The sequence below is a fragment of the Sebastes umbrosus genome, chromosome 1, assembly GCF_015220745.1.
Source record: "Sebastes umbrosus isolate fSebUmb1 chromosome 1, fSebUmb1.pri, whole genome shotgun sequence".
Taxonomy (NCBI): Eukaryota; Metazoa; Chordata; class Actinopteri; order Perciformes; family Sebastidae; genus Sebastes; species Sebastes umbrosus.
This window is the reverse complement of record NC_051269.1, coordinates 30480168-30530831: the sequence shown is the minus strand read 5'-3', so window position 1 is coordinate 30530831 and position 50664 is coordinate 30480168. Positions and strand designations below refer to the sequence as shown.

The 50664-nt window shown below is 40.4% G+C and overlaps 1 protein-coding gene across 1 annotated transcript; it reads right to left on the bottom strand.

Moving 5' to 3' along the window:
* Positions 1–7089: 7089 nt before the first annotated feature.
* On the bottom strand, positions 7090–43190 carry mdfi (MyoD family inhibitor). The gene is made up of 5 exons (XM_037786250.1): positions 42699–43190; positions 39881–40082; positions 23783–23920; positions 11912–12286; positions 7090–10093 (listed from the first exon to the last, which is right to left on the bottom strand). Exons 2-5 carry the CDS (start codon positions 40029–40031, stop codon positions 9840–9842), a joined length of 918 nt encoding a protein of 305 aa, XP_037642178.1. The 5' UTR covers positions 40032–40082; positions 42699–43190; the 3' UTR covers positions 7090–9839.
* Between the last annotated feature and the right edge of the window lie 7474 nt (positions 43191–50664).

Genomic DNA, 50664 nt, shown 5'->3' with positions numbered 1-50664 from the left:
ATTTTTAGGTAAACGTTACATTTACAGTCACACTGTGGCCACACTGACATAAATCGGTGTTCTTGCCAACATATCTCATCAAGGTAGATGTTATTTTCGCCCAAAACGGCAGATTTGTAGGTACTTAGGGTTCAACAGTCAAGTTGACGGTTGGTTGGTTGTTGCTGATGAGAAGCTACAACCGGAAGTCTTCTACTCTTTCTTCTTCGTTGGTGTTTAATGGCTGTTGGCAACAACAACAACTTCTTGGTGCATTACCGCCACCTACTGGTATGAAGTGTGGATCAGTATTCTAATTGTTCACTAGTTTTACTACTAAGGAAAATAAAAATAGTAACAACTATAAAAAAATTGTTTTTATATATAATTGATGGTAAGTTTGGGTGAGCCTCAGGAAGAAGAAAGCAGCCGTTTTAGTCAAGTTTGTCTGACTTGCAGAGGTGGTAGGAGCTCTGGCTGTTTGTGGCCACCTGGTGGCTGCATCAGAGCAGTTACACCAACAATCTATTGATTTGCAAAATTATGTTTTAAAGGGACTGTTTGTAAGAATCAGAAATGCTCGGGCTTGTGCTCGCTCTAAATAGACATGAACGAGCATTGCTCAACACAGTGAGGTGACACACGTCAGCTAAAACCACAATATCACTCTATATTTCACCTGCTTGGCAGTAATGTTAGCTGACCAGACGAAGGTCTCTCCATGAATCAATGCTGATCCTAGTGTTGGCTTTTCCTGCTTCAGCCTCCCGACCGCGGTCGGAGGGAACAGGAAAGACACCGGAGTTTTGGTCGGAGACGATAACGTTTCTCGCTGCGGAGCCCCGTCACTTCACAAGACACTTGAAACCTCTGTTGGTCTGGAGGAGCTGCAGCAGTTATTTCTGCACAAACGTCCACAGTACATTTACTAGATATTCTCAGAGCCATGAAGCCTTCTGCAGTGTGTAGTGTGCGCGCATGCACATGAGGTGGAGCGAGCTGAGTGAAGGCAAGCAGGCAGAGGAGCAGAGACTCTAGACCTGGAGACCAAAGCTACGGTCTCCCCCTCGTCTTCCGGCCGCAGCCAACACTGCTTTGCAAGACGGGCTTCACTAGATATAACTTTGCGGTTTTGGTGCTTCCGTGTAGTTTGTGTTGGAGTCTTGGCTGAACAGCGTAGCCACACGCAAGTGCGCATATGTGAGCGCTCATGGGACACCGACCCGGGTGATTTATACGTGTAAGAAGTTACAAACAGTCCCTTTAAATTGACAAACATCATATGTATGATTCATGGCGCAATTCAAACGGGATAAAAAAAAAAATGTATTACTCTCCGTTGACGAACATTCATATTTTTCCCGAAGTAAGGTCCCATAGGGTTTACCGGAAGGGGCGGGACTTAGGCTCTCTATTGCATTTGGACAGGAAGTGAAACAAAATGGGCGGGGCAGCATAAGGTGAATAGCATGGAGCTCTTCATCACTATTCATTGTGTTTATTACTATTTCAATGTTTTGGGGATATTAATGTTATTTGTAACATGGCTATATGGAAATAAAGTGTTTTGAAGTAAAACTCACAGTAAACAGACAACATGTAAACCGTAAACACGGCCAAAACATGAAGAGCGCCTCAGTATGTATTTATAAATTGTATCATAAATGTTGTATTTTAGGGTATTTTCATCAAATTTACAGACCCAGTTGTAGTAAAGAGTGGGAGAAGACATTCAGTTTCATCATTATCTATGGGATCTTTGTTATAATGGTGATATTGCCTTTGAAATTAAGATTTTATATATGCGAGGATATTAATCTTATTTTCTCTTTATTGCATCTCCATTGTAATCTCCATGGTAATTAGAGCTGTGAAAACTGGCCAAAAATGACCTTCAAATATTCATTCTAAAAAAACATACAGTAGGTTTGAACTATTCATATATTTATCTTTGTTTCACTATTTAATATTAATTTTCATATTTGAATATCTGTTTTTTTTACTATTCTTACTATATTAACATTTTGAATATTAATTGACGGCCCTAATGGTGATATGGTTTAGTTTACTTAGAATGTATTCCTATTCCCTATCTCCTTACCTTTCAAAAGAGACCACATATATGCATATAAGCCTTATGGTTGAGGAGCTATTCCTGATACATTTTTGGTAGTTATCTCCTCTGTTTTTTCTGAGGGATATGGCTAGGGCTTAATAGGTTAAAAGAAAGAATAGCATTAGTACCATACCCGTAAAGAGTTAAGTTGATTTCACTGCAATGTTCTTTGACTTGAATTGAAAAATAATCTTCTCTTAGAGTGGATATTCAATACCTAGTAGGAGATCTGGACCGCAGCTTAGACTACTTTTGTATTCTTTAATAGACAGTTAAGTTATGGCCCAATTTCTAACCAAAGTCTTATTAAAATAACTGTGGTTTAAGTCTCTGTGCATAAGCATGTGAGCCTAAATGTTGATGTTGAATGTGAAGGTGTTGATGTCTCATATGAATATACGTAACTCCACAATAAGAGCTGGAATGTGTTGCGTCTCTACATATGAAACCAGTAAGTGACTCTGGATGTGAATCCAAGTTGTGTTTGGTGCATCAGATGATCTGTTGATGTATGATGCAAACCTGTAAAAACTATAATTTTGAACCTTATATATAAATCAAAATGTAACCAATTTTAAAGAACTCTACGTGCATAACAGTGTGCAGGCACATGAGCCACAGTAACAGATAATGGTCTCTCTAAGAAGAAAGATTTTGCTGTGTGATTTAGGTTAGATTGAAAACAAAGTCCATTTTATGCTTCATTGCTCCTTATGAAGATTTAAGAACGGTACACTTCAGAAAAATGTCCTCCCTCTCTGCACATTTCTTCTGGTTGGATGATTATAAAAGATTTGAACTGTATTTTAGAAAGAGAACTTTTTTTGTGCCAGAATTAATTTGTAGAGCTTGAGTGGAGACATTTGCTTCAGCGTTTTGTGTAATAATGAATCATTCTTTGTGACGTGTTGTTTCACCTTTGCATTTTGTGAAGTGTGTGGCACTTCATTAGAATAATCAATCAATTAAATAATCAATGTGTAAACTTGGAGACAAATTAAAGTGTTTTCAAGAGATTCATGTATGCTTGAGCACTAATGAGTTCATCTGAAGGCCATTGTTTGAGAGCCGCTGGGTGAAAGAACAAGGTAGAAATATTCAAGTTTGCAGTCGAATGTAGTGTTCTTTTCTCTGCGTTTGGCAAAGTCAAACTCTCACACACCGTCAGCCACCGAGCAGTGCATTTGTACCATAATTGCCATTCAGAATCATCACAAATTATGTTGCCAAAACACTGATATGAAAGGCACTGATGTGAATGGATCGCAAAGGATGCAGACTATTTGAAATTGTAATAGAAGTCCCTTGAGAACACTTTAACAATAACCCCTATAGATGTAGCCACACATGAAGGTTACATGGTTGTCGCCTCATACAATAGTCACATCAGAAATGTATCAGGCATATTGTATGAGTTCTTGTGTCTGTTGTGGCATTCCTTTGACCCAAAATTAATAATAAATCGAGTATTTCCTGGGTGTCTTTGTGACTTCAGTGGAGGAGGGTAGAGCTGTGTTTGGTGGGAGCCAAGGGCGAGCGGCTTGTCATGTCAGGGGTATTAATTTATGATTTCCATCCCAGCTTATGACCTCCTCACCTCCATTAGAATGCAGCCTTTGTAATTTCATGGTTAATATTCAATAGCCACTTGTCCCCTGTGCCCGCTTTGTGCATGTGAAATTTTCTGGAGGGGTGTGTGTATCATTTTTGATTTGTTGAGTTTGTGTATGTGTGTGTTTGCGCATGTGTGCGTACATGGAAAAGGAAACGAGGGTCGACTTCAGCACGGCTTCCTGCAAAACAGTTGCAGATGTCCAGAGATGTCCTCTGAGTCTGTATTCCCACTGAGGGGCTTGAATTGCCTCTCTGTCTAACCTGAGTCATTTGCCTCCCTCATACACGCAATTTTCTTTTTTCTCTCTCTCTACATGAATGCAGGCTCACACATAAACATACAGTAGCTGACCCTTATACCGGCCTACAGACCCTCCTATCAGTGAACTCTACACACAGTCTGCAAGAGGCAGAGGTCGGGCAACATTTCACACCCAGCGGACAGCACACACGTGTACACAGAAGCGCTGAAGACAGGAATTGTTTTCATGAGACCTCACATGCTGGCCACTTTCAAGATAGAAAGAGAATGAAAGGGGAGGAAAGATTAAGGCAGAAGAAGAAGAAGAAAATCTCAAACAGTAAAAGTCCCCTGCATTTCTCCACACATTGATGTATTGGCCTGAACACGCATTCCTACTGAACGACTTTGGCAAGCCTTTAAAAAAACACATTAAAGGGCTCTGTTCTGCATGAGCCCAGTTGTTGCTCTGTTTTCTCCCTTTTTCCCCGTTTTCTCTCCGCTCCGCTCCGCGCAGCTCAGCTCAGCTCAGCTCACAGACAGCTAATCTGGTGGGGTTATGGGAAAAACTGCAGATGCTAAAAGATGATTGTGACAATATATTAAGGGAGAAATAATTAAACAAAGTATGGAACAGATGAGTAAAAAACACCGTTAAAAATGGGAGAAAATTGCCCTGATATATTGTAGATCCACTGCTTCTACCACATGGTACACATACAGTACACTCTAAAGGCTGCCTCAACATTTTATCCTAAATCTACGTTGAATTCTATGTTTAGTTTGTTTTATATCTTAATTAGTCTGACGTCCCCTACAGCACTATAAGATGAGCTCAAATACTTCATCAACACCACCTTTCAATTCCAAATGTGTTCTTACTATTGAAAGACATTTTATAAGTTATTAATCACTATTAATTATAGAAATGTGGATATTGTTAAAATATTTTGCATTCATACCACTAAGTTACCACTTACAGCTGTCCATACATCACTTTTAGCTAATGAGTTACACTTATCTGCTTGCTGACAAGGTGTGTGGTGTTAAATGTGTTACAACTTACCAGTGGTGGAATGTAACCAAGTACATTTACTCAAGTATAATTTTTTGTTTAGTTTAAGACTTCATCCAAACTCAAATCAAGTGAAAAGCATATGTCATGTATGGAGGTAAAGAAATGACAACAAAAGAGCAGCCATGAAAGCTGATCTCTCCAGCTCACCGCTGATAAATACATTTGAATTTGTGCACACAGAAAACGTAGAATAAGTAGATGAATTTGAGAATGATAATAAAGTGTATTCTTTCCTTGTTTGTAGTGGACACATTTCTTGCTTTCATAATATTTATGTAAGTGTGCCAATAAGTGTTTGTCAAATGTTTAAATACAGTTTAAGCTGCATCTTGAATTTCGATAATTCAACATTGTCCAGGTGATGAACAAGACATTGTTGTTATTAGATTCATTTCATAGCAGACATGTTTTAAACAGGTTAGACTACAGTACAAGAGGAGTATTTATGTAACCATAATGCAATAAAGCCATAATGTAATAAGCTTGGCGCCTATGTGAACATGAAGAAAGAATGATACATGTAGCCTGGAGTTCACATTGTTTATTCAGTATTAAACTAAGAGATTTTAATGTGACTTCCAGGACAGCAATTCAAATTGACATAAAATGGGGGGGTAGTGTAAACAAAATGACATTATAGTGGACTACAGTCTAGAAACAATTCAGCTGGGCTAGGATAACTTTCAGAGTACAAGCAGAGGTGGCCAGCCCTTTAAATCAAAATCCAAATTACATCTCATAAAAAGATAATAAATCCATGAAAGTCAACAGTTAGACATTTCTGTAGTCAAGTTAATTCTAACAAAAATACTGATAATACTGAGTATGGACAACAATGAAAGTAAACGTGTTTTCTTCCAGTATTGCTGTAATAGCTTGACTGAGTACGAGGGGAGTATTTGGAGATGATATGATGAGCTGTCTGGTACAGACACAACATCAAATCCACATCTCCAAACCAACTCTACAATCCAGAGAAATGTGTTTATCTGGGGACTTTCTACATCCAGACAGCGTTCTCCATCTCCAGACCAAACAATCATTGTTTTCTATCCCTCCAGACTGCCTCCATTCTCCACCAATTGTGAGGCACTTCTCAGTATCGACATAAAGTAGTATTTAATGATCTGTCATAAAGTATTATTCCAACATCATCAAATAAAACTCAAATGATGTGTTCACTGTTTTTCATCCCAGGCCTTATTAAAATGTTTTTTCACATGATTTATGTTGCATAAGCTGTGGTATTGACAGAATTACCACTCTGCTACGCTTCTCACGGCATTTTACAGTCCAACAGGAGCTCTTCAGGTGAAGATACTTTTGGAAACCAGGAACCTCACAGGAGGGTCAGACATGTTTTTATGATCTACTGCCAAAAAGAGATTTGCAAAGCCATGCTGTCCGTCACAAGTAGGTTCTTGTTGACTTTATTCCTCCAGTTACATCTGTGCTGGATTCAGGAATTTGGGCAAAATGAAATGAATTCAATATAATAGAAAGCAACAGACCACGGATTAGCCTGAGCTTCCCATTTATGAAAACTGGATTTGTTTTGGTCTTGAAGGCCTAAACGCTTGCCCTTTGGACTGTGGTTGGGACCAGTGAGAATCTGCAGCAGAGTAAGAATCTTGAAACTTGAGCTAGAGTGAGTAAGTCATGAATGATGGGAAACAACATGTCAGCTGGGTTGCGGTAATAAACAGTGAACCTATTGTTTTAGGTAGGAAACATATGTTAACATGCATTCATATTCCTGCTGGCTTTCAAGGGATAATTTGGGTGTTTTGAAGTGGGGTTGTGTGAGGTACTCAGTCGACACGCCTCCAGTTTGGAGAAGCAGACAGGAGTTACTGCACGGATGCAAAGCAATGTAGTGCTGTGGACGGGGCGGCAGCAAAACAGATTTTAGACACCTAAAGAAAGCCTCACCTAAAATATATTTAGAGTATTTTTGCCGGTTTACCTTGCCGTGAGACAGCTATAAAGTCTGAAGCTGTTATCTATGCTCTCGTCAAAGCAACCAGACTCCAATAAAAAAAAAAAAAACGTAATTTTATCTCGCAGAACACAGGAGTTACTGGTCTACCACTGCCTCGATCGATTAGTTTGTTTCTGTTATTGTGTGACTTTGATTAGTTTGGATTCACCAAAGTCACACAATAGCACAAACTAAGTAAACCAATTGAGGCAGCGGTACACCAGAACCCCCTGTGTTCTCCGAGGTAAAATTACTGTTTTTTCAATGGATTCTGGTGGCTTAAAAAACAACAACACTTAAACTGATGCAGGCCCCGTCAACAGCAGTACATTGCTTTGCTCCGGTGTTGGTACTCCTGTCTGCTTCTCTAAACTGGGGGCGTTGCGACCGTCATCTACTGTAGGTAATACACTGAGCATAGATAAGTACATCATAAAACCCCACATCAAAACACCCAAACTATCCCTTTAACAAAGTGGTTTACATGAAAGCAAGGTGAACTGTTTATTCTAACACTGCCGGCTATCAGTGAAAGGCCAGTTATGCTAGCAATAGCTTGTTGATTCTGTAGCTAACTAACATTTATAGGCTCATTTATTATTATCTTTAATTATTGACCTTTGTTGTTAACAAACCAGTGTTTATATTTAGTTTTCTAACTCGTGTGGGTTAGCCTTGCACACCCCTCAGATATCAATCACAGTCCACCACTATTGTTTTTGTGATAGGTTTGGTCTGGTGACGGAGAATGTGTCCCCTAGATGAAGCAACATTGTCAGAATCTGCACTTGTTGTAAATCCAAACAAATGACATTGTTATCATGTCTATACACAACATTATATACTCCAGTTCTCCCTTCATAAATCTCTTTGTACTGTAAAGAAATTGCATTGTTTTCCAGGGCTCTCCAGGATTTTGTCTCTGTCGAGTTGGAGTGTGTCAAATCTGAAACACATCCGTTCTGATATAAACATGAAGAGTCATAATATCTTCTCAAGTTGCATTTGTTGATTTTTCTTTTTCTGCGTCGGTGTTATCAGGTTGATTTACAGCCTTAGTGTATATTCTTAATCAACAGTGTTATATTTCAGCCCTTAAAATAGGGTTTAATCAACCACAGCCACATAGCATAGCAAAGACCCTTCAAAGTACAAGTAATTGTAGGTCTAGTAGAAACTAAGGTCCAGTAAGAGGAAAACTCTTTGGTATTTCCAAGAAAAAAGGATTGCACAAACAGTATTTGATCAGAGAGGAGAGAGATTTGTATCAAGTCATTTTAAAAGGCACAACAGATCTAGGTGACATCTCAAGAGGTATTGGGTTGGAGAAGGTATGCATCTGAGCATATCCGAGAGTGCGGGCTTGTTATCAAAAACGCGTACCATTCACACTGCGAGCATATGGATCTAACTTAGCATAATGTCGTGAGATTTCCACTCAAGGAATTAAATTAGATGTTGAGCAATGTCTGCTTTACAGAGAGCCCGGCGAAACCCGATAACACAGAAATGTGATTTTCACATTAGAGGAGAAATGCAAATATCTTCACTAAAATCTACAAAACAAGGATTAATAGAGATTTGGTAAAGGCAAGGAGGAATCTACTTGAAAATTCAGGCCTTAAGCTTAAGCCAAGGCCATTTGTTCACATAGCAAGAACGACAAAGGAAAAATGAAACGTATTAAAAAAGGAGATGATGCCTTCCAATCTTCTACCAGTCCTTTACCAGCTCTGACCATTCGGACAAGGAGGAATTCACTGAATGCAGCCGAAGCCCCTCAAAATAAAACAACGTAAAAGTAAACAAGATGTGAAACATTAAACGAGGAGAGACCTTCGATTAGGAACTCTCTCTCTTCACATGTTAGAGTAGAGAGAATGACAGTCCATGACAAACGCAATCAACCATTCGCTCCGACGTCCATCACTTACAGTACTCATTTAATTGGACCCATCTTCAGGCTGATGCACGACGCTCTCATGATTCTTCTCTGAAGAAGTCCGTTAAGTGAGATGCATATTAACAAAAGAAATTTGTCTGTAATATTGCCACAAGCCACCATTAATGTTTTTCTCTATTTTGTACAACAAGAACTAAGACAGCGGTGGATTCAACATCCTCCACTAAGAGTGTGTGTGTGTGTGTGTGTGTGTGTGTGTGTGTGTGTGTGTGTGTGTGTGTGTGTGTGTGTGTCACAAAGGCCACTGTATGCAATCAAACTGGAAGACTTTAACCTTGCCAAGGACAGGAGGACAGACTACATTTCTACTAAGATCTGAGCGTCCATTTTTCCCATTATGCTGCTGCTCTTATCTACAGAAACACTAAAATCCGGTTAAATGGAGCCATTTTCTCATTTGCCTTTGGAGGTCATTTTTCATGCTTGGAGAACTCCCGTCATTCAGACGGCACAAGGGGCTCCATTGTAATAATCGCTTGTTCTGCGAGGGTCCGGAGGCCCGGTCTGCACAGCCTCGTGGACCACAGCTGGAACTCGCTCTGCACCGTACATCCAGCTGCGTAGCAATGGACCGACAGCAAAGACAAAGCAGGGAAGCGACTGTCCCGTCGTTTGACCAATAAAAGGAGGGAAGACCAGTGACTGCTCTCAGCATCTTGTGCTCGGCAAACCTTGTAAGAAACATTGGACATATTGTGGAGCCAACTAGGCCAGCCAATATAGTGTAAACCACAGAGTCCAGGCAACAAAGACTGGGTGTAGCGCTTCTCAGCTCTGATAAGATACTGGTCCAAGTTGTTCCGGGGCTTGTGGGAGTGTGTAGCAGACATGTACTTTGCCCCCTGTGGTGGTGGTGGCCGGGGGCCCTCAGGAGGAGAAGCAAAGGCTGCAGCACTCCATGCAGATCTCTAAGCAGTCTGCAGACTCACAGCAGGCGTCGATGATGCCACAGTCCATGTCACAGGGCAGGTCACAGTCGCCGCACTCCTCCGACGCACAGCAGCAGCAGAAACACGATTCTTCCCCCGCGCAGGAGCCGCAGGTGGCGCAGTCCAGCATGATGTTACACAGAGTCAGGAACTCACAGAAGAGGCAGGCCAGAATACAGTGAACACAGCAGTCTGGAGAGAAGGAGAGACACACATTTCATTATTATGTTCTTATGTAACCAGTTTGTATAATAATCAGCTTTTCTTTTTCTCCTTTATCTAATATTGTCCTTCTCTATATGCTTTGGCAGCACAAACGTATTTACATGTGATGCCATTAAGCAATAAAGCATTTGTTGCGTTCGAAATCACATACTATGCACTACATACCCAATAGGTGTACTATCGTTCAACATACTTTTGTGTGAATGTATCTTTTCGGACGCACTGAGCAGTAATTTACGTCGTCACTTCCTGAGAGCCTCCTTGCCGGTTGGAGACGTGTAACCATGGTAACCCGTGCCAACCCCATGTGACCAAAGCGACGGTTTGTAAGAATCAAAGTCTGAATTAATTTATAATATATATTATGTCTAGCAAAGTGAAATCTTATACTTACGCTTGAAGCGTTATTGATGTTAAAGAGCTGTCTGTCAATGTCTGTTATGAATGTTGTCGTCACTACCGCATCGCGGGATATGTATGCCGCCATAGTGTCCAGCGTTGCATACTGTAATATTTCACCGGAAATAATATGTAATCCACGTACTCTTGGTTCCATACTAAGGTTTCGGACATACTACAAAATCTGACATACTGTTTTGGCGTATTAAATAGCATGTTAGTGTGGAATTTTGGATGCAACCTCTATGATAAGTCAGAAATCAGGAGACATGATTGAGTAATTAGTTCACAAGAAAATATTTTTCTTCAGTGCCCGGCCAGAGACTAAGGCTGCATTCACACCAGATCAGGCAGTGTGGTTAAAACACAGATTTTCCCATTAATTTTGGATGAGGGTAGGGCGTTTGGGCTGCAGCATGGGGTTCCGAACAAAAGAAATGCAGCGGCCTGCAGTCGAAACAAACAAGTAGAAACAGAATCAACTTTGGGAGAAACGCAACCCAACGTCACGGTAACCGACGATCCAGAGCTGTACAGCCCAGCCATAAGGGGACAAAAGACGTTAATCGTCACAGTTAAAGGGACATTAAAGTAACGCACAACCCTGCAGCGCCTGATCTGGTGTGAATGCTGCCTAAGGAAGGCCAATGTCCTGGTGGCATCAGCACACTGACTTACCACATTTGCTCTGTAACAGAGAGTAAAACAAACAAATGTCTGATGTTACCAAATCTGTCTTGGTAATAAGCTTGTTATCTTTACCTCTCTGCTCAACCACAGAACCTCTCTCGCTCTCTGTATCAGTATTACTCATGCAGAAGGCATGCCAGTCTGTACTTTTAGGTTTTAGTGAAAAGAAACAGTGGCCTCTTTCATCATGTAACAGTTACTTTGAGTTGAAAATGATAAATACCATACTATTCACAGTTTGCCATGGATCTAGCCCACTTACTTTCATATACAAAAAATTTGATACAACCACTCAAGCCATGACATGAGGTGGTTGAACAAACCTGTATTTCAAAACCGGAGTGGTTGACAAGGTTAATTTATTTAGACCTATTTTTGGTTTTTGATTCATATTCTTTTGGTTGGCATTTGCAGTTTGAAAAGATTTATAAATGCAATTTACATTGCACATTTTGAGTGGGATCAAAGTACCCTCTTCAACTGAACTCTGGGTTGCTGCGTTGGCTGTGTATTATAAACCATCAATGTTAATTTAACCTTACAAATTACAAAAAAGAAGTGATTTCTATTACTGTTTTTTGGGTCAGGGAAGATGTACAAAGACAAATTCTGATGCTCTACTCAGACATGTGGAATAAAAACTTTAATGTTGAACCTTGCTAGCTATCCCTCCCTCCGTCAGTCTCTGTAACTCACCGTCCTGTGAACCTGTGGGGACCTGAGAGCTGTTGCTCTTGGAGCTGCTGCTCTTGCTCCTCTTGCTGCTCTGGGAGGTGATGGACGGGTTGGACCGCAACTTCTTGGTGTGCTTTGGTCCCGCTGATGAGGACGAGGAGGTGGACGAGCCGCCTCTCGGGAGGGAGCCCAGCTTAGGATGCTCATGATGGCCCCCGTTCCTGACCCCGTTGGACTGGAGGCTGTGCGTGTGAGACGTGTGCGTGTGATGCGGACAGTGCGTGTGAGAGGAGTGTGTGTGTGCGTGGTGCTTGGCTCCGTTGCGTAGTTGGCTGCTGGGCTGTGTCCGACATGGCTGTGTGTGGTGGGTGGGCGTGGATCTGGCTGCTGGTTGAGCTGGGGAGCGACAAAATACATTCATTTACAATAGGCTGTGGACAATAAGCATTTTAAAATAAATACACATTCAAATCAATTCAGTTCAGATCAGTAGTGTTGCTGTTATTGTGTTCACGTCATATAAATGACAAAATAAGGTAGTATTGACTGTGTTGAATCGTAGTATATTGTACAGCTGTTCCTGTGACTGACACAATAGTCTAACATTTTGACTGAAAGTTCTCACTGTCGATGAATTTATTGATTATTGTATATAATTAATTGTTTTGTCTGACAAACAAGCCAAAGCCCAAAGACTTTAAAATATGCGATATAAAAATAGAGACAAGCAGCAAATCCTGACATTTGCTCCATCTGTTCCTGTTACGTTGTTCCTGCCAAAGATCGATATATGTGTAATATGTGTATAATGAGTCACTTGTTATTATTATTAAATGATAGGTTTAATATATAACATATATACGCATACGTATATATACACGCATATCCATATGTACATTCAAAGCACTTCGAAAAGAAATCTCTTTCTAAAGCTATTTCAATTTACATAAGGGGACAAAATCTGCAGTCCTCTTTTTGTGAAAAAATGTATTCTGAAGTTCAGCTGAAGCTAAAATGAGGCCTCAGCTGTCCCAGACAGTCAGATCAAATGAGTATCTTCCAAAGTTAATGTGTTTTTATCACCAAATTCCTTGCGGAGCCGCAGTGTAGGAACAGTAACAAAAAGTGGGAATTTTGTACTAAAAAGACTTTGGAAGATATCTGCTTGATTTGTCTGACTCAAGACTGCTGATATGAGCTTTGGCTGAACTTTGGAATATGTATTCAAACAGAAATAGTGGACTGTGGATTTGGCAGTTTGGCCAGTATGGACAGGAGGAACAATTACAGTGACCAACAGTGCTTTCAATGTACATATGGGTATGTGAGTATTGTTGTAAAACAGACTTGAAACTAGAATTACTGCCTCGTGGTTGTATGCCTCCGCCAACTAGTTAAGTTGCAGTTTATATCCAAGTGTGTCTAAAATGTCATCACTTCATCATTTTATCCTGTAAGACATTTGTGTGACATTGTCATAATTAAGATATGAATTATTGTGTTATGGCCAAAAATGTGTTAATCTTGACCTTTGACGGCCAAAATCAAATCAGATAATTCTTGAATCCAATGAAAATTTGTGCCAAATTTGATGAAATCGTTCCTGAGGCGTTGACCACCAAAATCGAATCAGTTCATCCTGGAGTCCAAGTGGACATTTTTCCAAATTTGAAGAAATTCCCTCAAGGCGTTCCTGAGATATCGCGTTCACAGGAATGGACCAGATGGACGGACGGACAACCCGGCCATGGCTGTCGCCGGCGTGAAGGCATGAAAATGTGATCCTTAAAGCATTTCTATGAAATATATGAATAGGATTGAAATAATGTTTGTGCTTCATGCCCTGATCAGACAGAGTTTGTTTTAGCAGCCTGGGGCGGCTTTTTATAATTGTGGTCAATGAGTTTGAAGCATTTTGTGAGTTTTTTCCCGCTCTGTGCGCCTCGTGTTTTTACTGGAGTGTCCTGAACGCCTCAAGTTGAAATAAATTCAACTCAGAGGGGAAAAGCGCCCAAAACCATTAGCGTTTTTTCTCATTGTGGTGACTTTTGCTGGATACCCAGAGCTTTATGACATTACCAACCGTAGTTACCATGATGCAAATTAGTGTGGGTAAGTTGTTTTCATTAATTTAAACTGTGCTATTAATTATTAGGTAGCGTACAGTTAATGGTTTGTGTTACGCTAACATTAGCACTCATTTGGTGGTTCCCCAGCAACAATTAAAAAGAGATGCAGCAAACTGCAAAAAAAACTGCTCTGACCAGGCAACTAAAAGGCAGTGCGGTGCGCCTCACGTTTTCCACCTGCAAAACGCGCTGTGTGCGATCAGGACCTTAGTGTGTGAGCGGGCCTGCCAACATGTGTGGATAATGCAGCTGATCTCTGTTCAGCTCTGAGGCCCCTCTCTCTCTCTCTGTGTGTGTGTGTGCGTGCAGACTTGTGCTGATGCTGAGTCCAAATGCAAAGCCCACCCTAAAGGCAACAGCTCATGGGAAGAGCTCTGCATTTAGAGAACTGACCCCTGATCCTACTGGCCAAGACTCTTACACAACTATAAAGAGACGAAGGGAATAAAAGACTGGATAAATGAAAAGAGTGTGAGAGAGGAAGAGAGGAGTGTTTGTCTCTGGAAAACCCATCCCTTTCAATACCTGAGGTTTTTGGAAAAATGCAGTTTTGATACAACATATATCAACAAACACTTGAGAGTATGCACATTTTGTTAATCTTGGCTCAATACACCACTTGGTATATTTTACCTCTAAGTGCTATCGAGTGCTAACTACTCGGCTAGAGAGATGGAGGCACGAAGCACACCTTCGCTGCCAAACCAAACACACCCTGAAAAGAAGAATAAAATGGACGCCTGGTTTTTATATGTTATGGTAGTATTTAATACCATCCTATTGAGGCCCTAAATATTTTCTTGACCTGAAAGCATCTGGTGTCGAGAGGTGTGGTGAGAATTAACAGGGCTAGGGTAGAGTACAACAGACCCTCAGCAAATCAAAGCAGAAACGCCGTACCTCTCGGATGCACACACACACACACACACACACACACACACAGTTGCACTGGGAGGCAAACGGAGTGTGGTCCTCCTGAGCGCTGGCTATGAAACACGACTGGCAATAAAAGCGTCCGTTCGATAACCGCTCGGAGACAGATAACCCATCCAGGCCTGTTTTGATTGGCTGACGGCCGCGGTCATACAACCAATCCAGTGTTATTAAAGATTCTTTCATTCAGCGTTTTCTAACTTTGCTCCAGATGTTTGGCAGGCTGCAGGGCCAGTGTGTGCATTAGTGTGTAGGCGTGCATGCATGTGAGAAGGAAGGAGCCATACTTTCTCCTCTAAAGTATGTCAAAAGTCAATACCTGCTGCTCTCCTGTGTTATGTCTCTCTCTCTTCCTCACTTCCAACTCCTCCTTTTCTGTCTCTCTTTTCTTATTGCTCCCTTTTAGCCTTTTGCACAATACTGTATTTTAACACTCCGAGCTGGCCAGGATGTAGGTCGGTAAGAGAAGAAGGGGATTAAAGCGAGGGGAGGGAAGCTGTGCACGGTTTTTCAGTATTCCCTCTAGGTCTGTATTGTCCAGGGGATTGTGAGTGGTTGAGAAATTCATACTTCTTGTGAGTTTGTGGTGTGTGTGAACACAGTACATAGGCGGACCTGGCAGGCAAACAGACAGACAGACAGACGGAGAGAGACGGGGAGTCAGGACTGTCTCCAAACAGAGCTTGAGGTTAGGCCCACTCGCACACAAATATATGCATGCAAGGACACGTGCGGACAACACACTCATGCACATGCACACACACACTGAAAAAAATACAAGGTCCCTTTGTCTGAGATCAAGAAAGTAGGCTAAGGGGAGAAAGATTGAGTGAGAAAGGGAGAAAACAAAGTTGAAGAAATGGGTTGCTGCTTGTGCATATTTGGAGCAGGAGGAAGCATGGGTGTGACTCATAAACACAATGATTCAGCAGTGGGAGCTAGTTAAAAATAACAGCAAATAAAGAGCCAAATGACTGTGGGATTAACATGATGAGACTGGGAAACCGCAGAGCGTGCGTGTGCGGCGCTAACACAGCAGCGTTGGCCACTGGGGGTCCTGCGATCTCTACGATGTGTGTATGTACACGCATGTCTGTGCAGATGTGTTGGGCCGGTGAGCGAGCATGAGTGAGTCACCATCAGTTGAATGCACCAGCAAACACACACACACCCCCCATTCACACACCATCCACCTCTTCCTTCTCTCCTGGCGTCTCTCAGCTACCCTGTACTTACACACCTCCCTCCCAGACCAGAGATCTGCTGTTCATCTCTCTCTTTCTCTCTCTCTCTCTACTTATCCTCTGCTGGAATGAGTCACCAGGATGACTATGAACTCTGTCTCTATTCCAGCTGCTTTATCCTACCGTCTCCTCTGGTGCAGCTCGTCTGTCTATGTAGGTCAAAGTGTTCAAAGTGTTGAAATGTCTAAACTAGGGCTGTCAATCAATTAAAACATTTAATTGCGATTAATCACATGATTGTCCCTAGTTAATCACAACTAATTGCAAATAAATCGCACATCTGTTCAAAATGTACCTTAAAGGGAGATTTGTCAAGAATTAAATATTCTTATCAACATGGGAGTGGAGAAATATGCTTGCTTTATGCAAATATATGTATATATTTATTATTGGAAATCAATTAACTATGCACTAACACAAAACAATGACTAATATTGTCCAGAAACCCTCACAGGCACTGCATTTAGTATAAATAAATATGCTCAAATCATAACATGGCAAACTCTAACAGGTCTAACAGGCAACAACAGCTGTCAGTGTGTCAGTGTGCTGACTTGACTATGACTTGCCCCAAATTGCATGTGATTATCATAAAGTGGGCATGTCTGTAAAGGGGAGACACGTGCGTACCCATAGAACCCATTTTCATTCACATATCTTGAGGTCAGAGCCCTTTGAAAATGGCCAGTTTTCCCTCACCAAAATGTTGCGTTAAAGAAATTAGTGGCGTTAAAACAAATTAAAATGTGTTATTAGTTATTACTCAGTTATTATCGCGTTAACTTTGACAGCCCTAATCTAAACTATAAACATGAGATCAAAGTCATAAAAATGCAGAAAAATATAATTTTTCATCAGACCAAATTTGCACCCCCAAATGCAACTTAAAGGTGCTGAATGCGAGATTGAGAGCATTTCTATTGTCTCCGCACATCTCTCAACTAACGGTGCTAACAGCGCTAACAACAGCAACACTGTTGACAGAGCTAACAGTGTTAACCCGCCCCGGAACCAGAGGGTGGGTGCTACGTTTCCGCAACGGCGTTATCAGCCGATGTCAACAAAGCACGGAGAAGCTCTGATTACAACACACACAGAGGGAGAGTGACTTCATCTCTGCTCAGGTAGACATTACTCCTCTATATCTTTACATAGTAAATAGTTGTTTGCCACTATATTAATGCTCTGGATATCATTTAGAAAACCCTTAATTAGTAAACAACAGGTAAAAAGGATGGATGGTTGGTGCATGCACCCACAAATCTGCCTCCGTTTTGGCATTATTAAGCACAACAGAGGAAAAGCATCTGTGTGTCAGACCAAATATTTTCTCTCAACACAGCTTTTGATTGCTTGCAGTGTAATTGTTTTGTCAATGAGGACATGTGCCATTAATGATGAAAATAAAGAATGCTGTGGGTTCGGCTTGACTGGCGCAAAAGGAATTCAGTTTCACAACATTTGCACGACATTTTAAAATCCTCTAACTGTTTTGAAGTGTCTGTAAAACATCTGTTCAGCCCAGTCTCCCAGAAACATCTCACCCACTGACTCCCTTCTGGGGTTTTCTTGCATAGTTGCGTTGCTTTTAATTGTGGGCCAAAAGTGTCAACTACTAAAACAGTGAGAATGTGAAAATGATAAGTTGCTGCTGTAAAATGTTATTTAAAACAATTTTCAATTAGATTTTTCCCACATTTTTGGCTGCTACATGTATACAACGCTCCAACCAACACTACAGCATTAACGAGGCTTGTTTAGTTGCACCCACTCACTAGTAATGTGGACGCAGAGTTCAGTCAGATGCACAACACTGCTGCTTAAAAATTAGGTGTGAGCAGGACAAAAAGTGTGACTCACCTTTGGCTAAAATGAAAGATTAATTCTTGTTACTTTCAATGGAAAAAAGATGGCAGAGTTTAACAGATTTCCTCTGTTAAAATTCTTACCACAACATTTTCAGTTCATAAAGTCCACGTGATTGTTTTTTAACTGTAGTGTGGCTCATACACTTTTCTGTATAATTTGTGTATCTGGCTGTTAGTGTGGATAAAACTGATAATTTTTATGGATTACTGTCGTAAGTGGTGCCGCTATGTTTACTGTTTGTGTGTTTGTGTTATTTGTGCTGCCAGGTTACAGATGCCAAAGCCGGCAAGCTATGCCACACCTGATCTGTAACTAATAGAAGGCTAATGTGAAACCTTTTCCCAGTGGGCAGCTCATACAGAACATACAGTATGAAGTGCATACAGTATTTTTACCCTTTTATTTGTACTGTGTTTTTATTTCTATTTATCTGATCTTATTAATTTTGTTGCCTTTACTTCCTTTGTGCTCATGTCCTTTGGCCTTCATCTCATCTTATCTGCCTTGTTTGGTTTTATTTTTTTTTATTTTGTGAAGTATTTTGTAACATATTTAAGAAAGGTGTCCATATAAATACAATTTATCATTATTATTATTATTATTATTGCAGCTTAACAACAAGCAAGCTTTATGCAACACACATTTAAAGACAGAGGTACAACAGGCAGGTCTGATTTCATTGCGAGTGTTATTGTGTTAAAAAGACATGTTTCAAATGCTTTTTAGGTTCAGTTGTTGGAGCTTGTTTTGGCCCCTGAGGGTGTACTAGAGAGCTGCACTTCTAGCAAAGTGGACTGACAAAATATCAGTTGAGTGTTTCAAAAAATCTTGATCCTCATGATTGCAAACAATCACCCGAAACTGAAAAAAATCTGAATAAGCCTTTAAATAGCAGGCGTATTAACCACTAATCAATTGCATAAAATGCTAATTTTTGAGATGTTCTGATCAAACCATCTCGGCACTCAAAGGGTCAACTGATCGCAAGTTGACTGATGTGTTCGTGCCTGCACGTTTGCGGAAGAGCCTTATACCAGGAAAAACAGCTGTGCAAAGGCATTAGTCTTTTGTATTTTGTTCATTTCTTTGTTTTCGTGTTTGCATGAAAACGGGAAACATGACATTGGCTGACACAAAACAACAACTTACCCAAAAGTTCTGGCAAAACTTTTACATTTTTCTTGTGGTTCTTTGTGACATTTAGAAACACTATTTACTCCCTTCAACCCAGCCTTTGGAAAAGCATTGAAACTCCTTTTTTATTTTTTTTGCCACATTTGACTCATTTGTGTGAATTTCACCTGACAAATGAATGGAAAAAGTGTGCAAATATTTCAAGTCGTGGCTTCATTCTTATTTTGGAAAAAAAGAGGAAAAGGCAGCAGACTTGCACGAGCAACACGACATACAGCAACACTAATCCCTGACCTTAGACATCAACCAACCACCTCATTGACACATGACCCCTCCGTGACACCACTGGCCACACTGTGTCACCGTTATCTGTACCTGACAGTACAAGTAAAATATGTCTTTCAATGTGACCAACAAACAGGTCATAAATTCAGAGCAAGGCAAGAGAGACAGACAGAAAATGATTTAAGGCAGAGGAGCAGAGATGGAAAACAGTTTCAGCACGGTGACTGGTCTCTAATTAAAGGCATTGTCACAGTCCTGTTAGATTTCCCATCAACAACACACTGCACACTCCTCTCCTTTCATGACAAGATAATAACAAACAGCTCCGTTCAGCATTTCCCTCACACACACACACACACACACACACACACACGTCCATGCCCTTATTCAAACACGTCTTCTATCTGGTTTGTGTTAAGATCTCATTTAGTGAAGGTATTTCAAACTGATAAAAATAAACAAAGTGTCATAAATGCTACTGTGATCCTGTCAGTGATGAATTACATGTGTCATTGGTTGAGTCCAAAAGAGTGTTAGCAGTTAAACATCTGTGAACATCTGTGAACATGTGTGAATGTGACGTCAAAGACGGCAGTGTGTTCATGACATCACCGACGGGGAGTGTGTCTTTGTGTGTGCTTGTGTGTGTGTGTGTGTGTGTTTGACTCAGGTCATAACACACACTCACATGTGTTAACACCTCTCCTGTGCACATTGTTCTCAGACAGCTTGTCATAGGCCCGGGGCCAGACACATACTATAGCTCTGATGTCATCACTGCGAGACAGCTAGGGCATACGGGAGGAGGAATTTTATGTTTTTGCTTCTGTTTCCTCACCCTCTCACCCACAAACACATTCACAGATGTCACACAGCCACCCATGACCTCACCACAGGCCCGAGTCACAGCTATTTTGTAACGTCTTCAAGTTCATCATGAAACCAGACAGCTTGTTGTTGATACCGACGCACAAGGCACCCTTCAGCGCACCGGGCTTTCCATTAACTACAATGTAAACCCATCTGCGTCAATATTAAATGCTCAGGTAAAGTGATGTGGTGATGTAGTTTAAAGGATTGGATTGGATTGGTCCAACAAACAAAAGGCTTTCATCTAAGAGACCGCTATTCTTGTCCCGTTCGTTAAGTTTCACTTTACAATCAGCTATCTTGTCCAGTGTTCACAACGTCAAGTCACATTTTCACTGTACAAATGTATTAATTTTAAGCCCAACCATACTGTCTTTTCCTAAACTTAACTATAGTGGTTTTGTTGCCTGAACCTAAGCAGTGTTTTTGTTTAATTCCCAACATTAAGCACGTGTTCCCTGCGAACGAAAAGTGATGCCGAAAAGCGTCAGTATGTGACGAGTTGGGATGAGAACGTGTTGAGCTGGAGGAACAGATGATGATTGATTGATTGATTGATGATTGGTTGCAGATGACACATTCAGGCTGACTGGCTCTTGAGGTTCACAAAAGACACACAAACCAACTCACACATGCAAAAAAGGCAGAGGCAATCATTTAATTATGGAGACATGCAGGCAAATAATGCATAGTCACCTGAGAAAGGGATAAAGATTCCAACATTCACTGTTTAAGTTTGTGGTTCAAGTCCTGTGAACGCATTTGCGATTTTGTAAGTTGTATGTGTGATTGTGTAAGTTGGAGACGGAGGACGCCATGGATGAAGGGAGGAGGCACATGAAGCCAAATGGAGAGCCAGAACTGGTGTTCATGGTGGTACATTTTGTCCGAGCCCAATGTAGTTGCATAACCCTCCCTGCACAGCATATGGAGCTGGTGGGTTTCGTAGGTTTTATTGGGATGTAAAATAAAGCAGGGAGAGAATGGCAGAAAAACTCTAAACCTCTCAGTACTTCCAGCGTGAGCCTGAAATAGACACACAGACGGTACAGGTAGAAGCACAAACATAGATGGCGACAGCAGACATTCACACACCTACTCAAAACACACTGCATTCACCTACTTATCCACTTCCTGACTGAACTGCTGGTTATTCAGTTACCACAAACTAGCTATTACCACGGGGCAGGTTTGTGTGTTTGTCACTTATAGCTGGCCCTGGATTCCAGGAAGAAATGCTGGTAGTTTTGTAACACATGCTCAGATTTCAGGTTACTCAACCGTCCTCCTCTCACCCCTCTATTCCTCCTGTCATTCACTTACGCCATCCCTCCTTTTCTCTGAATAGCAGGGAGGACAGATTTAGACCACTGCAGGGCATTTACATTTTTTACAGTGGCTTTTAGGTTAGTGGCCAAGCATTCAGACATCTCAACTAGAGTTTTGTGGGTGTTTATTATTGTGAAGCTCGGTCTTCTAAGTGAATAAATGACATAGTAGAACGATGAGAATTAGGTTGAGATTCTACTTATTTCAAACTGGAGTGAAAGCAAAAAAAATATATGTGGTGGGGTAATGACATAGTGTACTTGCGTAACCTTTGGCTTTGCTACAGAGAGCTGGAACGACTGTACATCAAGGAGAGTCTGAAACATAACCATGGGGCCCGTAATATGAGGGAGGGAAATGGGAGGTGGCGCTTGGTGATATGACTCTGGAAGGAGAACTTCCAGGTGTTGCAAAGCGACGCTCCTCGCCAGCAAATTGAGGTGGAGAGGTGCCGATACGCCCAGTGGGGAGTGTAATGATGGGACAGCTGGAGATTTTGGGAAGTAGTTTAGACTTGGACAGCTGAGTGTAAATAAAACACACACAATATGAGACAGTCATGTCTGCTCCTGCAATTTTCTTACTTCAGTACAACTACAGCCAACTACAGTAGCGATTTCATGTTAAAGCAATGAGAAATGTTATTGGAGTGGATTGGTCAAAAAGCAGTTTCACAAATCACAGAATAGAGAGCCCAACTTCTGGTTTCTATTACAGAAGTTAGATAACCTCATTGAAAATCACACTGATGCAAATGACTACAAATCCAGCCCTGGAACAAAACCACGCTCAACTGTGTGTTGTGTGGTTTAGTCCATATGTCTAGACAGGGATGGTAAGCTTATACAAAATTATGTAATATTGCTTTTTATCTAATATTTTTGTTTTAAAGGTGCTCTATACAATATCCAAAGCATTAAAATAGCAGCAAACAACTATTGGCTATGTAAAGATATAGAGGAGTAATGTCTACCTGAGCAGAGAATGAAGTCACTCTCCCTCTACGTGTGTTGTAGCCGGCTGCACGTGCTTTTAGTGCATGTTCATGCATGTGAGTGCGCCCCACTGGCTAGCTCACGGCCACCGCTTTGCAGTGCGAGACCGTGGCGATAATTAAAAGTGCCAACATGAAGCGCAACTACTGTACGAGGCAAAGCACAAATCTTTTGAGCAAACATACCCACTCAAATCCAAACCGAGAGCACAGAAAATAAACAATCTAAGCCACTACTTCAATATATATATGGCACTGAATCATAACGCAAGTGAAGTTAGACATTATGATGTTCCGGACCTTCGGTTGAGGACATTTTCTCCAACTGGACCTCTTTGAATTTTAATTGAATACCCCTGCCCTAGGCCACCCGGATGCCAGCATAGACATTTTTCAAACTGAAGAGATTACAGCTAATATGTTGGAAAGATGACATTAGTGACAGGAATGTGGGTGGATATCATTCAAGGATAACGGAGGACTGTGCTGGGAAAAAAATGATGGGCTTTAGTTTTTATGAAAGCTGAATTCTAATAACAAGTGCTGTAGATTCTCATCTTCTGTATCTATCTAGAATATGGATAGTAAACCCCCGAAACACATCGACTTTTTTCAGAAAGAACAAGTTCATTGAGTTCCAGACACTAGTGGAACCAGCTATCCTGGATGTAACAGGACTTCAGCTCTCTGTTGATCAAATTGGAGACTTTTTGGGGGTATTTATTCTGACTTGACTGATACCAAGATCTCCCATGAACCATAAATAAGTAAAGTAAATTCCACAGCGGCAAGTCTGACAGAGAATAAAATGCAGAAGAAAGAATAAAAGAAACGGAAAGGTGTTTCATTTCAAGCGTGGAGATTTGGGTGCTTGTGTTCAGAAATCAGAAACTTAACCTACTTTAGCTGACAATGTAGATATTTCTGTCTGTGTGTATGATTACCTGACCTATTTCCTCAGGGTGTGCAAATATATTTGTTAAAAGGTCAGGACAATGTGACTCATCAGACCAGTGATCGGTAATGGAAACAACACTCTCACCAGTCTCTATGTGTGAACGTGTGTGTGTGTGTGTGTGTGTGTGTGTGTGTGTTATTTACTCACATGTGATACTCTTGCTGGGTGTCGTGAGCTCCGAGTGTGAGAGGCTACCGCTCCACTTGTCTCCATCGTCGCCGTGCAACCTTTCTGGGGTGCCATTTATCCTCAATATGAGGGGCTCGGTATAGATGTGGGGCACATCTAAAAACAAACAAACAAACAAACATATATACACAATGAAAAAAAACAGTTTTCTGAAGTTTATTTTGAAGGTTTTGAGGTTCAGGTTTTCCTGAGAGAGTAGCTGCTTTCCATGAGGATATTATCAGGTATCAGCAGCAAGCTGTTTTCCCACTTGTAGTAAACTTGTCTACTCCCATGTCATTTCCCATCCACTAGCACTTAATTAATTTAAACTGAGTAGTTCTGCTGACTTCAACAAAGCAGAAGATTTTGTCTGTATGTGTGTGCTCTGTCCTGAACTTGCATCTGGAAGCAGTTAAATCCAACCCCTTGGGACTGTTTAGGGGTCTATGTGCACGCTTGTGAAACCTGAAATCTGTGTGGGTCTATGTGTGTGTGTGTGTGCTGGGATGACTGTTTGTGTTCCAAGAGTGAATGTATGTGGTTTTAAAATGATCACATAAGAGGACGTACACATAATATACATACAGTAAATACATGTCTGGGTGTTTTTATGTGCTCGCCGGTACCATGCAGTGCCCTAATGAAGCTGTTATTATACACACACATATATACATGCATGCATACACACTACACGGAGGCCTTCAAAGCAGGGCAGGCTTGGGCCTCTGAGAGGTGCAGACTCATTCCTGGGCAAATGGGAGCCAGCTGGGTTTGATAAACACACACACACACACATACACACAAGCCAAACCGCGTCCTGTGCGTGGACTCAACACTTCCCGGCTATGTTTATTTACTCAATCCACTCTCGTTCACTTCTCTATCTGTCCTCTCTTTTCCTGTCCCCTGCCTCTCGCACTCTTCGTCTCCAGTTCACATTCCCTCTTCGCTCTCACAAATAAATTCCTTCACATATTTGGCATAACTCCATGGATAAATTCACACTTTTACAGCTAAACATATGCTGTATAATGTCTATGCAAAGGTGTCTCAGCTGTAGACAGACTGCTTTGAGTGAAGTGAAAGAAAACTAATAGAGGCGGTTTATTTCAACGACGAAGTAAAAACGATTAAAAGTGATTTCTAGGGATGAGATGAGTAGTTGATAGTATCCAGTTATCTGGTTCTGATTTTATGCTTGTCCAAATATAACGACGGTTTTCATCATTTGGATTGAAACGCTTTACTTGAGGTGAAGTAAACATGGCACATATGGAGGTCCAGGCAGGAACATGAAGTCATTAATACCACCAAGGTAAGCTGATCATCAGCTGATCTCACTAAGTGCCTAATAAAAATGCAAATACAAATCAATTCACATGACAGAGCTGTCTTTTTAAATGTAAATTGGCAACAACTACCTTTCAAAGTAAACTTATTTTAACTATTGAAGAGAGGTTCCCATTTACTAAGATAGCACACATATTACACATTTTAGGGCTGGGCTATATACTGAATTATTAGTTATTGTCTCTTCCTATAATCAAATGGAGAAATGACAAGATCATCATACTGTACTGAGATATCACGACTCAAATCTGTGAACATTTTTTTTTCTTAATGCTAGAGCTGCAACAATCAGTCAATTAATCGAGTAGTAGATCGACAGAAAATTAATCAGCATGTATTCTGATAATCAATTAATCTTTGTAATTTGCTAAATGAACTCTGCTATTGTCTGTTTTATATCATTGTAAATGGAATCTCTTTGGATTTTGTACTGTTGATCAGATAAAATGAGACATCTGAAGACGTCATCTTGGATTCATTTTTCACTGTTTTTTAAATTTCTATAGACCGATCAATGAATTAATAAATCATATTTTTTAATTATTCCATTTATTTCCTGTAATATTTCCTGTAAAAAATATTTGACTCCATGATATGGGCATGAGTTTCTGATTACTAGGGCTGTCCTCGACCAAAGAAATTCTTAGACTAACACTCGAACGATTTTGTCGACTAATCGTTTAGTTGATTTAATCGACAGATCTGTGAAACTGAGTTTCTCCACAAAGAATCACACAAAAGCACCACTTTAAATCTTGTGTTTACCAGAGATGTGCTCAGAAGAGAATTGTTTTTTTAAAATAAGTCATTCAGCATGAAAAAGCATAAAAACTGACTAATCGGCTAAAGAAATAGTCGACTAAGACCAAAACAACCGATTAGTCCACTAATCGACTAAGAGGGGGGCAGCACTAGTGGTTACAATGTTACTTTTAACACAAAGGAAAATATGTGGACATACTAATATAATAAAAAAAATCTGCTATGATCATTGCTTTATTTTCCCCACCTACTTGAAAGTACTGAATAAATTCTCAAAAATAACTTTCCTGATATTGGAAAGGAGTGTTTTATTAACTGCTGACAGCTACATATTTTGTTCAGTTATTGTAACAATGACTAACTACCAGTAAGTCTTACTGACAAAGATGCTGATAAAGTGAAGTCTCGCCACATGTTTTTATTGAATTCCATTACACAGTACGTGTAACTGTTTGTGTGCTGTGTGTCTGAAACACAGACGAACAGAGACATAAAACCAAAAACTCATACCAAATATGTTTAATTTTTTGTTTAATGATTAATTGATTATGGATTTCAATGTGGCAACAATTCTGCTTTGGCAAACAAGAGCTGCTGCTCCTTTGTCTGCTGTTGTTTGGCACCATACACTGTTAATGCTAATGAATGTAATGTTGTATTGTTGAAGCAGGATGAAGCTACAAAGTTCAAAGCACCCTTAGGGAACTTTCACAAGCCAACATTTAGTCCGTTTTAATCCATCTTTGGTGTGGTTCGTTTGGGCAGTTGTGAATGCAGTAATCGTACTCTGGTGCCGACCAAAACAACCGGTTTGAGATGCTTGCGAGAGCTGGTCTCGGATCATTTCCAAGAGAACCAAAACGCAGGCTGCCTGTGTGGGAATTTGTTGAGATGGACACAGGTGAAGGACAGGTTAACATGAGTGAGAGAGGACTGACCTGGATTTCTGCAGAAGTCTGATGTTTGCTTGACATCTGGGCCGAAGAGAACAAACACAATATGCTAAATAAAGTTCACAAAAATAGTGACGTTTATAAAGTAATTTGAGATAAACTGGAGGAGAAGGGATTCAGTGCCGAGTCAAAGTGAAAAAACTTCGACAGCAATTTTTCAAAGGCCGCGATTTCCTAAATGGAAGTGGCAGCTCTCGAGATGAAAAAAAATAAATTCGCTCCTTCGTACACTACCCTCAGCAACTTATTTATTTATGTAGTCCGCTTTAATTTGTGCACTGTGAAACCGAACCAGACTAAATAGAAAACGAACCAAAAATATCAATTTAACTCTGATATGGACTAGCCAAACGGACTATGGCTTGTGAAAGTGCCCTTACCCTGTCTGAAGGAACACTATCTTTATTTTCTTAGAAAACAAAGTATATCAAAGCTACTGGTATGAATCACTTGGTTATGTAAGGTGGTCTAACCTTGATGAAGAGAAACAGTGTTTTAAGCATTGGAGGATTTGTGTGTTTGCCTTCACTTTCATTAGTTTGTGTGTGTGTGTATGTATCTGCAGGCATTTTTGTGTGTAATGGGATCTCTGTGCGTGTGAAGTTGGAGTAGACGTACAGTAAACAGGACCTGAAGGGATGGGAAGTGCTTCCTGCTCTTCCGTTCTATTACATAGACGGTGGTACACAAACCCCACACACATACCTGTACACAAACACACATAAAACACTCACACTCTAATGCTGCCTTCCTGTATCTACCAGCTCTCTCCTCACACACACATGCTTGTCTCTTGCATGTGGAAGTCATTTCTGAGGCCCATGTTGTATCCATTAGTCTCAATCAGCCAGCTTCAGATATGAAAGCCACTAGTGAGAACTGTTGCCCTCGACGCAGCCAAATGTCTAGTTTAAAGATATGTGTGCGTATTATAGGTTGTGCATGTCACTGGCAAGCAGTGTATATGTCTGTCTATCCATTCACCCATACATCCTTATTTTACTTTCTTGTAATTACCTTGGAAAACACTCAGCGTTTAAAAGGTCTCAAAGAAAATCTATGCAAAAAGACAATATATGTAATCTGTCCATACATCTGTCCCAGTGGGCTACCTCCAAGTCTGAAAAGTGAAGCCAATACTGAAGTGCCTTAAACTTGCGTTCTTTCTAATAGCCAGCAGGGGGCGACTCCTCTGGTTGCAAAAAGAAGTCTGATTGTATAGAAGTTTATGAGAAAATGAGCCTACTTCTCACTTGATTTATTACCTCAGTAAACATTGTAAACATGAGTTTATGGTCTCAATCGCTAGTTTCAAGTCTTCTTCAATACAGCATGATGTTCATTTAGTAAATTATGGTCCCATTTAGAGTCAAATAGACCATAAAACAGGGGATGCTTTAGGGCGTGGCTACCTTGTGATTGACAGGTTGCTACCACGGTATTGCCCGGTCTGGGAGTAGTCCCTGTTTTCGTCTTACAACTTTAACCCTTTCACAGTGTGTTTTCAGTTCATGAAAGTTAATTATAACCTTATTAGTTGCCTGAAAATGTGTGGTCGATTGTACTTAGCTCCACCCTCCCGTGTGACTTCTGGTTACAAAAAAACAACATGTCGACGGCCATATACCAAGATGGCGACAAGCAAAATGTCGAACTTGAGACTTCAAAACAGCAGTCCACAAACCAATGGGTGACGTCACAGTGACTACGTCCACTTCTTATATACAGTTCATAATCTGTCCATAGGCCCAGCCAGCCAGCAACACATGTAGTCATGTATTTTTGATTATCTGTTTAAACATCATGTTTAATATTCCTATAATCAGCTATCAATTAGCTCATCCGTTACCTATAATCATCCATTGTTCTATGCAGCTGGTATCCATTTATCAAAATATTGAGGATGGATCATAAAAAAGTAATATTTCACCATGTGCTGGCGGGCAACAATTGACTTTAATGACTGTAGACAGTTGGCAGGTTTTTGAAAATATCCAGATCAGTAATATAATTCAAACAAAAAGCGCTTTAGGTGGCATTTATCGGTTACGCTCATCCTCTCTCTCATGTTGTTTTGCTCCCATTCTGTGGAAGCTGCTTTTGGGGGCAATTATGTCATTATGAAAGCCACACGAGAGCCCAGCGTAAGCAAACTACGGGAAAGGAAAGGACGCAGTCTTCTTCAGTGTACGGTCCGTGACTCCACAGCAAATCATTTTACAAAGAATCCATTATTACAACACCCTGAGAAATACAGATTTAGCTGAACTAGGAGAGACAACAGTTGTGCAAGCTCCTTGGAAGTGTGACAAAAGTCTGTATCGCTGCCTTTGTTGGGAAAATAAATGTTAAAGATGTGCAATAAATATGTACAGCAAGTCTCTTTATATCTGTATAACACCTGCACATTCTTACTGAATCTGTGTTCAACCATCTGTTCAGCTGAACCACCTCATACTTCAGTACAGTAGTCTGTTATGTATTCTCATTTAGACTCCTGCTGCCAACGGAGTACTATGGGTTAAAAGTGTATAGGTCTTGTGACTCAGTCAAAGCTTTCTCTGTAAACGTTCAAAACCACGATTGTTGGAGCTAAACACATCCCCACCGAACCTCTAGTGCCATCCAAGCAGGCCTTCAACCAATTGTGTGTTGGCATCAGCATCAAACCACCAAACCGCTCGACCTCAGAGCCATTTCTGAGATCTGAGAAAGATGAGCCTCTAATTCAAATCAGACCAGAGCAATCAAGAGCCGCGGAGGAGATCTGGCTGTGTGTTTACACGTGTGGGTGAGTATGTGTATTTGTTTGTGCATGCTTGACTGTGTGTGTGCGTGTTCATGTGTGTGCGTGTTTGTAATTTTGGTGCATGTACACGTGTCAGTGGGCCTGAGGGGGCGATCCAGAGGAATTTAAGTCTGCTAGTAAACAAACAGTTAACCATTAAAACAAAAACATATGTATCACATAGGGCATAAACACACACACACACACACACACACGTGCACACACAGATACAGGCTTTGTGAGCTGGCAAATGACGTGACATGTCCTGGATCACCTGAGGGGGAGCACAACCTGCTGTTCCTCTGGGTATGATCTCTGAGTAGGAGCGCTGAGCCGAGTTTCCCTGCAGCCTTTTAATCTACCTCAACCCAGTTTCTACGGCTTCACTCGTACTTCTTTAGAGGCACAGACTTCTAATGTGCAAAGGAGAGAAGGTCTCTTAGGTGTATACATCAATTTGGCAAAGACATACAGGACATATGCACCCCACAAACAGGAGCCAACAGGAGCATCCAGAATGCATCAGATGAGTTAATGCAGTGAAACTTTCATCATGTAGCGCGAATGTTTAATGCTGTCACTGTCACATACTTTAAAGTTGTGCATAAATGATTATTCAATCAACAGAAACTTAAAGCTTCAGTAGGCAACAATTTTTTGGCATCATTGGGCAAAAATTCCATATTAACCTTTCAGCATATTATAATTCAAGCGTTATGAGAGATAACTAAACTTCTGCACCTCAACAAGGCTGCCGAGTCACAAACTTTTCCATTTTACAGCTACACAGTACATTACAAGATGTTTCTGAAAACATCTGAGGCGAGAAATAGGCATTACAGTAACAGAATATTGATTCATATTTGATCAGCTGCCTATAGTTTGACCGTTTGGTCGTAGTTTGCGAGTGATTAACTCCTTTTTTAGTGAAAATCCTTTTTAGTGAAAAACAAACAAAGAATCTTGAATAAGGTAATCATAAAACATAAGGTCTCCCTGTATAAATAAAAATAGCAACATTGTGTAAGTCTGTTCTCTTACATGAAAATTCCTGTATTTTTCACTTCTCTGCCCTGATAGTGAGCTAGACAGCTACTTCAAGTCACTCATGTGAGGATAGTCACAATTATCCCGATAATGGAAATTCACCACCATCAAATGATTGTGAGTTTTTTTTATCTCGATCCGCTATAATATCTTTTATCGTAATTGTTACATTGGGATATAATATAATGCAATGTATAATAAAATTGTGTCAATCAATAACACAACTGACCATTACAGTTGCATGTCTACTTGAAAGTGCACTATTCAGACATACACAGACAGAAATGGGTGCACACCCTGCTGACTCATCGCTAAAAACACAAAGATAGAGATACGAGTTGAGAGAAGTGGAAAGAAGATACAATGAGATGAGGTGAAGAGCAGCCGAGCAGAATAATGTTCAGCAGAGCGGAGTTAGTGGAGCCGACGCAGTAGCAGCTCTCTGGCCAGCAGTAATGACTGGAACTGATTGAAACCACACACAACCGCTGGGGTTCTGACCAGGACGAAGGAAAATACAAAGAAGAGAACACATAACTACACAAACGGTTTTTATCTGTATCCCTCAACAAATACTCGCATGCACACACACAAAGAAAAAGGAAAGAAGAGGCAATTGTTTAGCCGCAATCCAGCCAAAAGCACACAAACACACACAGAGACACACACCCACAAACACACACACATTGCACAGAGGGGCTGTGAGAGCGCAGCACTGGAATATGTCCAAAATTAGAGATTATAGCTGCTGAGAGAATCAAGCAGTGTAAGCTCATTAAAGACAAAAACTGTCTGCTGTTGAACAGGCTTAAGGGGAATTTAATTGTAATACTTTGTCTCTGAGATTCCTCTGGTTCCTGGGAAAATACAGCTGCTTTGCGAAATGAGTGCTACGCTGCTGCATTTAACATGAGGACCCTGAAACAAGGACACCGCCATCAGATATACAAACACGCTCTATACTGTGCAAAATATGGAATCTATGGACAAACAGTCTAACGCTCATAAACAGTACAAGATAAACAGAATTCAGTAGGATTTCACATTCAGAAAGAGCGTCAATCCTCAAACTACAGTTGCAAATGTACTGTATATAGCCTGCTCCAGGCCTATATTGAGTTATTACAGATATGAAGTTGATATTGTTGTCTGATTTATATTATTCTAAAGGCCTTTACACACTGGGCGCATTTTTTTCGCTAGATTTATTTGCATCTCAATATATTAGGGCTGTCAATTGATTAAAATTGTTAATCACGATTAATTGCAAATTAATCACACAGTTTTTATCTGTTCAAAACCTTAAAGGGAGATTTGTCAAGTATTTAATACTCTTATCGACATGGGAGTGGGCAAATATGCTTGCTTTATATAGATGTATGTATATATTTATTATTGGAAATCACTTAACAACACAAAACAAAGACAAATATGGTCCAGAAACCCTCACAGGTTCTGCATTTAGCATAAAAAATATGCTCAAATCATAACATGGCAAACTGCAGCCCAACACGCAACAACAGCTGTCAGTGTGTCAGTGTGCTGACTTGACTATGACTTGCCCCAAACTGCATGTGATTATCATAAAGTGGGCATGTCTGTAAAGGGGAGACTCGTGGGTACCCATAGAACCCATTTTCATTCACATATCTTGAAGTCAGAGGTCAAGGGACCCCTTTGAAAATGGCCATGCCAGTTTTTCCTCGCCAAAATTTAGTGTAAGTCTGAAGCGTTATTTAGCCTCCTTCGCAACAAGCTAGTATGACACAGTTATTAGGTGTTATCTATATTGATATATTGTTGTCTGATTTGTATTATTCTAAAGGCCTTTACACACTGGGGGATTTTTTTTGTGATTACTTAGCACGTCAATATATGTTTTTTAAGCTGTTATTATTGTCATGAGTACTTTCACACGCAGAAAAGTGACGCAATTCTTTTCCGGAATGAGATCAATTTCTTTTAGCTTTCACACCATGAATAAATGCATCAATCAACCCCGTTGTGCACAACGTTCATACTCAAAATGTACTATCAATGACAACAACACAAAGGCTCCGTTGTCCGAACTAAGACAGCATACTGTATTACTTCTTTCAACTTTGACATAGGCAGCGCAGACCATTTCCACTCCTTTCGTTCATATCTTTCATGATAAACGCTCTAGACATATATACTGCATAACTGTTTACCGGAGTAAAATTGACTCAGAGCATTTCGCTAAATGGAAACAAAAATAGCTTAAAGTAGTTTAGTTTATACAATAATTTATGTAAGACACTACTCTTGGTCAATAGGATCCCGGTAGTTGGTCCTCTGTCTGCATGAATCTATTCAAACCTTTTATTGAAAAAGTGCTGCAACTGTCGTAAATTGGCAACGCTGCAGGTATGAATAGTTTTGATGTGAAATATTTGCAGGCGAGTATTTTGCATTTTTGTGTCATTTATTCGTCATGCCCCCAGTGTATAAAGGAATTAATGCATCAATAGTGGCATAAAAAAACAGTATCGGTCGAATCTACATAACACCTCTGTCACAACTGGACTTGGAAGAGACAACAACCACACACTTGAAGGGGTAACCATCAAATCTGTCACTGTAGCAGTAAATGTACAGTAACAGGCCCCTGGCTCAAGTGTCTCAACAAGACAGCACTATCACATCATGCTGACACCAACTGTCAACAGTATATGACATGGGCTAGGAGGGTTTGGAGACTCAAGTCAGGAGTTGGTGAGAGAGAGAGAGAGAGGGAGAGAGAGAGAGAGAGAGAGAGAGAGAGAGGGTGAGTGCAGGCCACCAAAGCAGCAGCAACAGTTTATCAAATATTTGCGAGGTGGTGAAGGGAAAAAAAAAAAAAGCGGGCTCATTTTCGTAGTTCAAATATGCTGTAAAAATGCCTCAAACTGCTCCTGGTTTATTTCTATCTCTGTGAGAAACCAAATTAGACACAAGCCTTGACTAACCTCAGGGACTAAAAAGGGACAAGTAGGCAAATAGCTGCATCTGCACGCTGGAGAAGAGAGAGAGATATATCAAATAAATGTAGTTTAGACTGTGATGTAGAGGGAGGAATTTTATTATTTTTATTCTATACAGTACAAGAGAGCACCAGAATAAACCAGCAAACATCTAAACCTGTGATTACAGGTTAAGGTGGCAAAAATATATTGACAGTAGTGCTGAGAGATTTGATGAAAATATCTAATAGCATTTTTTCAGACCAATATTTTATAGCCAATCGAGGTTGCGATTTTTATTGTGATTACATTCCATAAATAAACAAGTAAACTCCAGGTCTGTATTTGTGATCCACTCTGTTTTCAACAGGATACATTTGTAGCTAATGACTAACTTCATGATCTGACAAAGTGGTTAACTAAAAGTTGATATCAGTCAGACTGATGACCTTAATCATATACTGTTGACAGCTCACTGTTAGCTTGACTGACCGACTGAAAGATTGAGGTGCTTCACAGCCCCAAATCCTGGAGGTCCCGATACAGAAATCTTTATTAAAAACTTAAAAAACACTATGATGTGCTTTGAGGTTTAACTGAGAGATTCAACCAGCTGTCAGTCATTTATACTTGATAACTAACAAGCAAACTGCAAGCTACCTGACTGAAATCGACATGATGGGGTCAACCAATACTAAATTGTTTATTTAAATAAAGACTAACCACTAAGTTGGTCTTTCTGAGCAGCAAAAGGACAAAGTCCACATCAAACAAGGGTTTCTTGATTAAAGCCTCTTTAGGTGAGTATAAAAAGTAAAGACCTTTTCCAGAGATCATATTAACCAAACAACAGCCAAAATCTTCATTTTGTTTGGCCAACAGGTGAAATTAAACATTAATGAGCAACAGCTGGCTGTATTTTCTGGCAACAACTGTTTTATGACGCATTCATACCAAGAGCAAAGTTCTCACACGAGTTGGATCGCTGGAATCATTTGTGTTAATTCCCGCTAGACGCTTAGGCTTATCTCCATAGATACCAACAACTTTTCTTTCTGCCATTTCCTCCATCAACCATGGAAGAAATAACTGCTGTTGCTGCTTTGTGCACGTTGTGGAAGTCCCAGATATGTCAGAAAACCAAACTCCATCATGTCTGGGTTCATAACATCACACAGGGGCGGGCTGTATTCACATACAGTGCCATTGCACTGACTGTATCTAGCAAACAACACGTCGCTACTGCGGTGTGAACCTAAAATAACCAGATTGTGCTGTGATTTAATTGCAATAAACAGATCAAAAGGAAGCCAAAACAACTACATAATAATGCCAATTTGTAAAAAGTCTGAATCCATGCTTTGTCAGGTCTGTCCGAAAAAGACGACAAGCAAACAACTTTTAAATTGCTTGTTTTCTGAATGGAGTTCGGATCGATCAGTGCCAGGCTATGCTAACATAGTAGCTGCTCCGTCAACACTCAACATAACATGCTTTGACTTTGATACCGCACTAAAAGTTCGCTTTGGGTGTGAACGTACCGTTATAGCTGTCGACATCAACGAGCTTTAAATAATACTTTAACCTCCTATAGAATCAGAAACTAATGCTTTTTTTATAATAATAAAAGTCATATTTAGAATCAGAGCTCTAATGATTTGAAAACTGTACTCTTTCAAAATTGCAACATAAAAACTACTTCTTGTTCTGCCCTAATACAGAGACTGACATGAAGGAAGATAAACAGAGACAAAAGACAGAGGAAGTGAAAAAATAGAGTGAGAGAGATGCCAGTGGTGAAAGAGAATGAAGGAATCAGCATGTGGTGGTACAGTAAGAGGCTCCTATATAAACAGACAGCCTCATTGCATCTTCATGCCTGAGTGAGAGCAACACTCACAACAGCGAGAGGCACACATCTGTCAACACACACACACACGCACCACTGTTCAGTGGCCTTGTAACGACTGAGCCGAGCTCAATTCACTTAAAACAGAAAAGACTGCTATCCAAATATGGGGTGACAAGAGGGCTAAAACTCTCACCGAACTCATCAGGTGCATTGTGATTGGCTGGCGCTGATGCTGCCGGGTCATTGTCATGATTAAACTCTGGCCTCAAACACTAAGCACAGATATTAATCAACACCACCTGACTGACAAAAGCCATTATTTCTTGCATCCAATTGCATTTGATTGTACAGATGTACATAGTATTGTGTCCATCCCCCTTTTATGACAGGCAAGCATCTACTGTGCACACAACACATTGTGGCAAAAGCATCAATTAAGTGACCTGGGTTCATGCCAATTTGTAGTGTTGTACAAGCCGTGAACTAACAACACCCACATTTCAGATTTGTTCACATACTGTAGGTCTGGTTCAGCCGATATAGAGAAAGTTGACCGATCAACCAACCAAGATTAAGAATGGGCATGTCTTCTTCCTAGATAACTAACTAGCTAACTAGCGACATTCATTAAAAATGGCTACAGGTGTGGATGACATTTACACAGATGTTCAAGTTGTTGTAAGTCGACTTACAGAAATAGCAACTCTTAAAAGGTACAGTGTGTAACATCTGTTCAGTTTGAAGCGTGTGGAAGAACTACGGTGGCTGACGTGAAAACGTGAATGGCCCTATCTAGAGTTGTTGTAAGAGTAGCGTAGGTCATTTGGAGAATAGCAGACTCGGTGCGTAGAGTGTGTGTACGTGGGAAGTGAGTGGTGAAGCAAGAGAGAGAGCGGCGGCAAATTTGTGTGAGCGAACAAGTGAGCTAGTGGAGCAGAACACAGAGTTAGTTTAGCTCTGAGAATATCAAGTGGATGTACAGTGGACGTTTCAGTTTGTGCAGACATAAATGCTGCCGCTCCTCAAGACCAACAGAGGTTTCCTGTGTCTTGTTTCCCGGCAGATGAGTGGAGTGACGCAGGTTAACTCTGGAGCGTGTAACGTTATCGACTCCGGCCCAAGCAGGAAAAGTTAACACAGTGTTTGGTTTGTCCGTTCTGGGCAACTGTAGAAATATGGCGGCCGGCTCCGTGGAGAGAGGAACCGCTCCGTATGTAGATATAAACGGCTCATTCTAAGGTAATAGATCCCCCTAAATGTTACACAATGCTCCTTTAAATCAACATCTTTCGATCAATGTGAAAAACGTTTACTGCTCCGGGCAACGGCCACCACAGATTCCATGTCAATGAAAAACGCTGTTGGTGGCACGGATACGTCACTTGCTACTGATTGTTTAGGGCAACCCCCCCCCCAGCAAGAAAGTAACTAACTTAATGTCAGTCCGAATTAATGAAGTAAATGAAATTCAGTCTGATTATCAGGTTAGTCAGGGACAGGAAAAGAGGCACTAATGCACATTTGTCATGGACTGTACAACATGGAGGTAAACCAGAAAGAAAGAAAAACTTTTCTGGCGTATGCACTGGCTAAACAGCTTTGACTGAAATAAAGAGCCCCATCTTGGAACCTGTTATCCCTTTCTAATAATGCATCCATGGTCAAAAATGTGATTCAAGCCTCAGTTAGATCTTTATATGTGCCTGTTGTGCTGCTCCAAAGTCCTGCACTCTGCAGGCAGAGGGACGGGCGGGGGGGTGAAGCAGAGCACTGAAAGCAGGGCCTTGTTGCCCTCAGTGGTAGCCTGACCAATCTACTCCTCCCCACCCTGGCTCACCTACCTACCATCAGCGCACACACACACAAATTAGACCAGCCAGCCAGACAAGCAGTCTAACTTTAGTGGGAGAAGCCACAGTTATACTTTGTGTTGGCTTCCTGAGGAGCAAGCACAGGTAAAGTCAGCAAAGCCACGAGAACATGTTCAGGCACAAAGCTACAGTTTAATAACTCTAAAACTTTTCGCAGCGTTATTATCACTAAATCTGATGCTGTACTTACACTCATCATGGTGAACCACAATGTAGCGCAGAACAGAGATGTGCGTGTCTGGATTCTACGCTTTTGCACATTCAATACAGTAATTAGAATAGATTGGGTTGAGACTTGTCTTTAAAAAACAAAACAAAAAAACTTCATCAAACGTTGGAGGTTTTTGTGGCATGTATCCATGGCAACAAGGCACTTAAATCTCTGCACACTTCCCTAACTGTTTACCACACCTACCCTAATTACCCAACTGGACCCGCGCTCTGATCTACAGTCTGCGCTGTCGTTTTCTCACAGAAGCTTAAGGGAACTTGAGTCATTCTGGCTGATCCTGGATGAGTCATCCAGGCACAATATTGCCCTGAGTTGGTCCATGGTCCCTCGTTCCCGCCTCAGTTGTCGGTCAACCCTCACCATGACCAATCACACAAAGGGGGAAGGGTCATGGGTTCATTCCCCAATTCCCAGGAGTCCCATTGCGGCCTTTAAGCGTTCCACAGCGCTGAATTGGCCCTGACCCCTCAGATCATCCAAGGCGGCGGTCCCCCACACAGACCGATCACCTCCGTACACAACTGTTTTTATCTGTCAGCGAGAGGGCCTCTGACCTAATGAATCACCATGACGTCCGCCAAAAACACACAAGGATTTTTCGGGGGATTTGGTGTGAGTCACTACAGCTCCGTTTCTGGGTCTACCATTAGCGATTAGTAATTATATAACATGACATGACAGTGACTCAAGACTATTACACTCTGGAAAACTAACATCAACCAATACACACTTCCACAAAGGTGAATATTTTGGTCTGTTATTGTTTTGGGGTAAGAAGGTCTTCTATAGCTTGTAAAGAATGGAAACTGTGTCCAGCTACATATCCACTCACATACTGGCCAGCCTTTGACTATAATGAGTAGGGGTGTGAGAAAATATCGATACACTTGAGTATTGCAATATTATATCTTGTGATGCTGTATTGATTCTCAAAAACACTATCATTTTCTAATTAATAGTTTACAAGATTTGTGGCTCATATTGCACATAAAGCAGAGCTATGATGTTGGATTTCACAGGGGCTGTGATAATTGCAGATCCCGCTGTTCTGATTACATAAAAAAGTAAACTTTGTTTTACTCAGATTTTATTCATATGGTGGTTTGCTCTTTAAATTATAACAAGTACCAAAATTAGATTTAAAAAATCACAATATATCACAAATAGGGCTGTCAACTGAATAAATTACTAAAATATTTAATCGCTGTTAATTGCATTATTGTCCATAGTTAACCGTGAATAATTGCAAATTATTCACAAATTTTTTATCTGTTCAAAATGTACCTTAAAAGAGAGAACTGTCAAGTATTTAATACTCTTATCAACATGAGAGTGGACAAATATGCTTGCTTTATGCAAATGTATGTATATATTTATTATTTTAAATCAATTAACAACACAAAACAATGACAAATATTGTCCAGAAACCCTCACAGGTACTGCATTTAGCATAAAAAATGTGCTCAAAGTCAAGCCCAACAGGCAACAACAGCTGTCAGTGTGTCAGTGTGCTGACTTGACTATGACTTGCCTCAAACTGCATGTGATTACCATTAAGTGGGCATGTCTGTAAAGGGGAGACACGTGGGTACCCATCAAACCCATTTTCATTCATATATCTTTAAGTCAGAGGTCAAGGGACCCCTTTGAAAATGGCCATGACAGTTTTTCCTTGCCAAAATGTAGCATAAGTTTGGAGCATTATTTAGCTTCTTTCACAACAAGCCAGTATAACATGGTTGCTACCAATGGATTCATTAGGTTTTGTAATTTCATATGATGCCAGTCGCAATGCAACTGATGCTCTAATGCGTTAAAGAAATTAGTGGCTTTAAAACTAATTTGGGTTAACATGTTATTATTGCTTTAACTTTGACAGCCCTAATCGCAATATGTTGCATCGTAATCCCTGTATCATAATACATATCATATCGCCAAATTCTTGCCAATACACAGCCGTAATAATGAGGTTTACATGCATGACAGAGCATAGAGAGGTCTCCTCTCCCAGCACAAATCCACCAGCTCCTCTTTTTCATAATAAATGGCTTAATTTCTTTATAACTTACTTACTGTCTCACTTTTTTGAGGCAGCCACACTCATATACACACACCAAAAAACATCAAAGGTTTAATGGTAGTAGTTATAACATTATCTTATTCAAGGCTTGTTCAGACCCATCGCATAACTGTTCAGTGATGGGACTGGCTCTTGTTCTTTCTCCAATCTGTCTGGTTTTGCAACATCTTCCTTACCTGGACTAGGACAGGGCTTTGGGTTCGGGCAGTTGTTCACTCTCTCTGCGGTCGAGGTTGCGTGTGAGCTGGGTTGTGGAGCTGGTAGACTGGGGTCCCCCTCATCAGGTGGCTCTGGGGAGATGGCAGGGGCACTCCTCTCCTCATCCATGGGCGTAGGCCTGGCTCTTATGGGAGGAGGTGGAGGGGCCAAGGAGTGAGCCTGAAGCATAGAGAGGAGAAAGAACCAAAAATATTATCACAGAGATGATCGCATGGGTCACATGAAAGATTGTCTTTATAAATTGAGCAACGAGCCAACAGGTCGTCTGTCGAGACAGATGTACAATCAGGCACAACCTGAACCGGCATGAATCCCTTACAGCTATAAAAAATCACTAAAGGACGGGCCTGGCGTGCTTCTTTCATGAAACAGTGGTAAGACAACGGATGTGTCTAATCATAGCCTACTTTAATTAATAGTGTTTAAACTCATTAAACTTGTGTTGTGAAAACAATAACAATATGGGTAGTATTTAAAGCTATATATAACCAGCAACATCAGATAAAAAGACAACAGTAACAAATGCAGCAAGGAGAAAAGGTGTAGGAAAAAGGTAAAATGATAATTAAAGGGACTGTATGTAAGTTTTTACACGTTGAAATGTTTTTTTAATCGTTTTATTATTTATTGCCAATGTGTGAACAGGTTGTAACCCAACCTAAAAAATGAGACCTTCGGCAACTTTCTGGGTTTCCTCTATCAGCCTGAAGATTGTTTTTAATGTGAAGAACCCGGGCTCGTTTCTACGGGAAAATCCCAACGAATGTGATGTCATGCACGCTCAAGAGTGCCTTTACTCTCATCAGCTCCGCTTCAGGGCTAACAGTGTGCAACCAAAGCTAACATTCGGTTAGAAATGGAGTCTGCAAATGCCAACGACCAACCAGCCCCCACCACAACTCAGGCTCCAACACAAACTCCACGGAAGCACAAAAAAAACCAAAGCTATATCTAGTGAAGCCCGTCTTGCAAAACAAAAATATGTCCGACGTCAGGGGGGAAAACTAGTATAAACATCGGCAGGGCCTTCGATTCATGGATGAACCTTTGTTTAGTAAGCTAACATTACTCCCAAGCATGTGAAATATGTAGTGATATTGTGGTTTTAGCTGACTAATGCACATTCAGTCTTGTGTGTGTCGCCTCACTGTTTTGAATGATGCTCGCATCTACGTAGTGCGAGCACAAGCAACAGGACGCTGACTATCGTTGACTTAAAGCTGCAGTGGGTAGAATTGGAGCAAATATGATTAAAAAAAGTTATTTTTCATAAAAAGGTCACTATATCCTGACAGTAGTGCATGAGACAGGTAATCTGAAAAAAAAAAAAATCATGTGCCTCTGTGTCCTCCGGTGCTCCTAACGGCATCTGCAAGATTTCACAGACCGGAGGAAAACAACCAATCAGAGCCGAGCTGGAGCCTTGCCGTCTCTGAGCAGCTGTCAATCACTCGCAAACTCTGATCAAACGGTCAAACGAGGCAGCGCTGATCAAATATAAATCAATATTCTGTTACTGTAATTCCTATTTCTCTCCTCAACTGTTTTCAGAAACATCTTGTAGTGTACTGTTTAGCTGTAAAATGAGATTGTTTTTGACCCCGGCAGCCATGTTGAGATCAGTTGAGGAATACCAAGCATTGCCCACCAGCCGGAGCAAACTTTCTCATTCTACAGCTAAACAGTACACTACAAGATGTTTCTGAAAACATCTGAGGCGAAAAATAGGCTTTACAGTAACAAAACATTGATTCATATTTGATCAGCGCTGCCTAGTTTGACAGCTGCCTCTGTTGAATGAACAGCCAATAGGAACGCTCTCTCTCTGAAATGACCTGTGATTGGCCAAAGTCTCCCGTCACGGGATAGTTTTTAAAAACTGAAAACAGAGCCAATAGGAGGTGCAGAAGTCTAGTTTTCTCTCAGAACACTTGAATAACAATATGCTGAAAGGTTATTATGGAAATTTTTGCCCAATGATGCCAAAAACATTCAGCCTATACTGCACCTTTAAGTGCTCACTAAATGGTTGCTAGGCGACAAATACGCTTAATGAGATGACTTATTTTTATTCTTATCTTCCTGTAACCCATCCACGTGTGTTGTTATCTGATATTTTAGAGAGGAGTCGAGCAGGCAGCAGCAGCACCTGAGCACCGGGCACGTTCTCCCCTCATCATTAACACGGGACTAATTGAGTGTGTCACGTGCCAACCGTGTGTTTGGCGCGCGCCAGCCCTGCCAGAGCAGCCCAGCTGTGGACAGCTGTTTGCGCGCTCCCGCGGCTTCGATCTCGCACTCACTGCCCCCGAAAAGTTTTGACAACCTATAGAGCTGGAGAGTTTTAGTGAAAGCGCTTGATGAGTTCATAAGAAATGTCTGCACCATTAAATAACAACAGTGGGATTATAGTTTTAGACTTTTGAAACAGTAAAAAGAAGTTTACGCACACTTAAAAAAACATTGCCAAACTTATTTAAATGTGTAACCTATAGGTGTACACAGGTTTCATAAATAGAAAAGTCTAAATTTCAAGAAAAATGTATGCTGAAACTGAAAGTGTAATTAGCCTATAGCCTACTTACTGCTCTATAATAACGGGTGTATTGTGTTTACCTTTATTGCATGTCTGCCTCCCTAAACGAGTCCCTGCATGCTCACACCGAGTTCAGCTGCAGTGTGTCGATCCTTTCTCTCTGCCTAGATTACATCTGCACAGTAAATCACTTTGATTCCACCACCACAACAACAACAACAACAACAACAACAACTTACCTTCTCTCTGGCTGGGACGCGGTGCAGCCAAAAAGCCTTCAGCTAATTCATCCTCTGACCGCTCCAGGTGGACTTCTCTACTTATCCCGTCCTCTTTCCCTCCTCTCTCGTCACCTTACACGACCACCAGATCTCTTTTCGGCTCATGTAGGTGACCCCAAATAACTCCCAATAATTCAATGCATTTTTCTTCTTCTTCCAGCGAAGATAAGTTTTCTCTCCGCCTCCAAAAAGTTCCTCTCTTCTCTCTCCGGCTCGCCCCGTCCTCCAGCGGACCAGATGTTGGGAAGTCTCTGCAGGCAGCAGCTCGCTGAATACTCTTATACTCTTTGTCTGCACGTTTTTCCTTTTCTGCAAAACAAAAAAACAAGCACCAGCGTCCCAAACTTGTTTAACTGTTAAAATGAGCAGTATCCTCTGCTCGGTCTCTCTCCTCTCTCTTTACTCCCACTATACTTTGCCTCAGACTTGTGTGCTGCAGCTATTGGACAGGAAACTACAGTCAGCAGTGATTGTGCTTCCTCCAGGCTACAAACTAGTTGGGCTGAACTATACTGTCATATAATTACCCCCTTAACCCGAACCAGACACAGCACTAACACAGGGGAGCTTTCATCACGAATTATGAGCCCAGGAACCATATGTTTTGTCATAGAGCAACAGTTTGGGAATATAACTTCATTATACTCTACTTAAATGCATGCAGCATATCTGTGGTGCTCAGTTATGGCCACTATTTTGGCTATATTAATGCAATTTGAATCTCTTATAGCAACATCATCGTTGCTATATTCTTTCAGTTCTTAAGAACAACACTGTAGGTTAGAGCTGCAACAAATGATTAATGGATTAGTTGTCAACTATTAAATTAATCGCTAACTATTTTGATAATCAATTAATCGGTTTGAGTAATTTTTTAAAATTCCAGCTTCTTAAATGTGAATATTTTCTGGTTTCCTTACTCCTCTATGACAGTAAACTGAATGTTTTTGAGTTGTGGACTAGGGCTGACCCGAATGCTTCGAAGCTTTGACCGTTGCCATGGTATTTGACCTCCAAATCACTATTCGTATTAGGCATGGGTCATGATTTTCGATTTCTCGAATAGTCGTTAAATTAAAAAAAAAATCAACAAGTTTATGCGACTATCGTTTTGTCTTAACCGTCGCAGGCGCTGGTAGTAACGTATACGTGTGTGGCACGTTCAGTTCAAGCCTTTTCTGTCAGCACAGGTGTGTGTGTGTTTGTGTGCACGCAAGTGGCGCCATGTCCCTCGTGGTTTCAGTATGGCAGCGGCATTGACATTTGGGACGATGAACACAGCCTGCCGCTCCGCTAAGCTTTGGATGCCTTCAAATATTTCTCACCAAAGCTTCCATTCCAAAAAATGGTATTCGGGACAGCCCTATTGTGGACAAAACAAGACATTTGAGGACGTCATCTTGGGCTCTGGGGAACACTGATCGACATTTTTCACCATTATATAGACCAAACAATGAACACAATGAAAATAATGGTTTATTAATTGCAGCCCTAACGCAGGTGCTTGCAGGGCAAATAGTTTGTTGGCTAATTTTTTTCTCATCCAATGTTGTTTTCTTTTTTTATTTCAACTTTGAAGTAAGTCTGAAAACATTCATGTTAATTGTTGAGGAACCACTTGCAATTTTATAGTAATTTAGTAAACAGTGGACTTTTTTTAAATCTCATGCCAAGTACACAAATTGTACTCTGACATGAGTCAACCAAACCTTTGTTTTTCAGGTGCAGGGCAGTCACTGTTTTCACTTTACAAGCTGTTATGACTCACTGTGGGAATTTTTTCATTCATTCTGGTGCTCACGAGACCTTTTAAGATGTCTCAGTACCAGACCAAACTAGGTCATGACTCGTGATTCATCCTCTTGATAGTAATTGTGCACTCAAAAGCAATTACAAGAAACCCTACAAAGCACATCCCACTCTTAAACCCTGTTAGCCATCAGCTGGTTATTTTCAGAGGTTCCAAAAATAGTAACTTTCCCGTCAATAGCAGAAGTAATGAAACTAAACTCGCCGTGCATCATTCACTGACATAACTATCGCCATGTCATCAAGGGCTGGATTACTGAGATTTTTTCTGATCACACTTTTGCACTCTGTAATCTGAATGAAGACTCATTGAGTGAAACGAGAAAGGTACCTACTTTTTTGTGATTTCTACAATATGAGTAAAGAGTGTCATATGAAATCTGTAGTGGATAGTCCACTTCACGAACAAACAATACAACTGCAAATGAACCAGGGAGGCTATAAAATAGCATACAGGCCTAGGCTACTGTATGTATAATTCATGCTCTTACAAATATGGATATGATATACATGAGGAATGACTGAGCTTCACACTGGGAAACTGAAACTGAAGCTCTCTCTTAACAGTTGTCAAACCTGTGTTTATAGCACTACATATCATGATAAATACTGTATGTTGACTTTTGAGACTTTGAACTTACCTTTTTCCACACCTGCAGCTTCTTAAACTGCTAATAGTAAATCATTGTCGATTATGACTGACAAAAAAGTGAATAAATAAATGAATATATAATATATATATATATAAATAAATTAATAAATATATATATATACAAATATATATTTACATATATGAATAAATATATACATATATAAATACATATATAAATAAATAAATAAATATATATATATATATATTCATTTATTTATTATTTTATTATTTTATTATTTTGTATCACTTGTTCCTTGACCAGTTTTACTTTATTTATTTATTATTATTATATATATTATTTAATTTGAATGTTATCTTTGACAAATGTTGTTGCCCATGCTCAACCTAAAGTTGTTTTTTCTTACTGTTGTGATAATTGACAGTGCCTTGTTGTATGTATATTTTTGATAGCGAATAAAAAATTTAAAAAAAAATGCAGCTTAATCTTCTTTTTTTTTTTTTTTTTAGCTTACTTTACCTTTTTTATTTTACTTTTCTTATTTACTAATTTTACTAAATTTATCTTACTTAATTGTTATTCTAATAGGTACTGGTGCTAGAAATAGTACTTTTTATTTTATACACTTGTATTTTATACACTTGTATTTTATACACTTGAACTTGTTGTAATTTTGTTGTAATTTTGAGCAATCTCTGGCACAAGAATTTCCTTCGGGATTAATAAACTTCTATCGTATCTTATCTTATCTTATCTTATCTTATCTTATCTTCTTCTCTGCTGTATCGCAGCTGCTGATTTATTATCAAGAATTTTTTCATGTGACTTTTGTTTTTACACTTGTGATAAATAGTAAATAGAAGTAAAATTAGTGATAAAAAAACAACAACACAAAAAACGCCCTTGTACTTGTATGGAGGACCACAAGAGTGGCCATTTTAAATGCCTGATTAAAACCTGTATTCTTAATTCAGTTTGTGAATCCAGTTATTTATTTCACTTTTTAAACTGCATTTTCAAATAGAATTTTAAATTCCATTATTTATTTATTGATGAATTCATTAATGTATTGTATTGTATTGTATTGTAAAATTCTTTTCATAATTCTTCTTTTAATTGCCCGTTAAAATGTCAAATAATGAAATACTTTGTAATTTTGTCCATTTATTCATATATACATGATACATCTATTAATGTCTATTTTTTTTATTGTACAATTAGTCTTTCATCAATTAAATGCTCTATTATTATTTACGTGACCCTTGTGGTCCTCCATATACTTGACTTCAGCGACAACAAATGTTTAGAAATAAATGAGAAGACTCTATCACATACCATTTCAAATATAAAAACACTCCATGTTAGCCTATTTAGTGTATTTTACTTCTCAAGATAAATGAGAATAGGACCATAATACCAACAATAATGATCTGAATGAGCCTAATTTCATTTAAAACCACAACTTATCTCCAACTTTGTTGAGGGTGTTATTGAGAATGGTCTTTACTTATTGATATTAAAAAAATAAGGATAGGTTAGATAAAATAAATGATTCTTTTACACACAGTGACATCACCACCGCTCACTACAATGCAAATCATATCATCAGTTGTGTTTCTTGGGTCACACATGATGATACAGAGAAATACAGCGCATGACAGACAGGCTATGTCTGCTCCTGCCATGGTGACACCTGGAGGGTGTCACTGATGAGAGTGTTTTCCTGTGATTGATGTGTGGAGGCGTGGCGGGGCGCGAGGTCTAATTCACAGCAGCAAATCTTCTGAGGCTTTTTCTGAGACAGGCTTCATTTTTACTAACAACTTGATAACCTCCTGTTCAATTTGTGTGTACAATCACTCATGTGAGACAGCCGGGCTTTGACTCTGAACTATTTGTAGGATTCGTGCTCTGTGTGGGGCTTAAGGGTCAGAGTTTGTGTGAGCAATGATAGTGTTAGAGAGATCTATTCCAACAGGATTGTCTGTTTGTCTTTTTGTTTGTGATAGAATACAGGCATAATGTATATTACTTACTTTACAGCTGAGCAGACCAGACTAGCTTTATGATCCAAATATTTTGTCACACATAAATCATTTTTAAAGAAATTGAAAATGAAGACAGATAATTTAGAGAGGCTGTTCAAGTAAAAATGTCACCCATTGGATGATTTTTTACAAATCCTGCCACTACGACAACGACTCTTTGAGCTAATTCATATCAACACATTTCAAATAGTCGCCCTCCCTGCTGCTTTACATGCATAACTTGCCAATTTGTCATCGACTGCTGGGGATTTTTTTTTAACAGGATGTAACAAGAGCACTCTCAAATTGTATCAAATTAAAAATTCCCCCTCATTTCAGCTAATTCACAGGATCACAATGTGTTAATGAGGGAGATTCTCTTCTTTTATCTGATATCATCACATCAGCTAAATGTGATACTGTACAATTATGGTGCAATAAAAACAGAAATCCCGCATAAATAAACCAAATACAAGCTTCAAAAGGCCGTGAAGACTGTTGACATTACATCGTGGCTACATAAAAGTCTCATGTGTTTGTACAAGATTCAGTCGCCCCCACCTCTTCCAGCGCTGAACAATGAGAGCGGAGACATTTTCTTGTCATCAGCTTCCTAAAGAGCTCATGTTCTCTATCCTCTTACTTCCGTTGGTGACTGACTCTTCACCATTCAACCGCACCCACAGTTCTCCCTTTACAACACAATAGCTTTAAAGAGGACCTACTATGTTTTTGTGCTTTTCCCCTTTCCTTTAGTGTGTTATATAGTTTTTGTGCTTGTATACAAAAGCCCTGACACACCAAGCCGACTGTCGGCTGTCGGACAGTTTAGGGCCATCGGTGAGCGTCTGTCGGCCTAGTTTTTTCAGTGTGTCCTGCACTGTCGGCTCTAGTCTGCCCTTGTCGGAGTTTTTTGGCTGATTCAGCATCTTGAATTGGCGGTGGCGTCCGTCGGTGAAAGAAATCACCCTGATAGGCGGTTCAGCTTAAACGAATCAGTGCACGAGAAGAGAAACGGAAATGAGGAAAGCAAGCCAACGAGTAAAATTAAGAAGGCCCTTCTCATTTTTCATCTTCATCTCATCTGATTATTTAAATACACGGATGTTTTCACAACGAATCTGGAATGAAGCTAAGTGGTGAGTGAGAGTGATGGTCGGCAGAAGCCACTTTATTTCATGTACGTATCATAACAACAGCTTGTATATCTGCAGTCCTCGGTCTTCCGGTTTCCCTTTTTGAATGACGAATACAGACTACCGCCGCCTGTTGGTAGGGAGAGTTATTTCATCTCACGCTGGTGCAGAACGTACGTGCTAACTGTCCGTTAGCTGTAATCTTTGCGGTGTGTTCGGGTGCAACTTGTCAGCTAAAACAAAGGCGATATAAGGCGACGCAACAGGCAGCCTTCATCACCGCTAGTTCTCTGATGTCGGGTTGGTGTGTCCCCAGCTTAAAAGGTCTTAAAAGTTACAAAGCCCAAGTCCACGCTAAAGAGAGTTAATCTCCCCAACAGAAACACTGAACTGCCTGAAACGCCTTGATTGAAGTCCCGCTTTTTCTTCCGTAACGTGGTGATGTCACCAAGTAACACATTTGCAGAGAGACTAGTTTGGCGCCCCCTCAAATAAAGCAAGCGGCGTCCAAAGAGCTTGGTTCGGTAGACCAATCACATCAAACATTAAAGCATGTAAACATGTTCTTGTAGAAACCTGAAATACAAGTTAGCACAATGAAAATAAGCACAATAAGTCCTCTTTAATTTCTATTGCTTAGTTGGTATTGACATATTTATTCACATGTTGGTGATTCACAAATACACAATGGTAATTTAATCAAAACTTATATCATGATTTTTAAACACATTTGTTACAGCGTAGTTTTGCTGGTTGCCTTTGTTTTGGTTCCACAGTAACTGGCAGCTTCCTGTCGAGGTGAACGAGGACTCTCTGGACCGTCCAGGGTCTCGTGCACCAAGCAGATGAACATGGCAGCGTCCTTCCACATTCCTCACCTCTGACTATCAAATCAGCTTCCAATTATGAAATGGGAGCAGCTGTTGATTCACACACAGGCACATACACAGGAGTGTTTTATTGTGTGCAGAGGAACAGAAATAACAGCAACAGTAGATTATATGTCGTCCCTGATCCTGAGCTGTAATAACTGTCCTCTAAAGGAATAGTTCAACATCTTTGGGAAATTGCTTTCTTGTGGGGTCAAATGAGAAGATCGATGCCACTCTCATGGCTGCTCAGTAAATATGAAACAGCTACAACAAAATCCACCTTCCAGCACCTGTAAAGATGATCAAATAACATGTTATATCTCATTTGTTAAATGCGCAAAAAAACTGAAGTGTAAAAATTACAATTCAATGTTTTACAGGAGGGGTTATGTGCCAGTGCTATTTCTCCAACCCGTTGTCATTCCCAGGGAGTCAAATACCGACGCTTTGTCACAGCCGTCAGCGTTCGTCACCCTTTAATGGCGATATGAGACGCACCGGGCTTTCCATTAACTACAATGTAAATCCATCCACAGGGAAAGTGCTGTGGTGACTGTGGAGGCAATTTCTGTGAAAAAGGACTCGAAAATCGAGAGAGCGTCTTTTAAAGTTTTAATAAACACCTGCAAGTGGGCAAACAACCATCGACATGAATGTTCAGGGCTGAGAGCCCCGAGTTTCTCCGTTTGGCGACATTTATAACCTTGCACGAATGCTCACAGTCGTATATCTCACATTGTCCTGTCTGTCTGACACTTCTGTCCATTTATGTTGACTATACAACACAGAAACTGAAATAGACTTTAAGGGCAATGAGTGTCACCTGTCAGGACCTTAGGAATTTGCTGCATGTATCTATTTTTCCAACACAGTGACAGTTTAAAGAACGAAAAGACAAACACACACACAGAGTGTACAATCAGCTGTTTGTTCTCATCCTGTGATCAATACATCAAGTCACATTTTTACTGTAAAAAGTAGTAATTTTAAGCCCAACCATGTTGTTTTTCCCTAAACCTAACTAAGTGGTTTTGTTGCCTAAACCTGAGAAAGCATTTTTTTTTAATTCACAACATAAACCATGTGTTTACTGCGACTGAAAAGTGACGCCGAGGGGTCTGACAAAGCGTCAGTATGTGACGAGTTGGAATGAAAACGTGTTGATTTCTTGGCCAGGATGAGTTGTCAGGAAACCAGCAGTGACTCCAGGAAGTTACTGGTCCCGGTGCTGATAGTCGGCTAGAACCAGGCTAGCTGTTTCCCCCTGTTTCCAGTCTTTATGCTAAGCTAAGCTAAGTGGCTGCATGACTCCAGAATTACTGTACGAGCAACCCGGTCTCCTACTAAATTACGTTCCCATAAAACTAAACTGCATTCTCAATTATGTTTTGAGGGAAACGTGTTTTCTCCTGGATTACGGTTGCAGTTTTAAACAACGTGATTAACGCTGTAAATTGAAACGAAACAAA

Bases quoted from the DNA above. Each gene is read 5' to 3' on its own strand.
- mdfi (XM_037786250.1), bottom strand. From the start codon at position 40,031: ATGGATGAGGAGAGGAGTGCCCCTGCCATCTCCCCAGAGCCACCTGAT. The intron at 23,921-39,880 runs GTAAGGAAGATG...GTTTGTTTTTAG, and splicing joins AAAGCCCTGTCCTAGTCCAG to ATGTGCCCCACATCTATACC. The intron at 12,287-23,782 runs GTGAGTAAATAA...GTCGCTCCCCAG, and splicing joins ACCCAGCAAGAGTATCACAT to CTCAACCAGCAGCCAGATCC.